This window comes from Durio zibethinus, chromosome 2 (genome assembly GCF_047325235.1).
Source record: "Durio zibethinus cultivar Kanyao isolate XHJ-2024 chromosome 2, ASM4732523v1, whole genome shotgun sequence".
NCBI classification, from domain to species: Eukaryota; Viridiplantae; Streptophyta; class Magnoliopsida; order Malvales; family Malvaceae; genus Durio; species Durio zibethinus.
Window position 1 is genome coordinate 28239895 of NC_143163.1, and position 69208 is coordinate 28309102.

Genomic DNA, 69208 nt, shown 5'->3' on the forward strand with positions numbered 1-69208 from the left:
GCCCATATCCATTCTTTGATTCTAAATAATGAAGGTTCAAACAACCATGATGATAATTCAAGATTCGGCTTTGAAAACACCATTTGTGTGATAAATTCAGGATTGTTGGTCCATTGGGACTATTGAATAAAAGGATAAATCTGATAAAGATTTTTAAAAGTGATGCAACATATGATTCTTACAATTACCCATTGACAAATTTGCTCTTAATCAATAAATGTTCTTCATTGAGAGTATTCATGTTCGCAATGAGAAATAGCCATCTTTCTTCTACCTTCAAAAATAAAATTATCTCTTGTTACCCTATTTGACATGTTGAAATTTTTTTCTGAAGAACTGTAACCAAAGATCACCCCACATTGGGGGTAAAGTCAAAAAGTTTATTTAGCCTTAGTAATTTCAAGGGCAAAGCCCTTTTTGTTTTTCTTGAAAAAAGAAGAAAAAAATTGGTGGGGCAAAATGCCAATATGCTTCACTAGCAAAAAAACAAAAAACAAAAAAGAAAAAAAAATGAAGAGAAATCATTAGGGCAAAAAGCCAATGTGCTCCACATGAAGAAATGATCCTTGGGTTGATTACCCTACAAATACAATTTAGGCCTGTTTTATCCATTTCTTTGGCAACGTTTACCCCAACTTACGTTACGTCCCTTAAAAGTCCATTTCAATCAAACATGAATACTTGATCTGAAGGATCATGAATTGAACTGGGGTAGGTTTGTCATTGGATTATTTGAAGCTTTGATCAAAGTGTTATTTATGCACAAAAAAGAAAGAGAAAGAGAAATGAGAAAAAAGGGTGCAAAAAAAAAAGAAAAAGATAAAAAGCAAACAAAACAAGGCAAAAAAAAAAAAAAGACAAAGGAGGCAAAAGGAAAACTTAAACTGAAAACCTAAAAGGGTAGTTTAAGTGAAGATGAAAACTTGAAAAATAACTTCATGTGAAGATCCCCGGATAAAGGGTGATGATTAACTCAAAAATTAAAGATCTTAATAGAATGTGTTATTGAATGATGATCTTGAGTTTGAGTTCAAAATTATCTAAGCAATCATTATTTTAGATGTTAATGTCCTATTTGAATAAATCTTGACATTTTACCTTTGTTCACCCTTGAGTTATTCTTGATCCTATCTTCTGTTCTTTCAACAATAAAAACCCATTCTTCTTATCCTTCACTAAATGAACATTCCTTAAATGAACCAAAAAAATGTATCATGTCTGTCACTAATTTGAATGATGGCAAATAAATGAATAACATTTTTCATAAAGAGTTTTTCATTTTTTTGAAAGAAATCTAAGATGAGATAAATGAAATAAACATAAGAAAATGATTTACAAGAAGGTAAACAAAGTGACTTAATGATGAATTCAGTGATAGATCGGTTGACATGACCTGTGAGTTGTGAAGAATGACATGGATTAGCTGACAAAATTCACTCTAAGACTATTAATATTGGGAAGGACTGGTGAAATTTTAAGAAATTTGTCAACACGACTAAAATTTCATGACATCAATATTACATACATTGTATTCTCATTTGCATCCTAAATAAGACATGCATTTACATTGTTGAATTATCAATTATCACTCATTTCAATCTCAACTCTAGTCAGATCATTTCTTTGACTCGTGATTCCATCTCGATTAGTCATCTTTGACCTCGACTTAGTCTTGATTACTTTATCTATTCGACTTGCGATTTCATCCTAATCATTTGATCTCAGCTCCGACCAGATCATTTCTTGACTTGTGATTCTGTCTTAATCAATCATTTTTTATTTCAACTCAATCTTGGTCACTTTATCTATTTGACTCACAATTTCATCCAGGTTATTCTATTTCAGCTCCGGTCAGATCATTTCTCTAACTCGCGATTTCATCTTGGTTAGTCATCTTCAACCTCGACTCAATCTTAGTCGCTTTATCTATTCTACTCGATATTTTATCCCGGTCATTCAATCTCGACTCTGGCTGATGATTTCTTAACTCGTGGTTTCATCCCAATCAGTTATCTTTGACATCAACTAGATCTTAGTTGCTTTATCTATTCGACTTGTGATTTCATCTCGGTTATTTGATCTTGGCTCTAGCCAAATCATTTCTCTGACTCATGATTCTGTTTCGATCAGTCATTTTCGACCTTGACTTAATCCTAGTCGTTTTATCTATTCGACTCGCAGTTTCATCTCGATCATTAATCTAGGCTCTAGCCAAATCATTTCTCTATCTCGCAATTCCATCTCAATCAATCATTTTAGACCTCGACTTGGTTCTAGTTGCTTTATCTATTTGACTCACAGTTTCATCCTAATCATTCGATCTCAGCTCCGGCCAGATCATTTCTTGACTCATGATTTCATCTCGATCAGTCATTTTTTACCTAAACTCAATCTTGGTCGTTTTATCAATTTGACTCGCAATTTTATCCTAGTCATTTGATCTTAGCTTTGGCTAGATCATTTTTCTTAATCGCGGTTCTATCTCGATCGATCATCTTTGACCTTAGCTCAATTTTGATCGCTTTATCTATTCGACTCGTGGTTTTATCTTGGTCATTCGATCTGGACTCCAGCTAGATCATTTCTCTGACTCGCGGTTCTATCTCAGTCAATCATCATCAACCTCAACTCAATCCTAATCATTTTATCTATTCAATTCATAGTTTCATCCCAATCATTCTATCTCGACTTTGGTTAGATCATTTCTTTAGCTCACAGTTCTATCACGGTCAGTCATTTTTAACATCGACTTGATCCTAGTCACTTTATATATTTGACTCATAGGTTCATCCTGGTCATTCGATCTTAGTTTAGTCCAGATTATTTCTTGACTCACGGTTCTGTCTCAATCAATCATCTTTGACTTTGACTCAATCATGGTCGTTTTATTTATTTGACTCACGATTTCATCATGATCATTTGATCTCAGCTCTAGCCAGATCATTTTTTTGACTCATAATTTCGTTTCGATTAGTTATCTTCGACCTTGACTCAGTATTGATCACTTTATCTATTCGACTAGTGGTTTCATCCCGATCATTCAATCTTGGTTCAATCCAGATCATTTTTTGACTTACAGTTCAGTCTCGATCATTTCTACTTATTGAGTTGACTCTTGGAACAATATGGGTATTTACGTCTTTGCATCATCCCTGTATAATCGGAATATGCAAAAAGGGATAGCTGCAAATACCCATTTGTGTCCGAGGTCAATCAGACAGTGTCCAAGGTCAATTGAATCATGTTTTATTATTTTTGTTATATCATATTATACTATAGTATTATTATCATATTATTATTATTAGTATATTATATTATATTATAATATATTATGGTACTATATTATACTATATCATATTATTATTATTATTATTACATTATAATTATTATTGTTATTTTATTTTATTTTCGTTCTTCTTTCTTTTCTTGTTTCGAATCTAGCGGGGATTTAGAAAACTGAAGTCTGATAAAAAAGATTCAACTCAGTCAAAGGATTTATTGCATAATCGGGGTTACAGATTCAACCCACAAAATCAGTAAGGAACCTAAACCTAATTTGGGGTTCGGGCATAATCTAATTCTAGGATTCAAGCCTGAGAGTGATTCTATCCATTTCTTAAATTTGTTCTAAAGCTGCCTATAAATTGCATAAACATTACAAAAAACACACATAGTGAATGGATTTGGGGGAAAATTTTGGGTGAAAATCATACTGTTATGTTGGAGACAGTTTCTAGGCAGCAATGGATTTCTAAGGTTTTGATTTTTGAAATTTTGGGTTTGTTTTGAGGTTTTTGGTTAGGATTTAAGTTCCTGGATCAAGTTTAAGTTTTTCCAAGGATCTTGGAAGAATTTTAAAAAATGGGAATTTCTGGAATTTTTTCTAGAAAACTAGGTTTTTGGGTATGAACATGAATTTTTTGACGAGTTTTTCGACCAAGATTTGAATTTTTCGACCAGATTTCCAAAAATCAGCGGGCATTTTTTAGTTTTCGGGTGATGTTCTTGGGCTGTTCTTAAAATCCTAGAGAGAAGACAGAGAAAACAAGGTTAGAGAGAGAGAAAAGGCAGAGGTTTCTGAAGCAAAAAACGTTAAGAGGTAACTTTCATAGCAACCCAAAATGGTGTCGTTTTGGATAATCCAAGATCCGCACGTTGACCCACTCGCAAACTCACACTCTGCCTGACCCGATCGAAAGGTTTTCCTTTCTCATTTCATTTTATTTTTCCATTTAATTTTTTATTTATTTTATTGTCTTAATTTTTTATTTTATTTTTTGTTTTTTATTTAATTTCACTATTTTTTCTCTAAAAAAATAAAAAATAAAAAATATTTTCTTTTTGAAAAACAAAAGAAGCAAAAAAAAAATAAAAATAGAATTTCAAATAAAAATCTTACGAAATAAATTCATGAATTCTACCAAACTACTAGAAAATTTTTATGGATTTAATTTTTAAAATGGAATCCACCAAACTATTGAAAATTTTCATAAATCATTTTCTTAAAAAAAATAAAAAATAAAAAATAATTTTATCCTTTAAACTATTTGAGGATTACTTCAAATTAAGTCTTACCAAACTATTGGGAGACTTAATGAAATTCTCAAAGGTTTTTACAAATCTTTTTACAATAAAATCTTGCCAAATTATCGAGAGATTTACTAATTTTCTTGAATAAGATATTTTAATAAATCCGACGATGGAACCTCTTCAGAGTAGGACACTAGTCTCTATGAATACTTCTAAGGTGAGAGAATTATCTTAAACTATTAGCAAACTTTGGGACAACTTTAAGACTAATTTTCAATATTTAATATTTCGATAAAGCATAAACATTTTTAAGGCTTGTTTAATTTGGAATCAAACTGGTATCATATTTGAGAAAGGCATTGTGCAGGTGCTATAACCTTCCTCACGTGTAACCATACTCCCAAACCTAAATCTGATTTCATGGATCAGATTCAATCACGTGACCAATCACACCCAAACAAAAAAGATTTGTGGTAACTCCTCTTATCCATGTCTAGTGGTAGATCCACGAATCTATACGTTATGACATTACACTAAGTCCTTTGACTATTAAAGCTTTAAAGAAATCATGTCCAAATTTGGTGAACTAACAGAGCAATTCCATCCATCAAAGTTGAAAGATGAAAGATACAGCATGATCGCCAAACAAAGCTACCGCATACCCCATATTTTAAAAAGGTTTAGTTGCGAAAAGTGACCAACTCTAGCTTTTAGCCCTAAGTTAATTGCCCTCGAAAATTCAAATAAAAAATGGTGGCCCTTCCATTTTTGCAACTGCAAGAACTATCCATTCAAAATTGAACTGAAAAGTGAAACAATAAAAAGGGTCTTCAAGCCAACTCTTGTCAATTCCAGTTGAGCGAACAACAAAATATTTTTGACTTTAGGTCAATTTAAAATTTACAATCTATGGGTGTAAATGATACATTAGTAGTCGTAAGCTACTCGGGTTCGATTTGAACAAAATTTGAATTCGGTTCGATTATTATCGAGTCAAGCTCGAGCTCAAGTAGCTCGATACATCGATTGAGCCAAGTTCAAGTATTCTTATATTCGGCTTGAGTAACTCTCGAGCCTAATCGAGTTTTTATATTTAAATATATTTTTTATTTTAATTAATAAAATATCTTGAACTTGAACTTGAGCTCGAGCATAAATAATCGAGCTTTTATCGAATATAAAAATTGAATTTATTTTTACATATTAATCGAGTCTAATCAAGTAAGTTATAGTAGCTCAATTTTTATCTTGAGTTAAGCTCGAGCTAAAAAAATAAAACTCGATCAAGTTTAAGTCAAGTTTTGAGTATTAAATTTCGAATCGAGATCAAATTCGAATTCGAAATCACACTTAATACTGTATCGATTTGAGCTGGATCAATTATACTCATATCACAATCCATATTGGCTTTCAGGCCCGACACTCCGGCAATGACACAGCGTTGGCATCACATTGGGGATCTAAATTTTGTGGCAATCCAACCTAACAATTTTAACATACAAAAGTAGAACCAAAAAAATCTAATATTCCAGACAATAACACATAGCAGCTCTAACTTTCTGCTACAATTTCCTGTCTAATACCCAGCAAGGCAAATCTTAATTTAATGAAGCCCAAATTTACGGTTCCAAGGAATCTAGACTTGCAAGGAAAAGCCCTTCCCAGCCCGTCTCTTGCCCAGATTCCTCTCCTTTCAAAATTATTACTTATTATTTACCCAAACAAGCCCTACACTGCACCCCCACAGCAAAATCGATGTCGCAATTCGTGGACGCTCTTACTTTTCTTAAAATTATTATTATATTAAATTATACTACTCCTATTACTGTATACCAACGCATGCTTCTACAAAAAATATTGGCATTTGGCTTGCTGGATTTTATAGAAAATTTTCAGGGCTTTTTAATTAAAGGTTTCAGAGCTGTATGCTCTGATTTGAAGGAGTTTCATCATGGTTTCCTTAAGTTAAGACGTGGAAAACTTGGCCCGAAGGAAATTGAAATTGCAGAGTATACTTTTTTTTATAATATGATCAAAGACCCATCGTCAGCAGTTTTAACTCCAACAAAATAAATATTGACTTCTATACTCCACTTTCTTATGGCAATCACATGACATGCTGCTGCAACTAAATTTGGGTCATGGGTTGGACCATGGACACAGTTCTGTTAGCCAACCTCCCTTTTTTTCTTTGATCTTTGTTTCCCTAGGTTCCATATCCATTCAACCAAAAAATCAATGACCTCTCAAGTTTTCAGATCTGGGAAGGGAACTGGGTTTAGAAACAAAGTTTTCATTATATGAAGTGCACCCAACAAAGTCTCCAGAATGATTGATTCTTGTAGGAGTAATTTATTACATATATTTGGCAATTCGTTATTGACCAAAGATTCAGATAAACAAATTTAACAAGTTTGTCGTTCTTGGGGTTACATCACTTACCCATTAGGCCATGAACCATTTGTGATTTATATTTTGTAGTTTTCTGCTAAAAAAATATGATTGAACGCGACATGGGAAAGGGAACAAATAAATTTTAACTCTGGTAGTCAAATTCCATTTGTTCCTTTCGTCACTCTTTTACCATCTACCTAAATCAGATTTCAAACTCACTATCCTTATTCACTCCAGGTTCAAACAAAGATTTCTATCTAGAAAACACTCTTTGAAGAAACAAGGGAGGATCTTTGCGTCTTGCTCCTAAGTCCAACCAGAATCCATGGCAAAATCCACTTCAGCTTCAAACATTCCCACAATAATAAACTTACGCCAATCAAGTTTTAAAGAAAGCCAAGTTAAACGTAAAACCAAAACTTACCTTTCCACCACCGGGGAACACTTGGACTAGCACTACCACAAAGTTCATTCAGGTTTTGTTTCCAGTAGTATAAAGTTCTAATCTGAGAGGGCTGAAAGGTTAGTGCAAAAAACCTTACACCACAGCAGGGGGAAAGAGCGCCCCATGCCGAACAAGCTTAAGTGGCACCAATCTAGCACAAAATGGAAATAAATATACTTATCTCTCATAATGAAAACTAACACAATGAATTAATAAAAATGAGACGAGTAATTCTCACGAATTACAAACCTAGCAACAATATTTTATCAAATTATATACAGATAATAATTGTAACCAAAAAAAAAAAAAACAATATGATTCTGAGTATTAAGTGCTGTCAAATATCTAAACAACTTTCCTACTTTATATACACTTTCTGACCCATATCAGTACTACAAGTTTTGTTGTGTCAGAGAGACTAATCGTAATGGACTCCTTAATCTAAGATTAGCACCATGAAGTGTGCGATAATCTTCATCCCCTTGGCCTTGGTTAGTAAGCTGCCTCCAGGTCACACGCGGAGATAAAAACTCCACCATGAGATAGCTTTTGTTAGTAAAAATGTCAGTATGACGGCAGCGACATAGAAATTTCAAAATTGTGGTCAAACTTTTGGCTTTCCATGCGGCAATGCTGTTACTTCATTTTACCCAGTAAAAGGGACAATTTAACCATGACAGATGAACAATAAGGTTACATCCCCATTTGTTGGCATGGTTCTTTACAAAACCCTGAATAGGAAACTGAGCCATTGTAGTTCAGTGATCCCTCTTGCTTTTCTTCAGCAGCATCGACATGTGATTGAAATAATCATGGCCCGTCTGGGTACCACCGATCAGCCATTTCAGAGCCTCAGCTGCAGCATCTTTTTCTGCGCTCTTCTTGTTGTTCCAAGGCTGCCCCATGATTTGCATACCATTGAACTCGACAGTGGCTCTGAACTGATTGTTTTTCAATTGCTTTGTCTTATAGGTTGGCGCCGCATATCCTGCCCTAGTGAGCAGTGTTTGGAGCTGACTTTTAGAATTATCACCTCCCGGCCCACTCTCTGTCCTTGAAACCAAAGTAGGCTGTGGTGGCATAACAGGCATTGTTGATGGTTTAAGGTCCTGACGGCCAAATACAAATCTTCCATCACACTGATCCTCAGAAACCAGCAACCTAACAGCAGAAATGAGCTCGTGGTGGAAATGTAGGACCATTTGGGGATTCAGTAACTGCCCAAATTCACCATGGTCGATTAGCAGGAATGAATTTATTAAAATTGTTAAGATCTATAAATTAGCCAGAATGGAAGATGTTTATATTCAAGCAAGAGCTCAAAGATTTTGCCATAGGGGGGAAAGTTCCATAGGAAATAAAGGAGACAACAGAAACAAAATAAGCAGAATAGCACCAGCAGAGGCAAGATTGGTTTGTCTCTCTGAGTTTAACTTACTTTATTTTGAATCAGCTCGTCAAATTCTCTCCTTAAGCTTTGAAAATTTTCTGCTATAGCAGGTTGCATGAAAAATTCCAAATAGCCTCCCAACATCTTCAAGTGTCCATCCTGTTAGAGCAAGAACATAATTTCACTAAACCACTATGAAAATAATTCCACCAAGCTGCAGCCATTAAAAAAATTTTAAACAAAAGAAAAATAGATAGAGAACATATGACTTGAAGAGACAAAATCTAGTAGTAATTATAGAGAGCTTACAACATTTCCTCGTGAGATGCTACCACCAAATAGGAGAAGTACTGAATCAGACACAGCTGTTGAATCCCGCAGGAAAATGGAGTTCACTTTTATCTTCTCATTGAAAACCAGCCAAGGATATGGAATTCTAGATTCCCGAGCATTAACGGAGTTCTATGAAAAATTTACATTATCACATGAACACTAATACCAAAAGAAACCGAGTACACTGACTAACTTACTGATAGAGTAATTAGCAGCAGAAAATCAATAACTCGAAGCACACTTACTGAGTATAGAAGCACCGGCCCATCCTCCATAGTTTTTAGTGAAAATGATTTCTCATTATGCTGCACATGAGGCTAATAATTATGGAAAATTATTAAAAAATTAAAAAAAAGGGAAACTGAATACGAACTGCAAATTAAAGGAAACAGTTAACAAAATCATTCGGTCTCTTAAGCTCAAAGCAGAGGATTATCCTTGTGAAGTTCTCTTAATCAGAATGCCAAGTAAACCTTACGAGCTCCCCCAGTTTGATGAGGTTGGAGTTAATTGAAAAAACACAAGGAGAAATAAACTAAAAACTCACCACAACAGAGCAAATGCCAGGGTACAGCCCATAACAAATAATTGCTCGGATAAGATGCTGATCATAGCTCCAGGTATTACAGCTAGTTGCATTGCCATCAATAAGACCAGTACCCTTGAGCAATGAAAGGAACTCCACCCTAAGTGAATCAATGGCCTTCATTGATTGTGCAGAAAGAAAATTTTTCCAGCAATAATCATATCCAGCAAGGTCTTTCTCAGCTTCTTTCCAGCCCTCATAGGCACGAACAAGTGCAAGGTGGTCACTGTAATCACGGGAAAACTGCAACTTTGCAGTCTCTGCAAGCTGCAAGGAGGATAAAAGATTGTAATATTCAGTCTAATATTAGGAGCTTTATTGGCAAGTTCCTTTAACATTCATTCAATGTAATTCTGTCTCCAAGTCTTCTGGTTATTTTACTTTGTAGATGATTTTTGGACAATTATGGTTTTACTACTTTAAAATTGTTCCTAAGCATGTCTTGCTGGAATTTAACTCGCAACCATGCTGGTGGATTAAACTTGGAGCAAGTGGCAAGGTTTTTGGGTTAACTACGCATCATGGCATCTCATAGAGTTTACCTAGGTGGCTCAGTATGGAGTTGATAAAACTTTTTCTTCTTAACCTTTCTCTAGAGTATAAGAGTTCCTACCATGTATCCTATTCCACAGATGGTTTTCCACCACATTTGTTAACTGTCACCAGAGAATTCCTTCTTCTTAACCGTTACTTCAGAATTCATTCTCCACCCCTTTAATGAGAAATGGGTTGGCATCTTTCTATTGGCTATATAATTACAGCTCTAATCTATGTATAAGGTCTACAATACTCAATTTTGTGGAGCAAGCAAGTTACATACAAATAATCTCTATTCTCTTCCCAGTACTAGTTTACCCCTTCCCACACACCACTCCAGCCACACCATATTTTTGTTCCTATTTTCCACATGCAGCTCTGGATATTTCTTCCCGAGTTGTTATTCCTACTACCCACTTTCTGCTTACTATCTTTCCCACGTGTCATAGCACTCCATGAACTAGAGTCTGCTCCAGTCCTTTCTGCCAATCCTACTTCATCCTATTTCATTCATTTGTGACACTACCTCACAGCTCGTCAGAAGGACCCTCTATAATTTTTAAACTCATTTGAACATTAAGGGTCCTGTTAATAATACTTACTACACAGTTGATCAATTGACTTTTAAAATATTAAAAAGCAAAAAACAGTCAAAAGCAAAACACCATACTGCTTGACGATCAATCCATACAAAAGACTGGCAAGTTCTTAGCAGCTATTTATCTCCTATAAATAACTAACAACCCAGTATCGGCCTAGCAATTGTTACCCATCTCCTGTCAGACTTATATGTACCAAAAACAAAGATGGACTAATCAAGAGCAAAAGACTTTACTAGCCAAGTGGATCTGTAACTTCATAAGCCATGGCCGTCATAAGAAGCCTTAAAATTCTTCTTTGTTATTCAAATTTGAAGCTTAAACAACAACTTTCCAAATGATTAACAGCAAGTTCTTAGGATATAACTAAAAGGAAAATTTTAACAAATGCACACTTGTCTGGTTTTGGTAGACTGTTTGCAGTTCAAATATTAATAAATCATAAAGCTACGACATTTTAAGTCAAACTAAATTTCTTAGATACACCATATGAATTGAGCTTCTGACCATTCAACATGATATGAAGTTCATGTTGTCTGCATAAGATTTTCCTCACCTTTCATTTATAGGGAAATGATGCACCACCTTGGGAATAACAAGTTACAATCCAATTGTTGTGTGTGTTTCTCTGGTTATTCTCATTGTTTCATTTTGCATTTCTCTAGTTACAGTCTTCTCGTTTTATTCTGAGTTTTTTCTAACATCAATATTTGGTTCAGTGAAGTAATGTTTATTTGAGCAGCATTTGGTTGGAAGCTCAATAGATGTTTGTTCACTCTGCTCTTATTAAATTGCTTCTTTGCTCCTTAGGTTGAGACCTTTAGAAGTGATATGTTCTGCTTACATTTAAGTGATCAATCAAGTAGTGATGATGGTAACTACCAAAAGGAGAAGGCAACATAAGCAGCTACCAGCACAATAACAGGAGGTTTACTAGTACTTTATTATGCAATCACATCCGATTCTTCTATTTAAACAAACAATAAAATGATAAATCCTGTTTGGTCAAACAATCAATCTTTAAGTAATCCACTTACACATTATCAACTTTCTTTTTATCAACTACTAATCTTATATTTTTATTTTTTATTTGCAGTCAGAAAATCTTTTTCTTTTCTTGTTTTCATGCACTTACTGCTATTAAAAACCGAGAGAAAACACTTATTTACAGCTAATTGTAATATTGTACTCTGTATATTATATTTGTATCTCTAAAATAAAGTATTTGTATCCCTAGAATTAAAAATAAAAATTAGAATAGACAATCCCTCAATTATAGGATCAATTTTTAAAAAGATATAGCTTTCTAATTTACCTACTAGTTAATTGTATATAAATCTAAGGCGCTTGTATAATTCTTTATGAGCAATTTTTCAATATACATTCAGTTTTACTCTTAGTTTTTCACACAATTTTATTTCTTAGTTTTTTCATATGGTATCAGAACTTTAGGCTCTTCTTGAGAAGCAAAATTTTCAGCCTTCATTGTTGACTTCTATTTTAGGCCTTCATTGCCGAACCCTATTAAGGCCTTCATAGCCATTTTATTTTTCCTTTCTTTAGCCTTCATTGCTAAGAGTCATTTCTGATTATATCTTAAGACTTGTTTTAGTTCAAAGAAATATATTGCTACCACCCAATTTGAGGAAGTGTCAACTAGAAAAATCACCGAAGTACTACAGATCTCTCAGAAACAAGGAGAGTTGGACACAAAAGAGATTGAGAAACTGATAAGCCTATTGAAAACCCTTGAAAAGCCTACTGAGATATGTTCCTTGGGTCAAATCTCTAGTTCAAGTAAAGCTTTTGGTTATCATGGATTAAATCTCTCGATTAAGCCTATTACGAGTTCTTGGGTTATTGACTCAAGAGCCACAAACCATATAACACATTCCTCACAGAAGTTTAGTACATATACCATGTGTCCTAGTAATAAGAAAATTATTATTGCAGATGGTTCACTTACAACAATGACAGGATTAGGAGATGTTCAAATTAATCCCTCGTTTGTTCTTAAAAATGTTCTTCATGTTCCTGGATTATCTACTAATCTGATATCTATACAAAAACTTACCAGAGATATGAACTGCAAAGTGACTTTTTATCCCTCTTATTGTGAATTTCAAGATCAGAGTTCGAGATAGAGGATTGGACTTGCTAAGGAGAAAGATGAACTATACTATCTTGAGACATCAAACAACACAAGTAATATCAAGAATAGTTTACCTCTTTCATTTCTTTCTGAAAAATCCCTCAATAAAGATTAAATATGGCTTTATCATTTTCCACTTGGACATCCTTCTTTTGGAACTTTGAAAAACATGTTTCCTTCTTTGTTTGGATTAAATGCCGAAAATTTTCATTGCGATGTTTGTGAACTTGCAAAGCAGTAATGTGTGTCTTTTCCAGTTAGAAATAAAAGTTCTACTCCTTTTTACTTAATTCATAGTGACATATGAGGTCCCTCTACAATTCCTAACATTTCGGGTGCAAGGTGATCTGTTTCTTTCATAGATGATTGTACCAGACTCTCTTGGATATTTTTATTTAAATCCAAATCAGATGTGAATAGTATATTTTTAAGCTTCCAAAACATGATCCAAAATAAGTTTGGAGTGAAAATCAAGAGATTTAGGTCTAATAATGCAAGAGACTATTTCAACCAGAGTTTATCTACCTATTTCCAAAAGGAAGGGATTATCCATGAGTCATCTTGTGTTAATAATCCACAATAGAATGGTGTGGCAGTGAGGAAAAACAGTCATTTACTAGCCACAGCCCGAGCTTTACTTTTTCAAGCAAATGCACCCAAATCCTACTGGAACAGCCACACATATTATAAGTAGGTTACCTTCAAAAATTTTGGGATTAAAAACTCCTATGGAACTACTCTCACAATTCTATCCCAACTTTAATACCACAAACAACCTCACACCTAAGATATGTGATTATACATCATTTGTTAATGTTCACAGTCACAATAAGGGGAAGTTGGATCCTAGAGCAATTAAGTGCATTTTTGTGGGATATTCATCAACTCAGAGAGCGTATAAGTGTTATCATCCTCCAACCAAAAAATTCTATCTATAGATGTCACTTTTAAAGAAAGTAAACCATTTTTTACTCAACCTTATCTTCAAAGGGAGACTTCATTCATGGAATATAAGGATAAAGACTTTTTTTGCTTGATTTGTCCTCTTCTTCAACATTTTCACCCATTAATTCTTCTAAGTCGAAACCTGTTTCTCTTGATCCCAAGTTAAACACTGAATTTGAGTGTGAACCCATTCCAAACACAAAAAATGTGACAAAGAAAAATATTGTTCTTGATTCTATGAAGGAATTATAGGTTTACTCAAGAAGGAAAGTTCCAGATCCTGAACCAACGCTAGTCCAAAAACCTAATCCTAACTCTGGAAATGAGATAACTATAGTCTTTTACTCAGTTTCTCAAAATGAGCATGAATCTCCTAAAACTATAAGTAGTGATTATGATTTGTCTATTGCCATTAGGAAAGGAACCAAAAAATATACTAAGCATCCACTATATCCAATCTCTGATTTTGTATCATTTGAAAAATTTTCACCATCCCACAAAACTCTTCTTGTGAGCCTAAATACTATTTCTATTCCAACTACATTATCCAAAGCATCATCTAGTGAGAAATGGAGGCAAGTTATAAAAAAAGTATTGGAGGCCTTAGAGAAAAATAAGACATGGGAATTGGTAGAGTTGCCTAAAAAAAAAATCTAGTTTGGTGTAAATGAGTTTTCATTGTAAAATACAAGGCGGATGGTACTGTTGAAAGTTATAAAGCTAGGTTAGTGGCTAAGAGCTACACTCAAACTTATGAAGTGGATTATCAAGAAACTTTTGCTCCAGTTGCCAAAAATGAATACAATTAGGATATTGTTATCATTGGCTACAAATTACAATTGGCAACTTCAAAAATTTGATGTAAAGAATGCTTTTCTACATGGTGATTTGGAAGAATAAGATATATATAAAGGTTCCACCAGGATTTGGAGCTCATCTAAAAGCAAACAAAGTATGCAAGCTGAAAAAGGCTTTATATGCCCTTAAACAATCTCCTAGGGCTTGGTTCAAGAGATTTGCCAAAGTGATCCTAGCAATTGGATATAAGCAAAGTCAAGGAGAGCACATATTTTTTATCAAACACTTTGATTCAGGGAAAGTCATAGTTCTATTAGTGTATGTTGATGATATAATTGTAATCAGAGATGATGAAAAGAGAGAGAATCTCTAAAACAATGTTTGGCTAGAGAATTTGAGATAAAAGAGCTAGGGAGATTGAAGTACTTCCTAGTAATTGAAGTAGCTCACGGCATGGTATTTTCATCTCACAACAAAAATATGTGATGGATCTTCTGAAGGAAACTAAGAAGCTCGCATGTAAACCTGCAAATTCCTCTATAGATCCTAATCATAAACTTGAAAAAACTAATGAAAATGCTGCTATAGATAGAGAGATGTACCAAAGATTAGTTGGAAAACTCATTTATCTCTCACATACTAGACCTAATATAGCATATGCTGTGAGTGTGATAAGTCAATTTATGCATAGTCCTAAAAAAGTGCACCTACAAGCTGTCTACCGTGTATTGCACTATTTGAAGGCCAATCCTTGGAGAGGTATCTTATTCAAAAGAAATTTGGAGCTGGTTCTAGAGGCATATACAAATGCTAATTACGCAAGTTCAATAACTGATAGAAGATCCACCTTAGGCTACTGCACTTTCCTAAGTGGTAATCTTATGACTTGGAAAAGTAAAAAATAGAATGCGGTGGCAAGATCAAGTGCTAAAGCAAAGTTCAGAGCAATAGCTCAATGAATTTGTGAACTACTATGGTTAAAGATTATCCTAGAAGACTTGAAGATCAAGTGGGATGGACCAATGAGACTCTACTATGATAACAAGTCTGCAATAAATATTGCACATAATCCTGTGCAACATGACAAAAAAAAATAAAGTAAACTGACATTTCATAAAGGAGAAAGTAGACAGCAGATTGATTTATGCACCATATGTATCAACCAATGGTCAACTTGCAGATGTGTTGATTAAAGGTCTTAGTAGTGCAACATTTCAAGAAATTATTTCCAAGTTAGGAATGAAAAACACCTATTCACCAGCTTGAGGGGGAGTGTGAGAAAACATTTATTTACCACTGATTGTAATCTTGTAATTTGTATATTTATATTTGTATCTCTAGAATTAAATATTTGTATCTCTAGAATTAAGGACAAAAAATTAGAATAGAAAATCCCTCAATTATAGTATCAATTTTTAGGAAGATTTAGTTTCCTAATTTACCCACTAATTAGCTGTATATAAACCTAAAGTGCTTGTACAATTCTTTATGAGCAATTTTTCAATATACATTCAGTTTTACTCTTAGTTTTTCACACAGTTTTATTTCTTAGTTTTTCCACAAAAACTCTATCAGTTCTAGCACTCTTACAGCTATAATTTAAAACTGTTTATGCCACTCTAAACCCTAAAATTTAGTTTTCTCAAAGTTAAGCCAACCACGGGCCCTTTAGGTAGATTCCAGCCATCCCATCCAGAACTATTAAACCAGTTCAAACATCAAATGGCCATCTGTCTCTCCAAAAGTTACCAATAGATATGCAATCAATTGAAACAAACAGAGACTCAACCAAAAAGAAAGAGTAAAGGATAATCGGTTCATGCTGAGACTACAATCTTAAGAAAGACAGATAGGGTAAATGCAAAGTTGACATACATCTTTCTTGTCTAATGGTGTCAAAAATGGATCTCTAACACTAAGACCAGCAACAACAGTCAATACAGGATCCAGGCAATTAAGAATAGCACCAAGGATGAGCATCTTCCCAAGTTTTGGCTCCATTGGAAGCATAGTCAAATAACGCCCTGTCATGCAAGTTGAACTAAATGAGGCCACTGTTTTAAATCAATTACCAAAACTAAAGAGCATCAGCATGGAAAAGCAAAAATAAGGGTCCACCAACCCAAAATGGTCAGATTTTCACTCTCATCCAAGGCCCCAATGATTTTTAAATATTCAACAGCATTTTGAACCTACAATCACAGTTTTTAATAAAATAAAAATGTTAATGGGTACAATGTAGAAATGTAGAACAGTCTACATTCATTCAGATGTGGCAAATAGGGCCTTCAATAATTATTTAAACTGAAAATTTATAAGGTGGAAAATTGCTGTTTTCTACTAAGGGATTGATATTACAGTAAAAGTAGAACCAAGATATCAAATGGAACACTACCGCTAGTAACTCCGGTGACTGCAATGCCCTCGATAGGAATTCAGATATACTTTCGAGTTTCAAACTTTTGATTTGCAAACAAAGAGACTGCAATGGTGTCCTCAAAATTTCAGGTAATTGATATTCAGCGAAGGCATCATAAACGCATCGAGGATAGAGATGGTAACACTCTCCAGGTTCCACTCGGCCAGCTCTTCCTCTTCTCTATGTAGACATGCATGTACAAACCAATACATTAATCAACATAATGACACAAATTGGCAAGCAGTAAGAGTGACTTTTTTCATTTAAGACTTTCTTTCTAATGCACATATACCAATGAGAGAAGAGAAAAGAGAGAGATTGATGAAAACTGCATGTCAAATGCATGACCAATAGAACTAATGAAATTAGATCCTCCATATAATGAGCAATTCTTCTTCTGTAAACAAATAAATCGAAACACTATAAATATTTATTTATCTCTTCATCTCATTTCAAAATTCTTCAAAGTTTCAAAATTCCACATCCGAACACACCCTTAGACAGACCCTTGCTTCAGTTATAACCATTCACTTAACTAGTAGCATTGCTCTTTAAGGGTATAGCTCTTCCGGGCTCCCAGTAATTTAGGTTAATTTACCAGATGCATTACCTAACCCAATTTTACATTTTATCTCATCTCAAATTTGTCATTTTTCCAGTTTATTATTTGAACACCAATCCATAAACGATAAAGCTTAAACTAGATATGATGGTTCAGACCATGAACTAACTGTAGTTTAACCACAACAAATGGTATTCTCATGGGACCATAATAGGCAGAGTCAAGTTGACATCAACTCTTGACCCAAAAAATAAGAAAAGTTGATATCAACTCCCAAACTCGTTCTGCACCCTGAAACAGATCAGTGTAGGGAAAGTCAACAAACTTAACAATCCTCTCTAGAGGCAGAAGCACCATCATGATTATGACTAATATTCTAAGAAGTGAAGCAATCAGGTCCGACAAGTGGAACCCTAAGTGAAGTCTTCATGAAGTGGAATAATCAGCTCTCACCAAATGCTAAAGAATAAGGCTTAGGTCAATGGTATAGGAGCTTTGCAAGTTTTAGTTGAAATATCTGAAAACAATTATAATGATTCATGTAAACTGTTGGACTTCACCTCAAATGCTTGCAAACAAGAACTTGAACAGCAGAGATAAGCTCGGGAAATAAGTAATAAATCAATACCTAAGCCAAAGAAATGGGGTGCCACTCACACATGGCACAAATAGAGAACCAAAAAAAGTAGGAAAGCAAAAAGGAAAAGAAAAAAAAAAAGAACTTCGAACAAAGACTACTTAAGACCTCAAATTACCATCTGTTCCACTACTCCAGAAAGGATGCTCTTTCCCCCTTTATACTCCATTGTAAACAAGATAGAACTCATCCAAATATAATCATACTGCTATCCATATATCTCAAGCCTCAGCAACTCATCAACAAGTCCAATTCCATCTTTACCCCAATCAATTAATTATTCGAATAAGATACAAACATTACACTTTCTATCTGAATATAATGAATTTCAATGTTATATGAAAACTCAAAAGCTAAATCACCAGGTTATTCAAAACATGGAATAGGTTTAAATTTATGTCTTACCCATGCTTTTAGTCAACACTGAGCAGTGACATATTCCAAAAGAAATAAGCAAAAAGCTAGAGATGTTCGTATTCTAGTTTAATAGTAATAAATAGAGCAAATGATATGATGCCTGTTAAATATACTTCATATATAGAATCTACTCTGCCATTGGTTGATAAAAATTTAATCATTCATGCTTTAAAAGACTAAAAGTGTACATTAGAAGTTCAGGCAAACCAAACATCTATATCTGCAGGTGCCCTAATAAAAATGCAAGGATTGCCTGAGCCACTTCTTACCCCACCATATACCATCTGATGTTAAAAGTTGTTGCAAAATTATTTTCTTTTTTAAACAGCATCAGTCCATGATGCCATCCCTTTATATGTAAAAAGATTCTCTTTTTAAGGTTTAGGAGGGCTCTTTCCAGCAGGCAGAAGGCCTTTCATAAAGTAAACCATGCCCCTAGAAGATTGAAGGTTCATGAGAGTTTAGAAACTATACGAAAGAAACGGGCATATAAGCCAACCAGAAACTCAAATTTTAACTACATAGTCAGTCCATTGCCTTAGTAAAATTTCATCTATTTCTCTCCTTCCACATGTTGCACGTCTGAGACAGATGCAGTATTCAAGGCCAATCTTGTTCAACCTACTAGTGTTCAAAATTGTCCTGTAAATAACATGGTTTTATTTGACAAATTTTATTTCAATTGCTCAAAGATGAAAAAAAGATATCATCTCCAAAAATCACCTAGTGCAAATTATTATGCTAAATATCACTAGCCCAATGAAAGCATTTTTAACAGAAATAAACCTTCAAATTAAAGGTAACAAAATAACCATTCACCAAGAATCAGATGATATTAGACAACCTCCATGATAAAGCAAAGACAAATGATTACTCATCAGTATTAATGATGGAGAACGGCTTAGGCTTTTATTTTATTTGATTTATTTTAATCAGAGTTATTATTGGTATTTTGCATTTTGTTAGGGTTTTGGGTTTAGTCATATATGCCTATGTTATTTTAGTTTCAATTAGGTTTTCGGTATTGAATATTGGGCTATTGTGATATTGAGATTTTTCTGTCTATTGATTCTGTCTGGTTTTCTCCCCAAGGTCTTCTATTTCCCCTAACTTCCTTTGTTCCCTAATTGTTCTTGTCTATTCCTGAATTTCTCCCTAAACTTCTATATTCTGCCTCTTGTCCCTACTTATCAATCAACCTCCACATAGATTAGTGATCAAATATTCAATCAGACGGTAGCCTTACTTGTTGAGCAGAAACCTTGGAAATCCATGATGGTAGCAAACAAGGAGTGTTATTCAGTGCATCATAGGATGTCTCTTTGGCCTTTCCACAATCAAGAACAAAAACAACGTCATTAATTGTGATGCTAGTCTCAGCAATATTAGTAGTTAATACTATTTTTCTCACTCCATCTTTGGGCTCTTCAAAAATTAACTTCTGCAAGAATTGAGAAACATCTATTTACAATTTAATTAAGAAAAGGGAGAGGAGAGGGTGGGGGATGGCAAAAAAAGGCCAGCCAGGACACAAGATCTGAGACTATAGAGTAAAAAAAAAAAAGATTACCTGCTCAGAACTGGCCAAAAAACCATGGCAAGTAAGCAACGAAACTCGGTTTGGATCTCCAAGGATAGGATGAGATTGCAGCTTATCCTTTAGAGAACTTATGTCATCCCACCCAGTCACAAAAACTAGAACTGCACCAGGCCTTTCATTCTCACAAATATAGGATAAAAGATATTCTATGAGATTAAAACCAATACAATCAGGATTCCAACATGACAAAGACTCCCAAGTCTGAGGGCTGAAATCCTTAAAATCGGCTGCCCGGAGTGCATCCTATTACATACGTCCAAAATTAAAATAGAAAAAAAAAAGAAATAGGAATCATAGAATGTAGCATGGCCAAAGAAACGAAGAGAAGTTTGTATACCTCAACAGCGGAGGCAATTTGGCTCTTCCTCTTTCTTGGGGCTTGCTTACTCATTTTCCACATCCTTTCTTGACCATAATCATCAATTTGATTATATGGAGTCAACCTGTATCCCATCATCTCCAAAATATTCTCCAAAAAATGTATTCGAACTGGGTGCGTAAAACCCTAAATTAGAACAAGAAAGCAAAAAAGAAATTCAACCACACATTTCAAACTCTTTTAATGCTGGAGAACACTGCCAGGAAACAAGTTGAATCCAGAAGAATTTAAGACTAGTGATATGCATTCTCAATGAATACCTTGAAAAATGAGACAAATGAACATGAAAAGTCTAATTTAAACATGAAAGGTGACTATCAAAAACAAACATATCTCTTTATCAGAAGAACTAAAAGGCCAAAAGAAAGATCAATTAGAAAAAGGCCAAAATAGAAAAAGCATCAACACAGCCTGCAACAGGGAGAAGTGGGGGACATAGAAAGGTGAAAGAGGGAAGATTATTGTTAGTTTAAACGAGTGGAGAGAATTATGTCATCACCGTACGTCAAAGTATAGAATCAGTGTAAATATAACAAGGAGCCATGGGGAGAATTAAGTCACTACTGAACATCAAAGAACAAAATCAGCGTAAATATAACAAGTAGATGAAAAGCAGGCAAAAGAACATATAACCTGGCAAGAGGTTTCACAGAAAACCAAACTAGATAAAGATATTAAGAGTAACTAGCCATCTGTGACAAAGGACAAAAAACAATAACTAGCTATCTGAGGCAAAAGTGTTCCATTAATATCTGAAAGCACATCTAGAATAAAGAAATTAAGAGTTTATAAACACTTATTTAAGGGAAGTTCTTCTATGCTTGCAAAAAATAGGAAGGTTAAAAAAAGGAAAAACAAAAATTATTTCAACAATCATACATGTACACAATATTCAACAATGTCCACTTAAAAATTTTGCTTCATATCTCAACTAGCATATTCACAAAAAAAACTTCATTACAAGCCAGTAGACTAGCAAATGGGACCCAAATCAATCTGCCTATCAGAATGAATCTACCGGTGGCATTAAGTTTTTATCTTACTGGAATGTGGATTAAAGGAGCCCCACCAAAATACGAGGAGAAAAGCTCAGCATCCAGAGAGGCACTCATCAAAATCAGCTTTAATTCTGGGCGGCGAGGAAGGAGATCTTTAAGGACAATGAGCAGGAAATCTAACATATTTTAAATATTATATTAGAAATCATATTTCACTAATTCCACAATTAAAACATCAATTTCACATATTACCTTCATTAATCCCACGTTCATGGATCTCATCCACAATTATATGAGTTACACCTTTTAAATTTCTATCAATTAGCAGCCTTCTCAATAAAATGCCTGTTGTGCAAAAGAGAAGACGGGTTTCCTTCCCTCTCATACCCTCAAGCCGCACTTTATATCCAACCTTCAAATAAAGCCAATAAAAAGAGTAACTTTACTTAATCTTACTAAATGGTTTTTACTTAAAAAAGGTAATAGTTTGGGCAAATATCCTAGGTAACCATTTCTGACAGAAACTAACAGATTCACCCAATTTCTCTCCTCTTTCTGAAGCAACTCTTTCTGAAACAGACATAGCAGATATTCGCCTGGGTTGAGTACATATAATGTTACAAACAGCTCCACGAACAAAATCTATCTCAGATTCTAAAATAAATTGGGGAATTTGTGTGGTCTTGCCACACCCAGTTTCACCTGAGATAATAAGAACCTGCAAAACACAATTTTACGATCACAAAAAGAAATACAAAAATATAACATCAGTCTACATAACTGAAGTGATGCACCAACTCTGTGGAATGAGAGCAACCAATTAGTCTCCTCATGGGGGTCTACTCTTATGAAATGAGATGACATATACAAAAGTACAATGTGCAGACATTTTTATTGTCAGCCTAATTATCCAAAAGAGAAATAGTTAACTAGGGCTTAATTTGGCTGCTGCTTTTGCTACTTGCTTTTTGTTTTTGAAAGTAAAAAAGTAAAAGCCATGTTTGGATACCAAAGTAACTAACATTTTCAAAAAAATAAAAAAATTTGGTTTCTTGCATCGAAAAATGCACATTTTTTCTTTATGTTCTTTATGTGCAATAATTTATGGTAGAATTTTCTTTTATATTTTATCCATTTGCTCATTTTCAATCATTTATGATTTTGATTTCACCCTTTTTCTTTAAAACAACTTTTGAGTAAGCAAAAACCGAAAAGCAAAGCCCAAGAAGCAAAAGCAACAACTCAATAGAGCCAAGATTACTTAAGTAGGGAGAAAAAGGACAAGTCCAATGATATGCATTAGCTTTGCAAGTATCCTGAATACACAATGCACTTAACTCTAAGCAAGCTTAGAATATAAAGCATCCTAGCTTAAAAATCATCTTCATGCCTCAACTAGCAATGGGCTTGAACAAAGTTTAGTTGAATGGAACTTGAATGCTTCACATGAAATCAACTCTATAGTCAACAAAATTTCCAGAAGCTTCTGATGTACTACAAAGCAATTACATTGAAAAGAAATCCAAAAAACCTGCCCTAAGATTTTCTCTTTTCTCTATCTCTTCTTTTCCCCCACCCACCCAAAAGACACGGACATTAAAGCATGAAGGCGGCAGCCACTTAAGCACATTAGAGGATAGCATTCAACCAAATACAATCAACAACTTGTTTCCAATGGAAAAATATAAAGAGAGAAAGCAACGTATAGGTAAGTCTCAAGGATATCTATTTGATACAGGAAATAAGGTAGTATAGTACTTCATGACCATGTGCAGTAATAGTCCCAAGATAACATTAGAATATGCAACTTATTATCTGAAGCAGCAGTAAAATGGCTAAATAATGAACTCTCTTTTGCTTCTCAATATAAACAAGAAAAGACAAGAATAAATAATCTAGTCAAAGTAGAATATTAGACCATGAAGGGCAAGTATAAAATTCTTCTACAGCATAATTCCCCGTCATTGTAAACAAAATGAAAGAAAAACAAGTTGGACAATGAAACATAAGTAAGCTAAAGCAGAGCTTAGCATCAAACATTCCAGCCAAGCTCAAGATAATTTAAGCTCAAGCTCATTTGACAAGAATTCATAGAAGCTCAAGTTCAGCCTTTTTCAGTTTGTTATTTGACACAAAGCTTGAACTCAAATTTATAAGATCGAGCCAACCAGAACTTGGAGATGGTACAAAAAAAAAAGCATATGAATAAAATGCCCTTACCAAAAATGTAACTTTCAAGAGATAACGAATATGACAAGCATAAAATATTTCAGTAGTATAAAACTCAGGCCATTTACAGGCAATAACTTACAATCACTAAACAACTTCTACTTGGGCCTTTGAAGCAAAATCCAATAAAGTTAAATTCACCTCATTTAACTAAACAAGGACAATATAGCCTCAAGCTCAATTCATTTGTTAAAAGAGCAATCCAACCGGAGTTTCTTAATGAGTTGAGCCTGTAAGAGTAGCCCAGCTCATTTCTGTTACAATGGAAGCCTATATGTTCATGAATACAGAAGTTTTCTACCACTAGTTTCCTGCACAGGCAAGCAACTAAACTCAAAGAACGACTACTAAAGTTAACATACCTGATTCTGCAAAATGGCTGTCAATATGGCATCCTTCTCTTTATAAGCAGGAAGACTTTGACGGAATTCTAGAATTCCTCTTCCTTCAAGAGACTCCTATAAAACATGAATAGAAGAGAAAAACACAAAATCAAAATAGATCAAACCAGTTTAACATCAAAATTCATAATTGGGGATGACAAGAAAAGCAATCAAAAGGCTTTTATATAGGAAAATTTTATTAGCTACTGAGAACTTGCAGCTATGTTCACCACTGAAAGTCTGCAGCTTGCGTTACACCAAACTGTCTCTAGAGGAATCTTGACAGCTAAAAATTAACAATAGTTAATTTTAAAATCAAGTATAAGCAAAATGCTAAAACTTAAAAAAGTTTGGCTCAGGTTTTTGCAGTCCCCAGCACACAAACTAAACAAGCTTCACCATGCTCCTTAAAAGTTCCTTCTGCTAGAAACGAAATCGATTTTATCGGCTAATCACACAATAGCCACTTCTACATGTGAAAGGTGTTTTTACTCCTTTTTTTGCACTTGAAATCATCATGATGGATTTTAACCTTTGGTTTCCCTATTTCTGCCTATGTACCTAGATAAAGCTAACACATACTCCATTTAAATTTGTTTATTAGACCTACAGATTCCTTTCAGTTTCATGAGTGGAAGTTATTTTTTTTTTTTATATTTTTTCTTATTCAACTTCTGTAACACAGTATAACTTTGTCACCTGAATGGCATAAATGAAGTAAAAAATGCTTCACCATTCTGCCTTCTTCCTACACATATAGTACCAACATGAACATAGAACTTATATCTTTCAAAATGAATTTAAATCAAAACCAAGATGTGTAAAGCATATATAAAGTTTTTTTTTTTTTTTTTTTTTTTTTTGTTAATGACAACATTCCCATATCTATTTCTGTAATAAAAGGCACTTGAATAAACCAAAGAATTGTTTTGCAGCCCACAGGTTATGGTACCTCAAGGCCTTCAATTTTGTCCCCTTTTTATTCTTTATGTTTGCCACTTTGGAGGATAACAGCTGTATGAAGGAAAAAGGCAGGTTAGGAAGGTAAGGAGTTAAGAGCACCTGAGAGGTTTGAAGGCTAGGGAGGCATAGCCACATTGACTTTTGCTAAATTACTCTCTAGGGAAAAAAGTCTTTACTTTTATTACTTATTTATGCTTGATCCTTTTAACATTTTGTTATTGTTTATTTAGCATTATTTTCTAGAAATTGTTTGTTCAATCCTTGAATAATTTAAATATTTTATTTGTAAAAAAATTCCTTTTAAGATGGTGTATTTGATTTAAAAATACATAAATTTTTCATACGAATATTAATTTTTTTTCCACTTTTATGTTGCCTAAAACAACTTTTTTGGATAGCCAAAAAAATTTTGTATGATAATTGTTATACTTTTATATGTTAAAATCAAAGCATAGGGAGTACAATAAGTAGTTTAAAACATTTGTGACATACAAGCAATGTAAATATAATAGCACATAATATATACGAATACATTTTAAGTCCGTATATTTATTTTCAAATACCTTTTATTGGCCTACTTGACAACAGAATTACAAATGTATAAGAATATCTAAATCTACTTTTTCATTTCAGAAAAGGAAACTAGTAATCACCCAACAAATCAAAAGTAATTGATGTAAAACAGAAGAAATAAAATAAAATAAACAAGAAAAGAAGACTGGTTCAAGATGGTGAACAAGAAACTTGGAACACTTGGAGAGGAACAAAGGGTGGATGGATGAGAAGAAAAATAGAAACAATACGTTGCTTTTGTTTCAGAGATATGAGGAAAAAATAAGGAAAACAATAACTATAAACAATGTGGTAAGAAGTAGGTTAGAGTAAAATTATTAATAAACTAAAAGGAAAACTAAGATGTGATAGAAGAAACAAATAAAGAAGAAGAAGAATAGCATAAAAAAAAATTTTAGATAAAAAATAATTAAGGGAAATGAGTTAAAAATTTAACAAAAAAGATGTGGCTGAGGAAAAGATGTATAAGGGAAAATTTGATTCAAGAATAGCATTAAATCATTTCAAATGCTAACGACATGTGTTATAATGAACTAACATATTTTTTCAAAATTTTTTATAATGTATTTTGCAGATTTTAAACATAATATCTATTATATTTCTTTAATAGATAAATTATAATGTATTCTATTTACAATTTGCAAAAACTATTTATATCTAATTTATCTGAAATACTAACATGTTTCCTTCTTTGTTCAAAGAATTAAATGTTGAAAATTTTCATTGTGATATTTGCGAATTTGCAAAACATAAACGTGTGTCTTTTCCAATCAGTAACAAAAGAAGTTCTACTCCCTTTTACTTGATTCATAGTGACATTTGATGTCCCTCTACAATTTCTAATATTTCTGGTGCAAGATGGTTTGTTTCATTCATAGATGATTGTACTAAGATCTCTTGGGTTTTTTTACTTAAATCCAAATCAGATGTGAATAGTGTGTTTTTAAGCTTCCAAAACATGATCCAAAATCAATTTAGAGTAAGAATCAAGAGATTTAGGTCTGATAATGCAAGAGACTACTTCAACCAGAGTGTATCCACCTATTTCCAGAAAGAGGGGATTATCCATGAGTCATCTTGTGTTAACACTCCACAACAGAATGGAGTGGCAGAGAAAAAAAACAGCCATTTATTAGCCACAACCCGAGCCTTTCTTTTTCAAGCAAATGTAACTAAATCTTATTAGGGGGAAGCTGTTCTCACTGTCACACACATTATAAATAGGTTACCTTCAAGAGTTTTGGGATTTAAAACTCTTATGGAACTACTCTTGCAATTTTATCCCAACCTCAATACCACAAACAATCTCACACCTAGGATATTTGGTTGTACATCATTTGTTCATGTTCACAGTCATAACAAGGGAAAGTTGGATCCAAGAGCGATTAAGTGTATTTTTGTGGGGTATTCTTCAACTCAAAAAGGATATAAGTGCTATCATCCTTCTACCAAAAAATTTTATGTGTCTGTAGATGTCACTTTTGAAGAAAATAAACCATTTTTTACTCAACCTTATCTTCAGGGGGAGACTTCATTCATGGAAGATAAGGATAAAGACTTCTTTTTACTTGATTTGCCCCTTTTTTCAACATTTACACCCATTAATTCTTCTGAGTCGAAACCTGTTTCTGCTGAGTACGAGTCAAGCATTGAATTTGAGTCTGAACCCATTCCAAATACGGAAGATGTGACAAAGGATAATATTGTTCTTGATTCTATGAAGGAATTACAGGTGTACTCAAGAAGGAAAGTTCCAGATCCTGAACCAGTGCCACTCCAAGAACCTGATCCTAACTCTGGAAATGAGGTAACTATGGTTTTTGACTCTGTTTCTCAAAATGAGCATGAATCTCCTAAAACTATAACTAGTGATTATGATTTGCCTATTGCCATTAGGAAAGGAACCAGAGAATGTACCAAGCATCCACTATACCCAATATCTAATTTTGTGTCATTTGAAAAATTCTTACCATCCCACAAAAATTTTCTTGTGAGCCTAAACACTATTTATGTTCCAACTACATTATCCGAGGCATTATCCAGTGAGAAATGGAGGCAAGCCATGAAAAGAGAAATGAAGGCCTTAGAGAAAAATCAGACATGGGAACTGGTAGAGTTGCCTAAAGGAAAAAATCCAGTGGGGTGTAAATGGGTTTTCACTGTAAAATACAAGGCAGATGGTACTGTTCAAAGGTATAAAGCCAGGTTAGTAGCTAAAGGCTACACTCAGACCTATGGAGTGGATTACCAGGAAACCTTTGCTCCAGTTGCCAAGATGAATACCGTTAGGATTTTATTATCATTGGCTGCAAATTACAATTGGCAGCTTCAACAATTTGATGTAAAGAATGCTTTTTTACATGGTGATTTGGAAGAAGAAATATATATGAAGGTTTCACCGGGATTTGGAGGTCATCTAGAAGCAAACAAAGTATGCAGGTTAAAAAGGGCTTTATATGGCCTTAAACAGTTTCCTAGAGCTTGGTTCGGGAGATTTGCCAAAGCGATGCTAGCAATGGGATATAAACAGAGTCAAGGAGATCACACATTGTTTATCAAGCACTCTGATTCAAGGAGAGTCACAGTTCTATTAGTGTATGTTGATGATATAATTGTAACTGGAGATGATGAAAAAGAGAGAGAATCTCTAAAACAGTGTTTGGCTAGAGAATTTGAGATAAAAGAGCTTGGGAAATTGAAGTACTTTCTAGAAATTGAAGTAGCTCACTCACGGCATGGTATTTTTATCTCACAACAGAAATATGTGATGGATCTTCTAAAGGAAACTGGGAAGCTTGCATGTAAACCTGCAAATACCCCTATAGATCCTAATCATAAAATTGGAGAAGCTAATGAAGGTGCTGCTGCAAATAGAAAGATGTACCAAAGATTAGTTGGAAGACTCATTTATCTCTCACATACTAGACCTGATATAGCATATGCTGTGAGTGTGGTAAGTCAATTTATGCATAGTCCTAAAGAAGTACACCTACAGGCTGTCTACCGTATATTGCACTATTTGAAGGCCAATCCTGGGAGAGGTATTTTATTCAAAAGAGATTCGGGATTAGTTCTAGAAGCATATACAGATGTTGATTATGCAGGTTCAGTAACTGATAGAAGATCTACCTCAGGCTACTGCACTTTCTTAGGTGGTAATCTTGTGACTTGAAGGAGTAAAAAACAGAATGTGGTGGCAAGATCAAGTGCTGAAGCAGAGTTCAGAGCAATGGCTCAAGGAATTTGTGAACTACTATGGTTAAAGATTATCCTAGAAGACTTGAAGATCAAGTGGAATGGACCTATGAGACTCTACTGTGATAACAAGTCTGCAATAAGCATTGCACACAATCCTGTGCAACATGACAAAACAAAACACATTGAAGTAGACCGATATTTCATAAAGGAGAAACTAGACAGTGGGTTGATTTGTACACCTTATGTATCAACCAAGGGTCAACTTGCAGATGTGTTGACTAAAGGTCTTAGCAGTGCAACATTTCAAGAAATTATTTCCAAGCTGGGAATGGAAAACACCTATTCACCAGCTTGAGGGGGAGTGTGAGAAAACACTTATTTACAGCTGGTTGTAATCTTGTACTCTGTATATTTATATTTGTATCTCTAGAATTAAGTATTTGTATCCCTAGAATTAAGGAAGATTTAGTTTCCTAGTTTAACCCCTAGTTAGTTGTATATAAACCTAAGATTCTTGTGTAATTGTAGATAAGCAGTTTTTCAATATTACATTCAGTTTCCATAGTAAAATCTAATGCAAAACTAAAGAATGATTTATTAGTATCATTTAAAGAATTTTAACAGTACACAGTTTTTACTATTGGCAACCAAATAGATTTGGACAATATATTTGATTTTATAAGTAACTAAAAAATTGAAAATATCTTGATGAAGTGGCTAGAAAATGCAGGCAAGATCTAGTATGTAAAAATTCAAATCAAGAACTCAAAACCAGCAAAAGAAGTATGGCATTAGACTCAAATGAGGAAACAAAAATAAAAATAAGCCCTCCATCTTCTATTGGGTGGACGCAAGTTCTAATTTTAGTGGAATCAAGCCAAAGAATATTCCATTTAAAAATACTTAAATGGCAAATTATAAAAGTTAATATGTTGATCAAGATTATTTCTGTCAACGGAATAATTAAATTTAAAAACAAAGATTTTTGGAGCTTGTTTCCTTTCAAAATTTAAAACAAAAATATTTGTTTGATTTATTTTTCTTTCTTCTTAATTTTAAAACAAATATTTTGTTTCTTGAAATTTCAAAATCAAACTTTTTTCTTTTTTCCTTTCTTAAATTTTCAGCAAAACTACTAAAAAAAAAACACTTGTACTTTAACAAATTTCTCATTAAGGCCCTATTCTTTTATTGAACCCAATTGAGTACTTAAAATATCACTTTTCTTTAATTAAACCCCTAGTTTGCTTTAAAATCTGTTATTTATGTCACATCAGCATCTGCATGACCATTATCTTTTCCATATTAGTGTACACCTGGAAAAAAAAATGAAAATTTATGTTGAGTTGATGGTTACTCGGTCTACTACATTAGCATCTATAAAGCCCATATTTTGACATATATGAGCCATATAAACATCAATGTGACAGATAACAACCAGATAGAATTTGATCTATCAAAAAAAAAAAAAAACAAATTTTAACGATTTTATCCAAATAAGAGCTCAATTAAACAAGAGAACTACTTTAAGGGCTTAATTGGGTACAATAAAAGTATAAATGATTATTTGATGAGAAAGTACAAGGGTTTTTTAATGTTTTGGCCTTTAAAAAACACAATTTTCTTCTTAAAATTTGAAAGTCAAGCAACTGAAAAAAAAAAAAAAATCCTTCTTTATCTCTAGTTAGTGGCCTTTCGCCTAGGAAAGGATTGCCAACCAACTCCAAGTCCGCCCAGTTGGCCAATAGTGCCAGATTTGATGCTGGCTTGACCAAATCTGGAAAGCCAAAGCCGTTCTAGCCTTATCAAGCCAGATCAAGCCAATGCAAGCCAATCTAGTATCGGCTGCCTCCAACCTATTAAGGCCTTAAAAGCCCTTGGTTAGCGAGATCTGGCAAGCCAGCATCAGCATCAGCATCAAAAGGTCAGATTGAGCAGTTCTAGGCTTGTTGTTAGTTTGACAAAGTGGTTTTCTTGGCATCAAAGAAAACAGAAAAGCAGAGGAAGAATGAGAAAAAAATAACAGAAGAATGAAAGAATAAAGAAAAAGACGAGAAATAAGTAAAAAAAAAAAAAGAAAAACCTAAAAAGATAATATAGCACATTGACCCGTCATCTTTGGCGGGTTAAATTGCACCTATCATCAAAATTGGTGGTTTGATTATGCTAAAATAGAATATTATATCCTTAATTACATACAACAAAAGAACATATTTTCAATTTTGGGTAAAGTTTGAGGACATATTAGGTATTATAAACAAAGGAGTAATTTATCTCCTGTTTCCTTTTGCAAAGCAAGGACAAAATAAAATATGCAATGACATATCTTAAAGGCAATGGAATGAGAAAATTTTATTTATAAGTGCTAAAATAAAAATAAAAAATAAAAAGCTTGTACTTAATTAAATCTATCACTAGAACCCTCCCTTTCTTTCTATTAACTACGCCCTTAACTATTTTTTACACCCATTTAAGCCTTCTTGGGACAAGGAACGGTCAAATGACCCACATGACCATAACCTCTATTAAATCTACTCCACTATGCAATGCAATTGAACAAGTGGCAGATGACTGTCACTAAATTAAAATTTAATGATTAAAGAAACAATTTTCTTCCCAATCAATAAATTAAAATTTAATTATTTTTTCTCCACGTCATTTGGCATGTTGCCAATTATATTACATAGTGGACAAAGGTCAATGGACATTCATGTAACATGACAGTTTTCCTTCCCAATGAAGCTTAATTGCACATAATGATAACTAAGGGGCTAAATTGATTGCAAAGGATAGGGACTCCTGTAATAGATTAAATTTAAGTACAAGCTTTTTTATATTTTAGCCAATAATAAAATAGCAGCAGCGCATAACGATCATCAATATTCTAATATAATGGACACATATGAGATGGTATGAGTAGGCAATAGCAACAGCCTATATGCACAATTGTCTAGTTAAAATGAACCTGCCATGCTTGTTGCTGAGCATGCAGCTGCAAACTTCTCCGCCAAAGAATTTTCTCCGTGACAGCTGTGTTGGATGCCATTGGCTCTGGCTGCTCAAAAAGTCCTTCGTCGGTAACTATACTGCTATTACTGCTTGATTTTGAAAAACAATTGTCTGAAAAGCTTTCCTTAGTCCTAGACTTTTTAGAAAGGTATTCTCCAAGATGGGCATCCACTCTCTTCAACAAACCAAAATTTAAGTTCACCTGTCAAATGTTAAAAGCATCAATATAAACATATAAGAAAACTGCACCATCAAAGTCAATAAAAGGTAACCTAAGAAGCACCATCATAAACATAGGATACAAAGTGTCAGAATATGAACACAACAATATGGCAACTTCCAAAAGTTAGCACGGCATAAAGCTGAGATATGTAACATACCCACGGACATACATAGCATCAACAAAGTCAACAAAAGGCAACCTATAAAGTATAATTCTCCGTGGGTGACAAGATAAAGCACAATGATCACTTTTTTTTTAAATTACGAGTTAAAGCTTGGGCATATGTGCATGCTTTTAAAATCCCTGAAATCAACTAAATATGCTCAACATGACAACACCCAAATAGCAGAAATATAAATGTACAAATCTAAAATGGAGACATTAACACTAGTAAATCAAGAATAGCATGTGGTCTCGGTTTTCTTTTGATTTTTATATTAAGTTTTTGCCTTAAATTTGTTTATAAACCACCATTTCGTAAATTACAAAATTGCAGAAATAAATATTAAACAATACGAGTTGTTTTCATTTCCATACATGTATCAGTTACATATGGTCCCACTTCGAGCAAAACAATGAGACCAAAACAACTTTTTATGTTTTGGGTAATGAATACATTATGGGTATGTAACCGAATATGTTGGGGATATGATAAGGATACAAAACCAATATTAGAAAATGGTGTTGTAATATTGGTGTTACATAAAAGAGAGCATAGAGTGAACAAAATTACAAGAGTACCTCCCTCTGTGGACGCTTATCATCCAGGTCAAATCTGTAGTTAGGCAGGGGGGCCTTACTGAAGACAGCAACTTTGGAATAAAGATGGCTGCCAACACAATTTCAGATCAGAATCCCCATATTTCTAAGAGCAATTTTACATACGAAACAATCTATTTTAACCAAGGAAGATACCTATACAAACCCATTCTGCTAGCCAAAGCTGCTATTTGCTCAAAGTATCGTCTATCTTTCTTTTCCCTTGAGACCAACTCCTGTTTCCCATCATCATGTAAAAGTATCACTAGCTTTCGCTTCCACTCATCAACATTAGCTTCACCAAAAGTACCCTGGAAAACAAATTTTGCAGAAATGAAATTATGACATGACAGCCTTCATGCAAAAAATGCCCAGATAGCTACTAACATTTGAATAAAAAAGCTGGATACAAATTAAAAACATTAAAATATAACATTTACCTCAAAAAAAAAAAAAATTCCCCCGATTATCCCATCTCACCCTTAATAACCACCTCTTAATGCTTCTTTTAATATTTTGCTTCTTTTTTTTGCTTTATGAAGATTTTATGAGAAAACCGCTATTGTCAGTAATGCTGATAGAAGTACTAGAGACATGTATCCAAGCACACAAATAGATGATTTACATACAAAACTGAAGAAATCAGTCAATGTTCTTTGCTCCAGCTAAAGTTGACTTATTCGATGATGCAGTGCAGAAGTAGAAACAGGAAAAAGAAAACTAAAACAGTGTAAAAGACCAGAATAAAGGCTAAAGTTGATGTAAAATTGTAGAGCCAATAATAAATAATATCCCACCATCATAAAGCTGCCTAATGTGTCTAGAAGACTGCTTATACTAGGTTTACAGCAGCTTTTACTCCTAGCCCTTTGATACACATAAGCCCATCTAATCAAACTCATTAATAACTCATGCTAGGAACATGACCACTTAATTAAAAAACTCCATAATTACAAACTATAAACTAAAGTAAAACAGCAAACATAAAGAAAAACATATCAAGATAACCAATTTAGATAAATTCTAGAATGCTGCAGCACCATTCAATCAGCATTAGGAGTTTTGTTGTTACGATTCACTGACAACCCATTATCAGCATGGTGCAACTTCATCTCCTTTATGTGTATATGATCATTTCCATGCAGTCATACAAATATGACCAATTGGGACAACATTGTTTAAAAATGAAAGAGAAAAGATATATATATGTAGAAATGCTATTTCTGTAAACGTTAAGTGCAGGTGAAATTTTCTCTCCATGATGATATGACAAGAAAGAAAAAACATAAAACAAATCAAAAAAAGAAGTTAACCGTAAAAGCGATACCACTTGATCTATCAACTATTGGAACTGCTAACAACCATACATCATAGACACGGGGAAGTTAAAAACTTGTTTGGACTAATTTATGCAGTTAGTTGTGACGTGACTGACATCACCGAGTTTTACAAAAAGCAAACTCATTTTAATAAACCCAATTGGCGAGTTGGGAGTGGCACCAGACTCAGTCCCATTATATATAATATAGATTCTACTAAAAAACTAAAAAGTGGGTAAAAACATCTCTCTTCTCTGCGAATCATTTTTTGAACAATGGAATCTATAAAAACATTAAGTGCTAGAAGAATCAACTCTCTCCCTGCATATATATTATGAGTATTTTGTCTTTATCTCAAAGAAGAAATCAAATCAGGAATTCATTTTATTTTTCTGGTATTCGATCACATTAGAATACGTAATATCATAATGATGGTAGAAATTGAATTTTTAGGTTTTTTAAGGCTTTCCCATATAGCAAGCTAAGGTGACACAAACATCTTCATGTAAGATAGCAGGAAGGAACCAAATCTAAGGGTATAAAGCTAAAGAAAAGAGGGATGGTAATAAATTGATGATGGGTTAGAAAATCTCCCAATGTAACAAATCCCAGAACAAAAAAAGGCGGCGAAGCTACATTCTTCGATCTTCATTTAATTGGGGAAATTCAACCCAAAGCAAATAAGTGAAAAAAACATAATCATTAATACTAAATTGTTAAAAGTTGTTAAAGTTAAATGCAAAGAGATACAAACAAGCTAGATTTGTCTTTATCATCAAATAATATATATTACATAGTCACAACGCAAGATATACTTAACCTCTAAGGATTAACTTAGTAAGAACCTCCATAACCGGTCTTAAAATTTTAAATCTCAAGAAAAATAATAATCACCACCTCTATTTTACAAGTAGCATTAAATGTAGCAAGGTTATATATAGGCAACATATGCCATTTCTAACACTATTTGGATAGAAGTTAGTAAAGGAAAGGAAAGTAAAGGAAATGATACATGTTTTCCTTGTTTAAATAGATAAAATGAGTGCAGGAAAGGAATGGGGATGGAATGCTAACATCCGTTGTTTGGTTAAAGAGTGGAAAAGAAAGAAAAGGAAAGAATGATTATAATATACTTTTCCCATTAGGATGGCCAAAAAAAAAATGGAAAATCCAATTATGCCCCATTCTAATAAAATAACAATATAAACATTACACCAAATTCTAAAAAACAAGGATTATAAGTCAAATAAGAATAAAAAGAATAAAAGTTACCATGATTTAAATTTTTTGTTGGTGTCTTTTCTCAATAAAAAAAAAGTCGAATTGAAAAGAGTTAGTCCATTAATATATGACTACTCCCATAAAAGAAACAATGGAAAATGATTAATGGAAAAGTATTGGGTAATAAGTTTTTCATGCATTCTGTATTTCACAAACATCATTGGCACTATGTTTGGATCACTAAATTCAACACAAAGAGATATGGCTGTTCAGGCCTGCAGAGAGTTTAGAAAGCTTATACATGGGTTGTTTGTAATTTGATGAATATAGAATGGGTAATATGAACATGTCAGACTTTAAAAATTCTTTTGGCTTTCCTTTTCTTTTCTCACCGATTTGGGGAATTGAAACATGGTGGTTATGGAAGAAAAGGAAGGATATTGAAAATTTCTCCCTTTCCCTTACTCTACTCTAACAGTTATCCAAACAAGGGAGAATATTTCCCCTTTCCCCTCTTTTCCTTTCCTTTCCCACCCATCCTCTCAATCCAAACATAGTGTAAATGTGACTAAACCAAGCTCGAGGTAAAATGGTTACTGCTCAAGTATTAAAAGCTTTTAAGTTAACAAAACCTGTAATCTTATTCAACATCAATTTGAGCATAAAAAAATGATCAAAAAGTAAAAAAACTATTAACTATCAAAGACATAATGTATTTAAAATAAAGAATCAACTTGATCAGTTTTAGCATATTATTAGACTTCAGTTTAATGGGCAGCAAGAACTTATTAACTAAATATAATATGAATGTCAAAGTTGTCAAGCATAGCCTGAATGACAATGCCATAAGAAAAATCTCACCAACACCACAAAGTAAAGAATGACTAAGGTATTTTTACCAAAAAAAAAAAAAAAAGAAGAAGTCTAATTGAAAGGTGTTGGCCCCATTCATATATGACTACTCCCATAAAAGAAACAATGGAAAATGATTAATGGAAAAGCGTTGGTTAATAAGTTTTACATGCATTCTGTATTTCACAAACATCATTGGCACTATGTTTGGATTGCTAAACAACTAGATGCAGCAGCTTTGATACAAGAAGAGGTGGTTACAAGCGGCTTCAACTCAAGGAGATGCAGCTGACAGGCCTGCAGAAAGTTTAGAAAGCTTATGCTTGGGTTGTTTGTAATTTGATGAATATAGAATGGATAATATGAACATTTCAAACTTTAAAAATTCTTTTGGCTTTCCTTTCCCTCTTTTCTCACCGATTTGGGGAATTGAAACATGGGTGGTTACAGGAGAAAAGGAAGGATATTAAAATTCCTCCCTTTCCCTTACTCTACTCTAAAAGTTATCCAAACAAGGGGGAAACAATGGAGGGTTTTCCCCCTTTCCCATCTTTTCCTTTCCTTTCCCACCCATCCTCTCAATCCAAACATAGTGTAAATGTGACTAAACCATGCTCAAGGTAAAATGGTCACAGCTTAAGTATTAAAAACTTTTAAGTTAACAAAAGCTGTAATCTTATTCAACAAGAATTTGAGCATAAAAAACATGATCAAAAAGTAAAAACACTATTAACTATCAAAGAAATAATGTATTTAAAGTAAAGAATCAACTTGTTCAGTTTTAGCATACCATCAGAATTCAGTTTATTGGGCAGCAAGAACATATTAACTAAATATATGATGAATGTCAAAGTTGTCAAGTATAGCCTAAATGACAATGCCACAAGAAAATTCTCACCAACAGCACAAAGAAAAGACTGGCTCAGGTATTTTTACAACCGTATTCTCATGCTTAGCTAGCTCAACCCCACCATACTCAATTATTGCATAACGGTTTATAAGATTAAGTGATATTTACAGTGAAATTCATTTAGTTACAAGCTTAAAATATACCCTCATGCTTGAATTTTGCATAGGTCAAGGCCGTGATCTGAGGATGTTTCATTCCAAAGAGTTGTCTGGCTAAACTTATCGCAAAGTAGCAATCTTCAGCAATAATATTTTCAACTAAAGATACATCATTGCAAACTGAAAGTGCTCATATCAACTATTAAGGGACACTCACTTAACTTATAAAGCAGAGAAACATGTTTAACTTGTTTTTTCGTTATCAAAATTGTATGAATGAGAAACGAACCAAAATAAGGTTAGACGTTATTTAGAGAAAGCTTTATATTAGCCTAAAACTAAGCCAATCAACCAAATAATCAAACAGGAAAACTTCAATTTACTGGAAATTATATCAATGGAAATATGTGTAAGTATGAACTGACCGATTGCAAAGACAAATCCATCTGGCGATCAGAGCCGTTCTTAGAAATCCCGTGACAGTAAGTTGAATTATACTGCGAACTTTGATTATTACTATTTTTATTACCATTATTGCTATTATAAGTCCTCTGACGTTGTTGCTGTTTCTCGTCATGTTGTAGGTAAGACAAAGGAGGAGGAACAGCAGTGCCCTTAGCGTTCAAAACGGGTATGTTTTGGCGGTCAAGGAGCTTGGAGTGAATCACTGAGGCGGCGGAAGTAGGGAAATCTGCTCCGTTCTTGCTAGAGTTGCTGCTGTTGGGAGAGAAAACGACGGAACGGAAACGGTGGTGGGGAGGGATGTAGACGGCGCAGCAGGATGATGGAGGCCGATCCTTCATCGTCGGAGAAGGGAGTGAGGGTTTAGGTTTTGCGTGCGAAAATGTGGAATGGGAGTGAAGAAGACAAGCTGAACAACAGTGTCGCTTCAAAAACTAGATACCTAGTATAATTTGCCTACGCTTTTTTTATTATTATTTGATCTATGACTGAAATATGAAAAAAAAAAAAAAAAAAAACCCTTTCATAATTAAGTATTTATATTATTATAATATTTAAATAATTTCTTAATTTTTATTTCTCATTCACTGAAAAAAATTCTTTTTTTTTGTTTTTACTAAGGTGAATTTTTAGTCCCAAATCTTTTATTCGAATTTTATTTTATTCCTAAATTTTAAACTGTTTTCTGATAATTTCAAACTTTTTAAAATGATGCTTGATCCTTTTATCAAACTTTGCAAGATAATTACAATTAAGAGAAATAGATCTATAAATATTATTTTTTGTAACCATGCTAAAATATATTATTAAAAAAATTAAATTTCAAAAATAAAATATAATTATCATTTTTGCCCTTAATTTTACTTTTGATTTTTAAAAATTCAACTTAAAATCAAGGTCAAAAATAGTAATTTATTTTTCTTTTAAATAATTATAAAAATTTTATTTTATAATAAGTATATTTTGGCATGATAGAAAAAAATAATAATTTTGGATCAATTATGTCAATTTATTTTCTTTCTTTATTTTATTTTATTAAATCTTATTCTCTCAATATTTACAAATTTTGATAAAATAATAATAAAATTAAATCCTTTAAAAAATAAAGCTAAAAATTATTTTTAGCAAAAAAGAAAAAAATAAAACATACCCAAATAATTTAAATATATTCAATAGAAAAGAAATATAATATAATATAAACTTTTTAAAATGAAACAAAAGTATTATTTTTACCATTGATTTTAAAAATTCGACTTAAAATAAAGGGAAAATGATATTGTTTTTCCTTTTGTAATAATTATAAAAATTTTATTTATTTTAATAAATAAATTTTGACATTTTAAAAAGAGTAATAATTTTGGATCCATTAGTTTGATTTTATTTTTTATTTTATTTTATTAAATTTTATTTTTTCAATATTTACAAATTTTGATAAAAATATAAAATTAAATATTATTAAAATAAAGCTAAAAATTATTTTTTAAAAAAAATGAAAGAAAGGAAACATACCCAAATAAATTTGACTCTCGGTGGTTGACATATATTTTCTAAGCAAAAAAGAATATAAAAAACTTGTATGTACTAAAAGCCTTAATTAATAAAGTTTACATTTTTAGCTATAATTTTAAATTTAAATAGGAAGGGAAGTATGCTTGTCTGCTAAGTGATTTTGAATAAATTATTTTTAATAAAATATTTTCTCAAGAGATTATAGTAGTAAATAAATTTGTTATGTTATGTTGACATAATTTTAGAGAGTTTTAAATTAAATTAGTTATACTAGTAATAATTCACAAAAAGTATTTTTTGAGATTATTATTTATTATTTATCTCTATTATTTAATTTTTAAAACATCATTTTAGTATGATTCATTTCTTTCATTTTTTAAAATTTCTAGCTTTATTTTTATTAAGATTTAATTTTATATAAAAGAAATAAAAGTTGATAAAATAAGAATAAAGAAAGAAAATAAAATCATGAACTAGAATTATTATTCTTTGCTATCATATCAAAATATATTTATTAAAAATAAAATAAAATTTTAAAATTATTAAGAAGGAAATTAAATTACCATTTTGCCTTTGATTTTAAGTTGAATTTTTAAAATCAAAGAAAAAAAGATAGTTGTGCTTCATTATTAAAATTTTTAAAAGTTTTATTTATTTTTTAATAAATACATTTTAATATGACAGTAAAAAATAATAATTTAATATTTATGGATCAAAATGAAATCCAAATAAAAGGTTTGAAACTATAACTACACTTTACCCCTTATTTTTCACTATATAAACCTTTATACTATTTTTTATCTAAATAAATCCCTTAATTCTTATTTTTCATTATCTAAATCTCTCTAATAAATAAAAAAGAAATATCTACATTTATATAAAAATTAATAAAAAGAAAATTAAAATAGCTTTTATAATTTTCATATAAATATAGACATTTTTATTAATTTTACGTGCAGATTTTTTTCACTAATTATAAATAATTAATCAATTTTACTAATTTTCACATAAATATAAGCATTTCCTTTTTTATTAATTTTATATACTGTTATTTCATTTCCAATAATTATATTTGGTCAAGATACCAATTAATAATAATTTTTGTTAGACTTTTTTTTGTAGTTTTTCTTTTTTGCTCATTTTTTTTATCATGTGTACAATTTTGCCACATCATTCTGTCCACGTGTCATGTAGAAAAGCTTATATAATGAAAAATAAAAGTTAAAAGACTTATTTAAATGCAGTAATATTGTAATAGCTTATGTAGTGAAAAATAAAAATTTTAAAACTTATTTAGATGTAATAATGATATAAGAGTTTAATTAGATTTTTTTTAATACTTGGTGAACTTTTTTTGTATTTTAACCTTAATTTTAGTATTTATGAAATATACAAAGGATGTGGAATAACAAATTAAATACCTATATCAAAATGGAGAGATATAAACTTTAAGCAGATAAAACAAAAAAAAAGTTTCAAATGTAAAATAAAAAAAATAATAATATTAAGATTTTATTAAAAAATTTATCTGTCATTTTAGAAAAATTTTCCCTACTACCAAAAAAGAAAGGATCTAATGTATGAATCTAAATCTTTATATCAAATTGAAAAAAATTTTATTTAATTTTTTAAAACATTTGTTAACTTTTAAATACACATTTAATTTTATTAATCTAATCTAATTAATATCTCTAATCTTTTGTTAGCCTAAAATAAGCTATAGCCTTGTGGGAAGCTGACAACTCTCATTGAAAGATAAGGAACTCGTGTTTTGTGATTGATGATATTTTGAATATCTTATGAATAAGTTTTAAAGTTAAATGAAAAAGATAGAAAATAAAAATAAAGAGAATAGAAGAGAAAGTGGTGAAGTGTAACACCCAAACAAAGGTAAAAGAATTAATGTTTAAGGCATGGTAACACAAAGGTCTTAGGGATAAATTCATCTTTCAAAATTTTAACTCATTAAAATAATTATCCTTTATTATCCTTGCAAGTTGAAATTTAAAGATTCCTATCTAAAAATTCAAATAGTCTTATTTGAAATTTTAGATATTTTCATTTAAAACTTAAAGATTCACATTTGAAATATTTAAATATTCGCATCTAAAGGCTTTAGAGATTGCATATAAAGTTAAAAGATTAGCATTTAAAAGAATTTAGAGATTCACATCTAAAATTCAAATATTCACATTTGAAAATTTAGATATTTGTATCCAAAATTTAAAGATTCTCATTTAAAAGATTTAGAAATACACATCTAAATTCAAAGATTAGCATTTAAAAAATTTAGAGATTCACATTTGAAAAATTTAGAAATTCACATCTAAATTTAAAGATTCACATTTGAAAATTTTTAAAAATTTGCATTTAAATTCAAAAGATTCACATTTGAAAATTTTAGAGATTCACATTTAAAATTCAATAATTTACATTTGAAAATTAAGAGATTCACATTTGAAATTCAAATATTTGCATTTAAAAAATTAAAAAATTCACATATGAAATTTAGAGATTATGTCTAAAAGTCTTATAAATCATTCCTATATTTGAAAAAAAACTCCTCCTTTGAGGCTCCACAACTTTGAAATGAAAATCATAACGTTTTTTTCATGCACCAACTTAGTTGTGCTTAAATCTCATCTCATTGTCAATTAGATTGTGCTTAATATCACTTTGTGCCAATTTTCATTGATCTTATAAATGTTCTCATCATGGGCTAACTAAATTAGACTTAAAATCTTATCATCATGGGCCAACTAAACTAGATTTAAAAATATTATCATCTCAATAACTTTCTTATTTCTTTTTAAAAGCTAATGTTGTTCATTGTCTCCAATATCAAATCTTTCCTATATTTTCTTTACCTTAGAATTACAGGCATGCAAATTTCATGCCCTAAAAATGATGTGATTGCAAATGTTTCATATTCAAGATGCAAATGCAAACTTTTATCTCATCAATGTTAATGCAAATGCATATCCTAAAGACTCAGACACAAATATTATTCACCAATATGAAATGCAATGATTCTCAATTTTCCCTTTTTTATTCAATTCTCACAAATATTAATCTACAAAATGCAATGCATAAGGCAAACAACATTAAATGTTTAATTCAAATATGCAAATGTGCTCTCACAAGTATAATAGTAACGATGTAAATGTCTATTAGATTATGCAAATGCAATAATCCAATAATGATTCAAATGGTCACAAATTATGCAAATGCATGATCCTAACAATAATGCAAATGCAATATTCAAAAGGATGATTTCGATTTTCACCAAATGATGCAAATTCATGATTCTAGCATTAATGCAAATGTAATATTTATTTAAAACAATGATTTAGATTCTCACCAAATGATGCAAATACATGGCCCAAGCAATGATGCAATCTCTAAATTATGCAAATGTATGATCTCAATAAGAATGCAAATATGTGATTATCAAAATAAAAACATTTTCTTTGCCCTATAATGGTCATTCTTGTTAGATTGGTTTGCAAATAATCTATTTTTCATTAGACCTAACAATCCAAAATATGATATGATGACACGATACGAATATAATATGAAAAAAGGATACAAAAGTGACATAGTATAAAATTTTAGTAATAATTATATAGGTTTAACAAAACCAAAAAATATATATTTCGCATTTAATTTTCGTGTAAAACATGGCACAAATACATATATACATGAATTTTAGTATTTTATACAACATGAATACACAAATCGTTGGGTCTATTTTTCATCAATCAAAATTCACATATGCAACATTTCAAATTTGAATGTTTTTCAAAAACTCTCAATATAATGGCAATAAAAATTTCTCAAAAATAATCATAATAATCCTTTTCCATTATTCATTTCTTCAAAAATGTTCATCTTATTAACATAAGTAATAGAAAGTTGCCCCACATAATTATTTTCTATGATCAAAACAAAAATGCATCAATTCTCAATTTTCTTTTGAAAATAAGTGACATTTAAATGAAATCTAACGATTACTACCTAGAATGAATTAGGTGTGAATCACAACTTGGTATTGTAGATACCCCATTTTGTTCGAAGATTTTTTTAAATTTATTGAGTTTCGAATTTTGATTTGATTATTGTCATAACGTCTAGATCCGGAGATCTATCGCTAGACATTGACTTAATGGAGTCGTCACTAATCTTTTTTATCTAGGTGCGATTGACCACTTAAAGAATCGATCCTTTCATGAAACACCTAAATTTAAAGGTCCTTAAAAGAATAGGTTCAAGTCTACTAACCAGAACAAGGTTCGGGAGTTCGGTTACGTGTGAGGAAGGTTGTAGCACCCTCACAACGCCCATCAAAAGATGGTACCAGCTTAAATTTGTGTTATCCAATGAGCCTTAAAATTTTATCAAGTGATTAATTATTGAAAATTATTCTCAATTGACTTTAAAACTTTTAGCAGAAAATTAAAAAAATTCCCTCACCTCAGGAGTATACAAGAAAACTACTATTTCACTTACAGAGGCTTTATCGTCAGATTATTTAACATTAAAAAAAATAAAAAGAAAGAAAAGAATGATTGTTTTTGTGCAAGAAAAATTGATACTTTCAACTTTTTCCCAAAATATTTTTTGGTGGAAAGCTTATTTTCAAGGAAATTTGATACTTTCAACTTTTCCCTAAAAATATTTTTATTTTTGAAAACTTTAATTTCGAGAAAAATTGATACTTTCAACTTTTCCCCGAAAATATTTTTTAGAAACTTTTAATTTCGAGGAAAATTAATACTTTCAACTTTTCTCCAAAAACCTTTTTTTTAATAAAAGTGAAAATAAAAATAAATAAATAAAATAAAAAAAAGTAAAACAAAAATAAAAATAAAATAAAGATAAAAGAATATTAAATAAACCTAATCTAATAAAAAAACAAATAAATAAATAAATTAAAAAAAAACTGAAGCGGCTCGGAGAACGGCTTGTCTCGGCTCGACTTAAGGAAGAAAAACAGCTAGGAGAAGTGGCTCAGGACGTTGGCTCGGCTCGACTAACGGCTTGGGAAGGCAGAACACGTGTGGATCAAAAAACGGGTCGACGCTCGGGTCAGGTCGGATCTTAACAAAACGCACGGATTATTTGGGTTATTTAACGCAAAAATGGCATTGTTTTGAGAGGGTATATAAGGCTGATTCCTTTATTTTTTCAGCAGACCGAACATCTTCCCTCTCTCTCTTCCTTCTTTTTCTCTCCATTCTCTCTAAAACGCCTGAAGAACTTCGGTTGAATATTCATCGAATTCTGAAATTTTTCGTCGAAATCTGAGTTTTTCACCGGAAGTTCATCGAAAAACTGATCGATTTCTGAAAATGTCACCAGAAACTGGAAAGATGGTCGAAAACTTCAAACATGGCCGAAATCTCTGTCAAAAAATTCAACGTCCACCAAAAAATTCATCGGAATCTGAAAATTTTTCAGAAATTTCCAAAAAAAAATTTAGCCGAAAAATCTCCAAAAACTTTTTCCCGATTCCTAAAGCTGTTCTAACGCTTCTAAACCCTTCTTAGCCTTCAAATCTCTTCTATATGCCTTTTTCTCTCAACCAGTAGCTATTTTTCTTACTGTTTTCTTCGTGTTCTGTGTTCTGTACCTATTTATAGGGATTGATCAGAAGAGTTTCTGATCAATCCCTATTCCTTTTTGGATGGAGATTCAATCTTTTAATCCAATCTGGATTCTAATTGAATCCTCATTCTCGGTAGGATTCTTCAAAAGAATTCAATCTCAGCCTAAAAAAAAATCAGATAAAAAAAATAGATAATTAGAAAAAAAAAGATAAATAAAAAATATTACAAGATAAATAAATAAAAATAATAATAATAATAATAGATAAATGAATATATAACTAGATAAATAAAAATACATATAAAATAAAATGAAAAAGAGAAAAAAATAATAAAAATATATATATTAATAAATAGTAATAATAAATAAATAAATAATAAATACATAGGATACAAAGGAAAATATATACATAAAATAAAAATAAAAATAAAAATAATAAAAATATAAAACAAAATTGGGCTTACCCATTTGGACCAAGCTCGATTGATCTGGGCCTAGACCAAATTGGGTGTCTACAGCTGTCCCTCTTTGCACATTTTCTGTGAAACAGAAATTGCGCAAAGACATAGACACCCAATCAAAACTCAATTTGACATTTTTTATTTTTTATTTTTTATTTTTTGTTTTTTGTTTTTGATCAAAGCCCCTCTAAGCAGAGGCTCAATGACTTTGAGAAACATAAATAGCTCCTCTAATCAGAGGCTCAACAACTTTGAAAAAATAAATTGCTCCTTTAAACAGAGGCACCACGACTTTGAAAAGTAAATTGCTCCTCTAAACAGAGGCACCCCGACTTTGAAAAGTAAATTGCTCCTTTAAACAGAGGCACCGCGACTTTGAAAAGTAAATTGCTCCTCTAAACAGAGGCACCACGACTTTGAAAAGTAAATTGCTCCTTGACAATCATGTCCAAAGGAGTTGAAAATTGTGTTTGAAAGAATTTTAGGAGATTATGCCCAAAGGTCTTATAAATCAACCCTGATACCAAAAGACATCATATTTCAAGGATTAGGAATTTACCTGACAAGTTTTTTCTCAAATTTGAAAATATCTTAATATCTGTCTTCTCTATGTAGGATGTTGGAACACCCCTACTTCTTGAATTTATCACTATACTTTTCTGAAAATAGTATATGCTATGCAATGCATATGAATTTCAATGCATGCTATGCAAATGTTGGTCAATTAATTCCTATTCAATGTATCGTACTCAAGTTTCTCAAGCTCTTTTCTTGGGCATCAAGCTCTTTGATTATTCAAAGATCCAATTACACTGCTCTTCTAAGATCAAGCCAGTGTAGTTCTTAATTGTCTCTTCCACTCACATTTTTCCTGTAAGAAATCTCTTCCCAGATTCAATGTCCTAATCAAGAACAGAACATCTCGATTATGCCTTTATCACTTTTGACTTATTCAATGTAATGAAAAAAAAATCTTTCATGTTGTTATTCATTCATCAATCATTATTTTAAACTCAAAAAGTAAGAATGCATTTGCACATTTCTTCCATGGTAAGGTACTAAGAAGAAAGGAATATGAATGGTTAAGAAACAGTCATAAAAAAAAGACATAAATAATGAAATAGAATGTTTCTTATTAGCAAAATGTTGGCTAATTTCAGCCAAGGAAGAACTACAAGGATAAGTACGGGGACAAAACCTAAAATGAACAATCAGATAATCATGATAACATATCTCAAATTTTTTTTCTGAAAACCCAATCCTCTGATATATTTAACAACTTGGAACTCTTTCAGATTTGCTAGCCTTCATGTCAGCGGACTTTTTAATTCGATGCTGTATTCTCCTTATTTAAGCTACCTTTTCAGGTTTTCAACTTAAATAAACCCCCTATGACTCAAACTGTCCTTTTAGGGTTTTTGCCTTGAGTCCTCCTTTTTCATTCACTTTTTTTATTTTTTTATTTTTTTATTTTTTTATTTTTTTATTTTTTATTTTTTTTTCAAGCATAGTATTTCTTCACAGCATCAGAATTTATAGGATGGGGTAAATCATTTTCATCCATCTCAGTCAGTATCAGCGCTCTACCCGAAAAAGCTTGTCTTACCACATACGGTCCTTTTCAATTTGGAGTGCATTTTTTTCTACTATTGTGCTAGATTGAAAGAATTCTTTTCAAGCCTAACTCTCTTTTTCGAAAGCAACGGAGCTGAATCTTTTTATCATGAGCCCTCATCATTCTTCTTTAATATAGTTGGCCATGGCACAGTGCAGTCAATCTCTTTTCTTCTATGATATTTAATTGCTCATAACGTTTTCGAATCCATTCAGCTTCTTCCAACTCAATTTCTTTTAAAACTCTCAAAGAGGGATCTTTACTTTCACTGGTAGTACAGCTTTCATCCCTAAATAAAAAAAATGAGGTTGCCTTAGTAAAGGTGTGAACTGACGTTCGATATACATGTAATGCAAATGGTAACTTTTTATGTCAATCTTTGTAAGTCTCGGTCATCTTTTCTTAAATCCTCTTTATGTTCTTATTGGCTGTCTCAACTGCCCCATTCATTTTTGGATGGTATGGTGCCAAGTTATGATGCTTGATCTTGTATTGAGCACATATTTCTTGCATCATCTTACTATTTAGATTCTTGGCATTATCTAAAATAATTTTTTTAAAAAATTTATATCTACAAATGATCTCTCTCTTTGTGAATTTATAAACTACAGATCATGTCACACTTGCATATGATGCTGTTTCTACTCATTTTATGAAGTAATCTATCATCACAAAAATGAATCTGTGCTCGTTAAAAGCCTTTGGGGTGATTGGACCAATGACATCCATACTTCACATTGAGAATGACTATGGTGGTGCCATAATATGTAAAGCAGATGGTGAAACATGGATCTTATCAGCATATATATGGTATTTATGGCATTTACGAGCATAATCAATATAATCATTCTCTATCATCAACCGGTAATATCCTACTATTAAGTTCTACCTCGCTATCATATGTCCACTGGTATGTGCTTCACATATTCCATCATGCATCTCTTCAATGATTTTTTTCATTTCAGTCTTACTTACGCACCTTAATAATACTTGATCCCTACTTCTTTTGTACAGGACATCCTCATCTAGGAAAAAGCTCATAGCCAATCTTCGGATGACCCTTTTATCATTTTTTATTGCTTGAACTGGGTACTGTTGATCTTTAATATACTATAGGATGTCATAATACCAGGGCTTTCCATCTTTTTCTTCCTCTACATTAGAGCAATAAATTGGTATATCTTTAACATCTAGCTTGATGGGCTGAATGTCAGTATTGTCATTAATTTGAATCATTGCAGCTAGAGTAGCCAATGCATAAGCAATTAACATCTCTTCTCGAGGTAAGTGGTCAAACTGGATATCTTCAAATTGTTTCATCAACTCTAGAATATACTTATGATATGGAACGAGTTTTGAATCTCTCGTCTCCCATTCTCTTTTCAAATGATATATAACTAAAGTTGAGTCTCCAAATACTTTTAGTGCTTTCACTCATCTATCTATAACAGCTTGTAAGCCCATGACACATGCCTCATATTCAGCGATGTTATTTGTGTAATTAAAATTTAATTTTACTATTACAGGGTAGTATTATTCTTTTAGAGAGATCAAAATTATCCCAATTTCATGCCTCAAGGCATTGGCAGCTCCATCAAAGTACATTCTTCAATATTTTTCTCCATCTCCTCTTATTCCAATTGAGAAATAGTCATTAGGTCTTCATCAGGGAATTTCAGCTTTATTGGCTCATACTCTTCAGTAGCACGATCTGTAAAAAATTCTACTATAGTACCCTCTTTTATTACTTTTTGGCTCACGTATATAATATCATATTCCGAAAGCATTACTTGTCATCTAGCGATTCTCTCAGACAAAGAAAACTTTTTGAAGATATACTTAATGGGATCCAGTTTCGCTATGAGCCACGTAGTATGATAGAGCATATACTGTTTGAGTCTTTTGGCAGTCCATGCTAATGCACAACATATTTTCTCTAATGAAGAATACTTGGATTCATATTTCATGAACTTTTTACTCAGATAGTAAATAGCTCTCTCCTTTCGGCTAGCCTCGTCTTGTTGTCCCAGCACACATATATTGAATTTTCACATATAGTTAAGTATAAAATTAAAGGTTTTCTTGGAACAGGTGGCACCAATACTTGAGGGTTCGATAAATATTGCTTAATTTTATCAAACGCCTCTTGACATTCTTCATTCTATTTTTTAAGATTATTCTTGTGAAGAAGCTTAAATAGGGGATCATATTTGTTGAGAGATAAACTGAGAAATGTAGCTCAATCTCCCTAAAAAACCTCAAACTTCTTTTGGTGTACTGAAAGGTGACAGATTTTGAATGACCCGTATCTTATCTGGATCGATTTCAATTCTTCTTTCACTGACCACAAAGCCTAGCAACTTTTTTGACTTTACCCCAAAGGTGTACTTGGCTGGGTTTAATTTGAGCTGGAACTTCTCAACCTCCCAAATAACTTTCTGAGGCTGGTGACATGATCTTCATCCTCATACGACTTTGCAGTCATATCATTTATATACACCTCGATCTCTTTGTGTGTCATGTCATGGAAGAGTGTTACCATGAGCCTTTGATATGTTACCCCAGCATTTTTTAACCTAAAAGGTATGACTATATAGCAAAAGTTTCCCCACATAGTCACAAAAGTAGTCTTTTCCATATCATCTATAGCTATTTTAATCTAATTATACCCTGAGAAACTATCCATAAAGGAAAAAATCTAATGCTTAATCGTGTTATCTACCAGTGTGTCGATATGAGGTAAAGAAAAGTTATCCTTTAGGCTAGCTTTATTCAAGTCCCGATAGTCTACACATATTCGTACCTTTTTATCTTTTTTAGGAACTAGGACTATATTGACTACCCATTCCAGATACTTAGCCATTTGTAGAAACCCTACATCAAATTATTTTTTCACCTCTTCTTTAATCTTTAGTAGCATTTTAGGCTTTATCCGTCTCAATTTTTATTGAACTGGCTTACATTCTGGCTTTAGGGGTAATCTGTGCTCCACTATCTCTGTGTTCAGCCCTAGCATATCCTGATAAGACCAAGAATATATATCTATAAATTTTTGAAGTAGGTCTACCAATCATTGCCTATCTCTAGATGAAAGTGAAATGCCCATTCTGACATCTTTCTTATTCTCTTCATCTCTCAGATTCACTAAGTCCACTACCTACTGATGAGGTTCAATTGGCTTATTTTTTTGTTCAATCAATCTCATTAGGTCCGGAGACATAACATATTCTTCAGAATTCTCTTTATTGTCAAGTTCATTAATGTTAATCGAATTTTCAAAGCTAACCTCTTGATTGTTATCATGATTATCTTTATGTTCATTTAAAGACCTAAAATTGAATGAAATGGGATATGTTGGCAAGATGTGCTTGGAAAGATGGAAATAATGAAGACACAAGAAAAAATGAATGAAAATACATCATTCTCATTTTTTATTAAAAATAATAAAAAATGAATGGCCCAAATAAGAAAGATCATCCCAATGTCTTGGGCAATAACTATTGGGATGTTACAATTATATTGTATTAGAATCAAAAGTCACAGGCATCTTGATAGCACTCTAATTATTTAGCTCATAATCTGACGGATAAAGACGAACCCACTCCTCTTGATTAAGCCCCACTTCATCTTCACTTATAGCATTCACATTATGATTCGATAAAAAATTACCACTAACTTTCGGTGCAGTCACCCCTCCCGTATCAAAGTAAATCATTCCATCCTTAATCAACCGTCGCACTTTGTGTTTCAGGGTGGTGTAATTTTCGGTGGAATGACCAGCAATCCCATAATGGTAGTCACAGTGGGCTGTGGGATCGTACCACTTGAGGTAAGGTGACTTGAGGGGTTCCAATTTACTTGGAGCAATCAAATGACTATTGTAAAGCTCCTTATATAATTTTGTATAAGTCATTGGAATTGGGTGAAACACAGGTTTCTTACGGGTAGTTCGTTGCTCCCGCGAACCACCAATGGGGTTAGTTGGGCAATTTTAGGGTCTTGGGGTAGGCTGAATGTTAGGACTGTACATGGTGTTTTGAAGCCTATGAGGGGTATGATATGTTTAGAGGTACGGTGATTGTACAAATGGTTGGTATGGGTGAGGAAATGTTATTTACAATAGGGTAATATGGCATATATTTTGGTGGTGAGTAAGGTTGATAGCCTCTAAATTATTGTCTATCAATGCTCACAGCCTGAGCTTCAGTTTTTTTTTCTTCGAGACTTTTTTGCTAGATGCTTCATTTCTTTCTAACTTGTTATTCTTGATGGTACTTTCAATAATTTCTCCTGAAATTACCATATCAGTAAAGTTTTTCATTGCATTCCCTATCATCTTTCATAGTAGAGAGATTTTAAAGTGCTAACAAACAGCACTGTAGTCTCTTTCTCAGTCAGAAGAGGTTGACTTGAGAAGCAATATCCCTCCACCTTTGGGCATACTTTTTAAAAGACTCGTTTGCCTTTTTCTCCAGATTCTATAAAGACAAACGATCAGGGGTCAAATCGATAATATGTCGATATTGACCGATAAAGTCATGTGCCATATCGCTCCAAGAGCGAATGTGGGTTCTGTCCAACTGAACATACCATCTAGTCGCAGAGCCAGTAAGGCTATCCTGAAAGACATGCATTAATAATTTTTCATCATAAGCATGAGCTGTCCTCTTCCGACAATACATAGTGATGTGAGTTTTGAGGCACTTTGTACTATCATAGTTTTTAAATTTTGATACTTTGAACTTATGAGGAATAACCACATCAAAGACTAGGCAGAGCCCAGCAGCATCAACTGACCCATAAAAACTAAATCCTTCCACAGCCCTAGCCTTTGCTCTAGCATACTAATCTTGGAACTTTTTTGAGTTTCCACTCTTATCTTTTCTTTCTCCTTCTCTTTTAAATCATCTAGACCAGGAATTAGCTCTATCGTCTTTTCAATAAAGACAGGATTTACATAGCTATTATAATGCCCTAGGTTGGAAGCTGACGGTATTCCAGGATATGTTGGATATATGAAGTGTTACGGTGGAATCTCTTGAGCAGACTGGGCTTGAGGTGGGCCAAAACCTAGAGGATATAAAGGGTCAGCCACTTCTTGCAACGGAGGAACTTGTTAGCTTGCATTTTTTTCAACTCTCTTTCTTTTATTCAGGTTATTAAAAGCATTTAGAATCTTGCTCAACTCACTTTCTATCTTCTCCTATGCTTTTTTTATTTTTTTAAATCTGTGAGAATTTTCTGGCTCCATTTACCTAGCTCTGGATCTTGCGTTGTATCGATGGACAGGATTTTCGTTAGATGAAGCTATCTTTGAACCTTGAGTACCATATCTTAGAATTAGTAAATTTGCATGACTATCATATGGTTACTTTATTAAGTGTGATGAATGAAAATGCAATGAATGAAAAATACATGTATGCAAAGAACATTTACCTTAAAAATGGTATTCAACTAAAAGATTTCATTTATTCTAAAAAAAACTTTTATCTACATTGAGTTTATCATCCTAGAATTATAGCCATAAAATTGTTTAATCTGTTTATACTGGACCTTGGCTTCTTCGATGAAGTTCAACAGACGATGTCTATGTTCTCCTACTGGAGTCACCATTTGTCTCAATGCCTCTGCCTCTTCCACCATCTCTTTTGCTTTGCATACCCCTTTATAGATTTGGGTCGTTAGGTGCTCAATGTCTTTCTGCCTTCCTAAGTTCTCTCTTTTACCACACCAGACTTGGTATGATAATTCTCTATGTTCTCTAACCAATGCAGCGATGTGGTCTCATTGTTCATTCAACTTTTGACTTAGCCTGCTCAAATAATTGTTTAGCATGTTAATATCTGATTGTGCTTCGATACTTTCTTTTTCCAATTCAGTATACTCTTGTTTCAATCTTGTATTTTCTTCAGTCAACTCGATAATGGTTATCTCTTTAGCCCTTTCTCTCATACATAACCTTTTATGCTCTTGGTGTAGCTTTGTTAGATCTTCAATAGCTGTATCACGTTTTCTAGCAATCTTGTGAACTTTAACTTTATGACTTTCGGCTCTATCTTTCCACTGGGCTTTTTTTCTTAAAGTTTTTAGATTTTTTGCTTTAACTTACCCTTTTCATATTCAAATTCTTTTATTACTAGCTCTAATTCTGATGGTGTCTCTTCGAGTTTTTCTTCTGTTGGTGGTTAAAAGATTTCATAAGTGAATACCATTTTTTGTCTTTTTTTTGTTCTCCAAACCAAGTACCCTGGGGTGACTTTATCAGTAAATGGCTCAGCACTCACTATTTGGGGATTTTTCCATGTTTTAATCATCTCATTCATCTTCTGAAATACTTTTGGCTCATTGTAAGAGAAATCTAACTGATAAAGCCCATAAATCATAGGAATGAACTGTTCTCTCCCAAATTGCCTTCTCACTAGAAGTGGTGCATAATTTATCGCTCCCTATAAACCCAGAAGTGGGACCATTGTACTATCCTCACATTGGTACAATATAGGCTCACGATTCATCCATGGGGCCAACCATCTCACTTTGGCGCTTTTCAATTTTTGTAAGAAAGTTATCCATTCTTGTTTAGACTTTCGTTTTGACCACCCACTTTCACAAAATTCCTTAATCGGAGCTCGATTACGGATATAAAGCTTCGAGAAAGCACCATTGCCCTGTTCAAAATGGCTTTTCATCCATAAGTACAACAACTGTATGTAACCTATAAAGCGTCATCCATTCCGACGATAGTAACTTAAAGATCTGATAGTCTCTGCTAATATTACCGTTGAAAGATTACAGCCATTGATCACACTCTCGGAGAAGTCAATCACCGTTATCTCAATATATCCCAAAACTTTTAGAAAGATCACCAGTCCGTATACGGTCAAGGTAAATACATCTAACCCCGTTTTTTATTGGTATGTTGCATAAAAAACTCATGAAAGAACTTTCAAGGTAGACAAACCTGTTCTTATTTCTTCTTTGTATGAGAATCTATAATTTCTTTGTCTATCCTCATGAGTTGAGCCAGACCTTTACAAAATCTTGACTTATGCTTTTTGACATATATCTTGTCAGGAGCCTTGAGATGCAAACCCAACAAGATCGAATATTTTTCGATGGTGAGAGTCATATCAGTTTCACTAAAGATGAAACACTTATATGCAGGATCTCAAAATTATGCTGCAACTCTAATTAGTTAATCATCAACAACTACTGTTAGAAGATGTGCTATATGCCTGTGTCTCTGGCAAAACTGCTTTTGTCTTGACAGACTCATCTTCTTTCAGATATCAACCAAATCCTTTAGATTATTCTGTTTGAAGAGGATAGATGTTTCTTGAGATAGAGTACAATCATACCCGATTGACAAGCAAGCTCCCATCTTCAATTGAATCTTTTCTGACTGGGCCCTTATTTCATTGGGTGTGCCATAAGGTGCTAATACAGATGAAGAACAAACTAGTCGTTCAATGGAGTCCATGAAAAAAAATTTGTTGAAGACCATTTTTCAAGCAAATATTTTTTATGCAACTTTATGATATGCGTATGAACCAATGCAAAAGAATAAGAAAAAGGTTAGCATACTTAAAAAAAGAATAAATAAATAGCTAAGTAAATTTAAGCATCACATAGAGTAAAAGGAATGAATCATATGCTTTTGGTCAATTCTAAAAGGGAAAAGTGATGGCTCTATCTATAGGTTAGGCACACTTAAGGTTCACTATATACGGTTTTAAGGTCAAAGTCTAAAGGCCCTCAAATTACTCCTTACATTTTTGTCCATCACAGACTAGTAAGGCACCCTAATCCTCACCCATTACAGGCTACAAGCGAAAAAGGTTCAATTTGAGTGGGAGTATTTCGCTAGCCATTGCGAAGGTATTAGATCTCACGAAAGCAATAGGTACTTTACTCCCTCCTAGAGGGACAGAGCTCGGGTGTAGAGCTCATGTTATGCACATGCATATGAATGACATAATTAACAAGGTAAATAAACATGAATGAATAATAACACATATACGTACAAAAAGGTTCAATTTTATTAGGCTTTTGGATAACACAAATTATTTGCTGGCCTAACTCTCAGACTTCCCCAGTAGAGTCATCAAGCTATCATAACGTCTAGATTCGGAGATTTATCGCTAGACATTGACTTAAGGGAGTCGCCACTAATCTTTTTTTATCTAGGTACGATTGGCTACCTAAAGAATCTATCATTTTAGGGAACACCTAAATTTAAGGGTCCTTAAAAGAATAGGTTCAGGTCTACTAACCAGAACAAGGTTCGGGAGTTCGGTTACGTGTGAAGAAGGTTATAGCACCTTCACAACGCCCATCAAAAGATGGTACCAGCTAAAATTTATGTTATCCAATGAGCCTTAAAAATTTATGAAGTAATTAATTATTAAAAATTATTCTCAATTGACTCTAATACTTTTAGAAAAAAATTGAGAAAATTCTCTCACCTCAGGAGTATGCAAGAAAACTACTGGTTCACTTACAGAGGCTCCATCATCGGATTATTTAACATTAAAAAAAAAAAAAGAATGATTGTTTTTGTACAGGAAAAATTGATACTTTCAACTTTTTCCCAAAATATTTTTTTGTGGAAAGCTTATTTTCAAGGAAAATTGATACTTTCAACTTTTCCCTAAAAATATTTTTGTTTTTGAAAACTTTAATTTCGAGAAAAATTGATACTTTCAACTTTTCCTCAAAAAACCTTTTTTTGAAAATTTATTTTTAAGAAAAATTGATACTTTCAACTTTTTCCCAAAAATATTTTTTTGAAAAACTTTGATTTCGAGGAAAATTGATACTTTTAACTTTTTCCCAAAAACTTTTTTTTTTGGATTTTATTTAAAGAAAATAAAAGAATAAAACAAAATAAAAGTGAAAATAAAAATAAATAAAAAAATAAAAAAAAGTAAAACAAAAATAAAAATAAAATAAAGATAAAAGAATATTAAATAAACTTAATCTAATAAAAAAACAAATTAATTAATTAATTAATTAATTAAAAAAAAACCTGGAGTGGCTCGGAGAACGGCTCGACTCGGCTCGGTTTAAGAAAGAAAAATGACTCGGAGAAACGACTCAGGACGTCGGCTCGGCTCGACTAACGGCTCGAGGATGTAGAACACGTGCGGGTCAAAAAATGGATCGACGATCAGGTCGGGTCGGATCTTGGCAAAAGTTGAAAAATTGATACTTTCAACTTTTTCCCAAAATATTTTTTTGTGGAAAGCTTATTTTCAAGGAAAATTGATACTTTCAACTTTTCCCTAAAAATATTTTTGTTTTTGAAAACTTTAATTTCGAGAAAAATTGATACTTTCAACTTTTCCTCAAAAAACTTTTTTTTGAAAATTTATTTTTAAGAAAAATTGATACTTTCAACTTTTTCCCAAAAATATTTTTTTGAAAAACTTTGATTTCGAGGAAAATTGATACTTTTAACTTTTTCCCAAAAACTTTTTTTTTTGGATTTTATTTAAAGAAAATAAAAGAATAAAACAAAATAAAAGTGAAAATAAAAATAAATAAAAAAATAAAAAAAAGTAAAACAAAAATAAAAATAAAATAAAGATAAAAGAATATTAAATAAACTTAATCTAATAAAAAAACAAATTAATTAATTAATTAATTAATTAAAAAAAAACCTGGAGTGGCTCGGAGAACGGCTCGACTCGGCTCGGTTTAAGAAAGAAAAATGACTCGGAGAAACGACTCAGGACGTCGGCTCGGCTCGACTAACGGCTCGAGGATGTAGAACACGTGCGGGTCAAAAAATGGATCGACGATCAGGTCGGGTCGGATCTTGGCAAAACACGTGGATCCTCTAGGTTATTTAACGCAAAAATGACGTCGTTTTGAGAAGGTATATAAGGCTGGTTCCTTCGTTTTTTCAGCTGATCGAACCTCTTCCCTCTCTCTCTTCCTTTTTTTTTCTCCCTTCTCTCTAAAACGCCCGAAGAACTCTGATTGAATATTCATCGGATTTTGGAATTTTTTACCAAAATCTGGATTTTTCGTCGGAAGTTCGTCAGAAAATTGATCGATTTCTGGAAATGTCACCAAAAACTGAGAAGTTGGCCGAAAACTTCAAACTTGGTCGAAATCTCCGTCGAAAAATTCAACCTCCGTCAGAAAATTCACCGGAATCTGGAAATTTTCCAAAAATTTCCAGAAAAAAATTTGGCTAAAAAATCTCCAAAAAATTTTTCCCGATTCCTAAAGTTGTTCTAACGCTTCTAAACCCTTATTAGCCTTCAAATCATTCTCTGTAGGATTCTTCAAAAGAATTCAATCTCAGCCTAAAAAAAAATCAAATAAAAAAATAGATAATTAGAAAAAAAATAAGATAAATAAAAAATATTACAAGATAAATAAATAAATAATAAGAATAATAACAGATAAATGAATATATAACTAGATAAATAAAAATACATATAAAATAAAATGAAAAAGAGAAAAAAAATAATAATAAAAATATATATAGTAATAATAAATAATAAATAATAAATACATAGGATACAAAGGAAAATATATACATAAAATATAAAATAAAAATAAAAATAATAAAAATATAAAACAAAATTGGGCTTACCCATTTGGATCAGGCCCAATTGATCAGGCCTAGACCAAATTGGGTGTCTACAATTATGCAATTGGACCTTAATTGAAAAAGTAAATTTTGGGCCCAAAGATTAAGCCCTAAAGTTTATTTGTATTTTAATTTTTTAGTTTAATTTTTTTTGTTTTATTGTTGTCAAAAGAGTTAAAGTCAATTAGTAGAAAAAAAATCAACAAAAAAGAAAAAAAGAAAAATGTGGCATTTGAAAATTGGTAGAAAATCTTAGATTCACTTTCAGATTCGATCTTGGATTCAATTTTGGATTCTGAAAGTTATTCATTAAATGTCTATGGAAATTCTTGAACATTGATTCATTGGAAAAAAGAAGATTACAGAAAGTTGAATCTTGGAGATTTTTTTTAGATCTGGTGGAATTAAATTTTTTTGAATTGAATTGGGATTTTGATCTCTATATAAAAACCTTGAATTTGTGATCAAAAGGGGCCTTATAGTAATTCACTTCAAGATCAAACAAAGGTCATTGAAAAGGGAGAAAATTTAGGCAAAATTTTGAATCAATAAGGAAGAAACAACCAAGCAAACAATTGCAAGAAGATTCGGTTGGAATTTTAGAAGAAAGACTAAGATTTATAGTATGAAGTATCAGTTTTTGAAAGATGGAAAGTTGTTAGAACCCGTGATCCATTGAGGTAACGTTTGATTTTATTTTTTTTGTAATTTTTGCATAAATTTTATAATATTTAATTGCTTACTCTTATTTTTATATTTATTACACAGTATTTATTTTTGCATGAATTTGCATGACTAATATTATATTTGTATGATAATTTATTTGCCTAATACTTTATTTGCATGATTAATATATTTGCATGAATTTAATTTGCTTGCATGATTTATTATATTTGCATGATTATTAATATACTTATTTATGTGATTTATTTATATGGTAATTATATTATTGCTTGATAATTAATATATTTGGATGATATTTTGGTATGATTTTGGTATTTTTTTTATTGCATGATATTTGGTATGATATTTGCATGATTGCATGATGTTTTGATATAAGTTTTATATCACCGTGCTATGTAAATAAATAAAATGATTGTAATTAATTGATTTGCATGATAAAAACTATATTTGATAAGGCTTAGGCAAGATAACACATAATTAATTTGGTTCTAATTTTGGGCGTAAAGGAATACTAATACTTTTTTTACATGTAACTGACTCCTAAACCTATGTTCTATTGATGTAAAACCTATTCTTTTTAGGGATCTTAGTTTACACTTAGGACAACCTTAAAAGAAATATATTCACATAGGTGCCCAATTATACCTAGATAAAAAAGATTGATGGTGACTTCATGATTTTTGTGTCTAATGGGTAGGTTCTCCCAACCTAATTGTTATGACAGTTTTGTAACTCTACTGAGGATATTAGAGAGTGAAGTCATTAGTTAATTATATGTTATCTTAAAATTTGCTTAGATGGTTTTTATTATGTAATTATTTATGATTTTCTATGTGTATTAACCTATTTGTTTATTTTATACCTTATGATTTTTTTGTGTACTGATTTATTTATTTGTTTTGTAGATCTTGAATTTTCATGTATACTAATTTATTTGATTATTTGGGTTGGCATGTCCCTTTACATATACACTCTTGCATTCGTACATAAGTTCTAGACTTAAGTTTTGTCCTTCATTAAAAGAGAGCAAGTATCTACACTCTTGTGAAGTGATAATCTCCATGTAAGCTAGTGAAAACTCTCATTCAAATTGAATATTTTTCGTTTGAGTCTCTAATAGTAGGCGAGAATTGGAATGCTTTACTAGTTTATAATGGACAATAATGTAGGGAACAATTTGGGAACCTTTAGATTATCAAACCTTTAAACCCAACATGTAAATAAACCTTAAGGATTTGAACCTAAGTTGGAGCATTGCCTTGTTCTTTGCTAGAAAATCCTAAATAGGACACATGATAGGGCATTTATTCTACTTGTAAATTCATATATTGTTTCTTATTGTTCCTATATTGTGCATACTAACCCTTCATATTGTTCCTTGTATATATTATATTTATCAACCATTTCTTTTACTATATATGCAAGCATTTACATCATTAAATACTTCTTATTGCATTCATGCATGCATGCATTCATTCATGCATTATTTCATTTCACTGTTTTCATATATTAAAATATGTGAATACCTAATTGTAAATTATAGAATAATTTTTTAGTTTTATTCATAGTTTTGAATATGAATTTTTTCTTTCACTATGTATTGCATACTTATATTTGCATACAGATCCATGTAAACATCTTTGCATGTACATTATTTTATTTGTTTGAAAAAATTTTTACCTTTTCAGTTTTGTACATAGTTGTGAATATGAGATCTTGGTGTTACTATGTATTATATACATATATTTGTGCTCATGTACATAGTTGTGAATATGAGTTCTTGGTGTTACTATGTATTATATACATGTATTTGCGTTCATGCAAATATTTTTTGTATGTACATTATTCTATTTGTTTGGGACAATCTTTGCCTTTCATGTTTTATATATAGTTGTGAATTCATACTATGCATTGCATACATGTATTTGCATATACGTACATCTATGTAAACATCTTTGTATGTACATTATTTCATTAAAATTTTTTTTGCCTTTTTAGTTTTGTATATAGTTTTTAATATGAATTCTTTTTGTTACTATATATTATGTACATGTATTTGCATATAAAATTTTTCATTCATGCAAACATCTTTATGCACATTATTTCATTTACTTGGAACAATCTCTGGTACGTAAAAATGAATTCTTATTTTTTATTATGATTTGTATATAGCTATTTGTATATATTTTTTTCATCCATTTGATTTGTTTGACAATAAAAGTCTATATGATTTCTTCCCATGATTGAAAAATGTTTTTTTTAAAGGAAAAAATTTTGTGGAAACAATATTAAAAAAATTAGTGATTACTATAAAAAATGAACATACCCAGCTATTTCACTTACCATTTTATACTCCAATTCAATTAAACACCACACCATTACAAAGCCTGACTTCTCAAGTCTCATGATCCCAATTTTCACTTGACAAAGAGGGATTTCCACGTCAATGATCTTTATTAAAGCTATAAGCAATGAAGTTCAAAAAATTCTTTGTAAGCCAATTCATGAAGCTCTCTCTTAAAGATTCTAGATTTTGACAATTTGATAAGTGTCAAGACTATTTTAAACACATCATTACCCCTTTTTTTTTCACAAAGCTTAAACCTCTCTAATTTCTTCCTTGAGGCAGAATTACTGACTAGACCATATCACCTTAATATCATTATTTGACACTTTGATTTATGCAATACTTTTTTTCTCTTTCATTCATTGCCTTAAAATTTTTCTTTGCCCACATCTTGGAAAAATTTTATCAAAAAGTCAAATTATTCAAATTTTCAGTGTCCTTTCCTCTTGATGGCATAGATTATATTTCTTGGTATGAGTTGTGAAAAAAATAAAGATTGTTACATTAAGACTTCATTTGATGTAGTAAGATGTTATACTTTGAGCTTGAGTTACAAAACAAAAAAAAGAGAAAAAAATCAAATGAAAAATGAAAAATGGAAAAAGAATTGATTATAATATCATACATATGAGATGTTTAAAGGATTCCAAAATCAAAGAAAAAATATAGTCCTAAGAAATGCTTTTTAATAGAGGTATCCATATTTGATATGATAAATGACCATCTTTTACATTCCCTTCACAAAAAAAAAAATATTTATTTGCTACACCCATTGAGCTTATAAAATTTTCTTTGGAAGAAACCCTAACCAAAGATTACCTTTACATTAAGGAACAAAGTTTGAAAAGTTCGTTCACAAAAAAAGAAGGTGAAGGTCTTTAATGATTTAAGGGGTAAAGCGATTTTTGTGCTTAGATTTTTTTTTTAATGTTGAAAAATGTAAAAAAATTAAAAATTAAAAAATGAAAAATGAAAAAAGAAAATAAAGAAAAATAAAGAAAAATAAAAAAATGAAAAAAGAAAGATGAAAACTATGGAAAGGAAAATGTCATTGAGAAAAGAAATTATCTTTGGTTTGATTACCTTTAAACACATTTGGGCCTATTTATCCTTTTTTTCAAAACCCTAAATCTCGGACTCCGTTACGTCCATTGAAAAGTCCATTTTAATCAAGTATAGATATTTAAATTGAAGAATTTTTCTTTAGGAAATCACCATCACTTTTTGATTTGGATGAATTTCGAGTTTTTAAATGCATGATGTCATAGTCAAAGAGAAGAAAAAAGAAAAAAAAATTGAATGAAACTTTAAGGTAAAAATTCGAAAGGGCAATCAAAGCAAGATTAAAAGCAACTTAAGCAACGTCATTAGAGGAAGTGATTTTAAAGGAACCAATGAACAATAAAGATATTTGAGAAATCCAAAAAGATGAACCCTAATATGAATATGTTTTTTAAGCCTTTTTTTCTAAAAAATTTTTAACCTTCTTCTTTTTCCAAAAATTTTGAACCTATCATAACTAGTTTTGACATTTGTTAAAATGCCAAATATTAAGGATCTAAGGAATGCCAAAACGAATTGTGCTTTGAAACAAATAATTTTTTAATAAATTTAAACTTTCATTTGTGAGCCTAAATGAAGGAACATTGAGTGACAAAGTCTTTCTTAATAACTGAAATCCTGATGTATCAAACTATTTCACCATTTTGGAAAGACCAATAAGCAATTCACCTAATTCATTATGGGTAGTGATCATTAACTTTCAAGAGATTTAAATGTCATATATTAATACATTTTGGTTATAGAAAATTGTTATGCAGAGTAATTTTTTTTTATTCTTTTAGGGCAATTCATGTTTTCAAATTTCGATTATTGGATATATGAATTCTGATGAATACGAGAAAGTTGATTTCTAAATCAATATGACAAGAATGATCATTCTGGGGCAACAAAAATGCTTTGTTTTGATAATTATTTTTGCATTATTTGGTAAATGTACAAGTCTTTGTTTTGATAACCGCATCTGCATAATTGTTTAGATATATGTTTGTATCATTTAGGGAATTTGTAAATTGGAACACACATCTACATGATTTAGTGAATATTTAAATCATTATTTTGAATAGTGCATTTGCATCATTGTTTGTGTTATCATTTGCATCATTTAGTGAGTATATAAATCATTGTTTGAATATTACATTTGCATCTCATTTAGAACCATGTATTTGCACCATTTGGTGAGCATTTAAATTTTTCATATTTTTGAATGTGTTAAGAAAGTGATGAAAACATGACATTTGTATCTAATTTATTGGGATAGGTATTTGCATTTGCATTTTATGTGGAAAGCCTTTGCATCTTGGTAGGATACATTAGCATTGACTTTTGCAAAACTTTAAGGTAAAGAAAGAAACAAAGAGATTTGATTAGCTGGCACTAGTTAAATTTTAAGCGCATGGCACCAATTAAGAATTTAAGCCTAACTATGAAAAGAAAAATGTTGAAGTTTCATCATAAGAGGATGTGAATCCTTGAGACATTGAATTTTAGATTTGAACTTTTAAAATGTGAGTTTTGAATTTTGGATGTGAAATCTTTTCAAATGTGAATCTTTGAATTTTTTTTATGAGAATCTATAAATTTTTTGAATTTTTGAACTTTTTGAAAGTGATCTTGAATGCAAATCTCTAAGATTTTTTAATGTAAATCTTGAACGTTAATTTCTAAGATTTTTGAATATGAATCTCTAAGATTTTTAAATGTGAATCTTGAATGCAAATCTCTAAGATTTTTGAATGTGAATCTTAAATGCAAATCTTTAAAATTTTTTAATGTGAATCTTGAATGCTAATTTCTAAGATTTTTAAATGTGAATCTTGAATGTGAACTTCTAAAATTTTCAACTATGATTCTTTGGATGTAAATCTTGAAAAATTTTAAAATGATAAGCTTTATTTGTGGGTTTTTAGAATTATTTGGAACCTTGATGAATCTTGGAACCTTTTTGAATCTTAGAACTTTTATGAATTTTAGGACCTTTACAAATCTTGGGACCTTTGTGAATTTTGAAGCCTTTGTGAATCTTGGAACTTTTTACAAATCTTGGAAACTTTGCAAACTTTGGAAACTTTGCAAACTTTGGAAACTTTACCAATTTTAAGATGTTTGCGAATCTTAGGACTTATAAGAATCTTGGCAAATCTTGGAACCTTTACGAACCTTGGGAACTTTGTGAACCTTAGAAACTTTGTGAACCTTGAATCTTTCATGAATCTTGAACCTTTTGCATTCACTGCATTTAATAAATCCATTGCCTTGCATTGTATTCATTGCATTCATGCGTTGCTTGCATTACTTTTGTTATGTTTGTCAGAAAAGAAGAAAAGTTAAAGTTAGAGTTATGAAATTAAGTTTAGGAATTTTTAAGTTTTTTCATTCACTACATACATTCATTGCATATGCTTGGAAAGTAGGAAGGAGAAAGTAAATGTTGAGATGATTTGGAGAAAAGACATTGGAAGATAATCAATTATGAAAGAAATCACTTTGAGGTAAGAATTTTTAATGTTTAAATGCCTCTGTTAATGATGAGCTTTTTTTGAAAGTAAAAATGATCTATAAGACCTTAAGGTATGATCTTGAAAATAAAATATTTCATTTTATTTTTTAAAAGTTTCAATGCCTTAGTTGTGGGGGAGTATTTTATTTTCTACAATTTTCAAAACCTTAGTTATGGGGGAGTATTTTATTTTTTAAAAGAAGTTTCAAAGCCTTAATTGTTGGGGACTATTTTATTTTTCAAAAGTTTGAAAGCCTAAGTTGTGGAGGAGCATTTTATTTTTCCAAAGTTGAAGCCTTGGTAGAGGAGTACTTTATTTTTTTGAAAGTTGAAGCCTTAGTGGATAAGTACTTTATTTTTTCAAAGTTGAAGCCTCGGTGGAGAAGTACTTTTATTTTTCAAAAAGTTTCAATGCCTCTATTGTGTGGAGCTTTTATTTAAAGTTTCAAACCTCAATTGTGGGGAAGCTTTTGAGATTTTCTTTTTTGATTTTTTTGCCTGAACAAAATAGATGTCTGTTATCTTTGTAGATGTCCTATTTTACAGAAAATGCACAAAGAAGGGTAACTGTAGACTCCCTATTTTGTTCAGGGATTTTTCAAAACTTATTAGGTTTTGAATTTTGATTTGATTTTGCAATTGGGCCTTAATTGGAAAAGTGGATTCTAGGCCCAAATATTAAGCCCTAGATTTTAATTGTATTTTAATTTTTTGTTTTATTTTTGTCAAAAGAGTTAAAGTCAATTGGTAGAAAATATAAAAAAAATCAATAAAAAAAATGTGAGATTTGGAAATTGGTAAGAAATCTTTGATTCACTTTCAGATTTGGTCATGGATTCAATTTTGGATTCTAAAATTTATTGATTAAATGCCTATGGAAATTTTTTATCATTAATTCATTGGAAAAAGGAAGATTATGAAAAATTGAATCTTGAAAATTTTTTCTAGATCTAGTGGAATTAAAGTTTTCTAAATTAAATTAGGATTTCTTTCCCTATATACGGATCTTGAATTTGTGATCAAAGGAAGCCTCATAGTAATTTACTTCGAGATCAAACAGTGGTCATTGAAAAGAGAGAAAATTTGGGCAAAGTTTTAAATCAACAAGGAAGAAACAATCAAGCAAAAAATTGCAACAAGATTTGGGTAGAGTTTTTGGAAGGAAGGCTAAGATTTATAATAGGAAGCATTAGTTTTTGAAAGGTGAAAAGTTGTTGGAACCCGTGATCTATTGAGCTAGTGTTTGCTTTTACTTTTGTGTGATTTTTGCATAAATTTTATAATATTTAATTGCTTACTCTTATTTTTATATTTATTACATGGTATTTATTTTTGTATGAATTTGCATGACTAATATGATACTTGCATGATAATTTATTTGTCTAATATTTTATTTGCATGATTAATATATTTGCATGAATTTAATTTGCTTAATTGATTTATTTAATTAAATAATTTATTATATTTACATGATTATTAATATATTTATTTGTGTGATTTATTTGTTTGGTAATTATATTATCGCATGGTAATTAATATATTTGCATAATATTTTGACGTGATTTTGGTTTTTTTTTATTGCATGATATTTGGCATGATATTTACATGATTGCATGATGTTTTGATAGAAATTTTGTATCAACATGTTGTGTAAATAAATAAAAGGATTGAAATTAATTAATTTGCATGATAAAAACTATATTTGATAAGGCCTAGATAAGATACCACATAATTAATTTGATACCAATTTTAGATGTAAAAGCGTACTAATACCTTCCCTAAACGTAATTGACTCTCAAACTTTAGTTCTGTTGATATAGAACCTATTCTTCTTAAATACCCTTAATTTACACTTAGAACTATCTTAAAAAAGATAAATTCACATAGGTGATCAATTACACTTAGATAAAAAAGATTGGTGGTGACTCTATGATTTTTGTATTTAATGGGTAGGTTTTCCCAACCTAAACATTATGATAGATATTACTAAAAATATGAAATGGTTTGATATATCAAAATTTTAGTTATCAAATGAGACTTTCGCCACTGAATAAGAAACTAAAGATCAATGTTTCTTCCTTTAGACTCCAATGGCATCTATCTTCTGAGTAAGAGTGGCTATTTGTGAGGTTAAAGCTGTAAGAGCATCTATTTCACACTTTATCAGTAGCACTTCTGGGCATTAGACTCTTGGATGATCATTGATTTTGAAATCCATCTATAAAAGGGGTAGCAAAATCTCTAATGGGGCATTTGGTTTGATGGAATCCATAAATTTTTTCCCAGAATCTTGATGATGGGTATTTAATTTTTACATTTAGTTTATGGTAATCTGATTACAGGAGAAAATGATAGATTCCCTACAATACCCAAAGTCCCAAAATAAGAAACCCACATCTCCATGTGGTATTTTAGGATTCTAAAAAGAAAAGTTACGTTATTTATAAATTTGATCTGACTAAAAAATTATGAAATAGCTGTTACTTTTTGAAGACAAAATGAAAGTGACTACAATTCAATTATAAGTTTTTGCTATTAATTTTTTTTATATTGCAATTAATGGTGTTTAGCATGAAAAAATACCTCAAATAATCCATCATTTAAAGCGTTTGGATTGAAAAAAAGCCTTAAATAATCTTACATTAATTATTTAAGGCATTTTTTAAATTAAAATGCCTTAAAAAATTTTTTCATGATATTTAAGGTGTTTTTTTAATTGAAATGCTTTAAAAATCTGTTTCAAACTTAAGTCCAAGTTCATTGATTAACAGTATGACATCATCGTTGTATGCAAATACAAACATGATAGGCACTTGTTTTTTTGTGCTTATTTGTGTGCACATAAACTTTTTTTATTGATGTTTCCAAGGTATTGTCCTCCCTGGCTATGAGTAATAACTACCTTCATGAAAGAAAAAAAGGAGTTTTTGGGGGGTCACAGCCATCTTATATCGAAGAAAAGGTCTTTGTTATATCTAGATGTTTTTAAGAAAGTGCTAGATTAATCCTACAAATTTCAATTACTATCATATCATGTACTATATATACTAATATAACAAATTTGCCTATTTAATAATGATATTATTCAAAATATGTTATCAATTTTTTTAATTAAAGGAGTATAAAAATAAAAAGATTATTTAAGGCGTTTTTTATACAGAATTGCCTTAAATAATTTTTTATTTTTTTAATTAAAGGATCATAAAAATAAAAAGATTATTTAAGGTGTTTTTTGTACAAAAACGCATTAAATAATCCTTTTATAAAAAATTTAAATGATACATAATTTAAATGATCCATATATAAAAAGATCATTCAAGGTATTTCTGTATATAAAATGTCTTAAATGTTTCTTTAATTTTTTTTTATTTAAGGCATTTTTTGTACAAAAATACCTCAAATAAAATTAATCTTTTTATTTTTTTAATTAATCATAATTTTAAATTGATGATATTTTTTAAATAAAATGCAACAATAAAATAAAATATATGGATATTATTTTATTGCAAAAGGCATCATTTATCATTTGAGTATTTATTATTAATAAAACAAAATGAAAAGTTCTCATCACATATATTAAGGAGATTATGATAATTATATAAGAAGTAATATATGTAGATTCTCTTAACCAAATAAGTGAATCTGAACATGAAATGCCATAATATAGAAGAAATCTCCTGGTATCGCACTTTTCTAGAAATCACATTTTCCCTCGAAATCCAAGATTCTACAAACTAAATGCCTTATAAGTGTTTTGTACCCAAAAGCTTATGCCATAGTAATATGAAATCCATCCACTAAAGCATGACATAATCACTAAAAGTTCTAGGCTCATATGAATCGGTCATACTATCCCAAGTCATTAAAAGAAAACTACTAAAAGCTAAAGGGATAATTACAAAAATAAAGAAAAGAAATGATCTTAAATATACATAGGCATGCTTGATATTAATATAAACCCTAGACTATGCTTACAATCTCCGGTAACGACATTAAAAACTTGATACGAGATTATCGAAAATATACAGATCATACAAGTAAAGCAAAGTAAGTAACCTTGAATATCTTCTATCAATCGATGGTGATACAATGCTAAGTACTAAAATTGGACACCCTAGATATATTTGATTAAAAGATTAAAAAGTGAAATTAAAAGCAACCCAAACATGAAAATTTAAATGACATAAAAATAAATGTGAAAAAGTAAATAGCATGATAAATTAAATCGCTTAAAAAGTAAAGCACATGGAAATTAAAGAGCTACGAAAATTAAAGTGCAAGGTATATTTAAAGTGTTAAAAAAGTAAAGAAAAAGAAAGTAAATTGTGTGAATTTAAAGTTGCATAAAATTAAAGAACAAGAAAACTAAAGTTGTATCAATTTAAAGAACAATAAAGTAAAGTATTGGAATTTAAATTGAAAAAAATGTAAATAGCATGAAAAGTAAAAAAAAAAAAAGAAATTAAGATAGGCATAATCGAAATGTAAATAATGAAAAATAAAGGCAGCAGCAAAGTAACTTGAAAATAAACAAAACAAAAATAGAAAATGATATATTCAATTACTATGGTGCTTCTTCTAAAGAGTAAGGACAGGGATGGAGAGTAATTGAAAAGTTGTTATCAAGGATAGGGAATGGACTCTTTGGCCTGTTGACACCCTTATTCCTAATCACCAAAGACTTTGGAGTCAAATTGCAAACGATATCTTTAGTCACTTTAACAAGAAATTTCTAATTATTTCAGTTATTTATGGGTGTAAATAAAACACATGTACACTCAAGTTATTTGGATTTGACTAAAAAAAGCTCGAATTTAGTTCAATCACTATCAACTAAGTTTGAGTTTGAGCAAGTCAAGTCATTAAGCAACCCTATTCTTAACCACAAAAAATTTTGGAGCCA

The 69208-nt window shown here is 31.4% G+C and overlaps 1 protein-coding gene across 5 annotated transcripts; it reads right to left on the minus strand.

Moving 5' to 3' along the window:
• Positions 1-7556: 7556 nt before the first annotated feature.
• LOC111317774 (DEA(D/H)-box RNA helicase family protein) lies at positions 7557-38376 on the minus strand. 5 transcript variants are annotated; one of them, XM_022920175.2, is made up of 19 exons: positions 37884-38376; positions 33215-33369; positions 33041-33128; positions 32033-32278; positions 24313-24408; positions 22251-22439; positions 21974-22133; positions 21767-21897; positions 20682-20849; positions 20315-20587; positions 19991-20185; positions 17105-17308; positions 16832-16901; positions 16585-16733; positions 9640-9945; positions 9338-9409; positions 9069-9221; positions 8808-8918; positions 7557-8586 (listed from the first exon to the last, which is right to left on the minus strand). In XM_022920175.2, exons 1-19 carry the CDS (start codon positions 38259-38261, stop codon positions 8128-8130), a joined length of 3603 nt encoding a protein of 1200 aa, XP_022775910.2. In that variant the 5' UTR covers positions 38262-38376; the 3' UTR covers positions 7557-8127. The 5 variants fall into 5 exon arrangements, with proteins under 5 accessions (XP_022775910.2, XP_022775911.2, XP_022775913.2 ...); XM_022920176.2 differs by having other exon boundaries at positions 9338-9397; positions 37884-38375; XM_022920178.2 differs by lacking the exons at positions 16585-16733; positions 16832-16901; positions 17105-17308.
• Between the last annotated feature and the right edge of the window lie 30832 nt (positions 38377-69208).

Coding starts and splice junctions, on each gene's coding strand:
- LOC111317774 (XM_022920175.2), bottom strand. CDS start 38,261: ATGAAGGATCGGCCTCCATCATCCTGCTGCGCCGTCTACATCCCTCCC. Junction 24,409..32,032: donor CTCAGCAACAAGCATGGCAG/GTTCATTTTAAC, acceptor CATGTTTTATAG/GAGTCTCTTGAAGGAAGAGG. Junction 22,440..24,312: donor CAGCCATTTTGCAGAATCAG/GTATGTTAACTT, acceptor TGTGTTTTGCAG/GTTCTTATTATCTCAGGTGA.